Below are 71,884 nucleotides of genomic sequence, written 5' to 3' on the forward strand. Positions count from 1 at the left end.
GTTTATAAGCTTAAAATATTTATATTTAAGAACTTTAAATTTAATGTAGTTGTTAACGTTAGGTATAGACGTGAGGTTAACTCCCTACCTCTACTTTTCCTAACCTTTATCGACTTGCTTTCTTAGGTCTACTATACTATATTATATAGTGTAGTACGTAGTAGGTAGGAGGGGTCTTGTAGTGGTCCGTAAAGGCGGTTGGCGGGTCCGTAACGGTTCGTAAAAGGGTGGGAGGTCTCCGTAAGGGGTCTTAATAGGTCCGTAGTAGTTTGTAGAAGGGTAAAGGGTCTCTGTAAGGGGTCCAAAAAGAGGTTAGGGGAGGTATAGTAGGAATAGGGGTTTGAGGTTTAAGGGTAGGGGTTCTATACAGGTCTGTATTCGCGTCTATTATACTTCTGGTAAACTATATTAAGACTTAAATAAGTATACAGAGTTGGTAATAGTCTGTAATCCCTGACTTTTAACCTTCTAGTAGGTCGTACTAGGAGTCTAAACGGGTGGTCGCTGTCGTGTATCGCTTGGGGGGAGGTATTAAGTAATTGCTAATCTGTGCGCGCTTACTGATTAGTGTTTATACTAACTTAATAGCACGAGTAAGTTATATCCCGGGGCACGAAATACGTATAGTATTGTATGCTCTTTAGGATATTAGTGACTGTCTCTTATATTAAAGCAGACTACATAGTCTATATACTAATGCGTCCTTCCCCCTTAATTAGTTAGTGCTTGTGCACTAAACGCGTAAGTGGGTAGTTAGTGCGCCGAACGCGTAGGCACGCGGTTGGTATAACAGGTGCTATAATTATATAGTAAGAAAATAGGGTATACCTTAATTAAATCTAGGAGCTTTACCTTATATAAGTTACCTATCTTTTTAAGGACCTTATACGGCCCTACTATTTAATAGTTTAGCTTATAGCTAGGTCGTTTAGTCTTTTAATTCCTTATTATAACCTAAACTATATTGCTAGGGGCAAAGTTAGGCTCTTAACGGTGTTTATTTGCCTACTATTCTATTAGTCTTTAGGCTCTTTTTAAGTTTTTATAGGCTACTATCTAAGCTTCCTCTAAGTATTTAGTATACTATTAGGCCTTGCTATAGGATAGCTTTTCTTATATAGTTTAGGGTTCTTCTAGCCTTTTCTAGTTAAAACTTATATGGGGTAAGTATCCTATTTCTAGCTAAATTAGGGCAAACCCTATAGAGTTATAGGGTAAGGTTGCTTAGGCGTAGTTTATTAAGGGTAGTAGTTTAGACTAGTTATTTTAGAAGTAGTTAATAAAGGGCTTAAGACTCTAGTCTAGGTACTAATTTATAATCTCTATCTAACTGTTTATCTAGGAGTAATAAGCTATAGAAAGCTTTAGCTTAATATCTAGGATTTAAGTAAACTTATTTTAGAAATCTAATATAAACTATAGCCTGTAATTAGATATAATAGTATTTAGTAGATATAGTAAATATATAGCTAGGCTGCCTCTTTAGCAGGGTAGGCGAAAATCGTTATCGATTAGATTGATACGATAAGCGATATTATATCATATTATTATCATATTGATCGATTTTTTTAATAAACCCCGCTAAATAAGCGAGTAACTATACCTATAGGGAATTCTACTAATATCTTTAGCTTTCTTAATAATTTATACCCTCTTTATTTATACTTCTCCTTATATAAGATACTATAAAATAAAATAAAAATAGTAAAAAAGAGAGGAGACCCAGCAGTTAAATTTTAGTAACTTTTATCTATTCCTCGTCATCCTCTAGTTCTATAACCCAATCCTTACCCTCTAGTGCTCCTACTGCCACCGCTATAGGTTGAGAATTTTTATTATACGACAAACATTGAGCCCTATAATCCCGCCACTTATAATTTCTATAGCACCCACCATAGAACCCTAGGAGACTCCGACACTTAGTAAAGGGGTAAAGGCCTACTAAACAACGTAGAGTCGCCGTACAGGCCTCGTAGGGCTAGCGTTAATTAGCTCTCTACCTTGTACGAGTAATATAGGTTACTTATAATTATATTTAGAGATCCACGGCTCTAAATTAGAATTGCATTTATATATAAAGGCTTCCCAGTCCGCACCTGCTTCTCTAATACCCCCCCCCCACCTAAGCCTCTATATTAATTGTTAATAAAGCTTTTACCCTCTCCTACTTATCTTAAGAGTAGTTAGTTATATAGGTATATCGTATAGAAAGGAGAGTTTACTTATAGTATAGTAATGTTGCTAAAGAATCTCTTATATAGCAGGACGGGAAGTGTACCAGATAATTATATTTCCTAATTCTTAATAAAGGACAACGTCGGTAGGATCTAAACTTATAATCTATTAAGTTTAAAGTTAGCATATATTTACCTACGCCACCTACGTGCCTTTAGTGGTTACCTTTTGCCTAAAATTATTTTATTTATATATCTTATGCCCTTTCCTTAGTGTTGTATAATATATCTCTTATATACATTTCTTCGTATAACCACTATATTCCTTTTAAAATTCCACTTTAGTGCTAGCTCTTTATACACTCCGTCTTCTTAAGGTTCTATAATCTAAGCTATATTCTCTCCCATAATACTATATAACGCCCTCCTAAAAATACTCTCTCTAGTTCATCACTTATAGCTAGAATTAAAAGTACCTCTTTTATAAAGAGTGAAAGCCGCGGCTAGCGCTTTATTTGTTGTTCTTAAGACTACCACTAAAGTAGAGAAACTTTAATTTCGTATAGTACTTTAGAGCAGTAGTTATTGTACTCATCCTGGCTTACTAGTCGAGTAACCTTTTTATTTAATTTATTTATAATTTAATTATACTTATTAAGTTCCTTATACTTATCTTATAATAGCCTATTATACGATACTATTTAAAGAGAGGTAATAGGCTTCTCTAATTCTTGGTATGTTTCCTAAAGCCGTTAAACCTTTAGAAGTATTATTTTCTACTACTCCTTCTTCTAAAATGTCTTAATATACTTTGTATAATGATTTAGGTGAAGAATAAGTGCAGTGGCGTAAAGAGGGGAGTTGTCTGTTCTCTAGTAGTACTCGTTAAACTTCGCCTATACATTTTTTACTTAAAGTAAAAGAGCTTTATTTAATTTAAAGAGTGCTTATTATATAATATTAGCTTTAGCTTAAATAAAGTAGCTAGAAGAAGAGTTATATAAGAGAGTTCTTTATATATTTAATAAGTACATCTATTATAAAGAGTACTCGATTAAGTGTTATATAATCCCCTTGTGTCTCTAATATTACGTAGTGGAATGGCTTTAAAAAGGTGCATCGTATAAAGAAACTTCCAGTCTTACGGCGAGATATAATCCTCCTTAAGTATATTATAGTTACTCTTAATATTGTGACGGTGCTAGTGCGCGTTACCTGCCACATTTAACCAATCAGGATTTTCCATGCCCGGCATAGAAAATCGCTATTGGCTCACTTACCACTAGCGCCTTAGTAACCCTCGCGACATATCTACCTACTGCCCCTAAGCGATTCTTCTTCTTCTTCTCCTTAGCTTAGTATCTTTACTAAATAGCAATCCATAAGCTTTAGTTCAGAGGCATTTATGCGAGCCATCACATTATACTAAGCTCTCCTTACACTGCCTAGGAAGGCCTTAATAATATCCCACCCCTAAAAAAAAAAAAAAGAGAAGATCTTCGTCTATAACGACGCGTCAACGCGCTATACTCAGACATTAAAACAACTCTATACTGCCTGTAAAGGCCTTAACAATACCCCACTTTGTAAGCTAGATAGGACTAGACCTATACCCCCTAGAATTAAAACCGAATCGTACGATTCCGATAAACCCTAGGAAGCTAACAATAGCACCTAAAGCGAGCTCATCTAAAAGAGCTACCCCAACCCAAGAAGAACATAAAATTCAATTGGGATCCAAAATTAAAGATAATAATAATATTATAGACGTATATAAGCAGATTCGTGCCCTAACGGCTAATTAAGAAGCCGACCGTTTTTAAGCTTAAAGCACATAGGAGACCCTATAAGAGATCCTAGACAGCCTTACAGCTCTTTAAAGCAGCTTAGCTCCCCCTTCTAGAAGTCCTAGTTAACCTATCCACTTAACTAAGGATAATATACTAGGGAGTATGGAAACGATAACGAAGTAATTAAAGTCCGTTAAGCTCTCTAACCCCTAACCACTGTCTAACGGGATAGACCCTACCTTTAAGAATTGGAGGATTTAAATATAAGGAAAGCTCCGCGTTAACTACAACTATTTCCTTTCCAAAGAAGCTAAGATGCTTTACCTCTTTGGTTAAACTACTAGGGACGCCTAAAAGCACCTCTAAGCCAAGTTTAAGGATAAGTCACCTATTTAGTTTATATCCGTTAATAAGATGCTACAGCACCTAGCGGCTATCTACGTGAACCCGAATAAAGTATACGACGCTAGGTACGACTATAATCGCCTAATAATGAGACCGAACTAATCCTTTACCGAGTTCTAGACCCAATTCCTACACTTAGTAGGCGAAGGCCAGGTCCCCCTTAAAAACTACCAATTAGACCTATACGACAAACTAACGGTTTAATTACAAGAGAAGATTACGGTAGCCCTAGACGACCTACCAACCCACCAAAGACTTACAGCCCAATATCTGTCGTTGGATTCAGAACTACAGCGAATTAATACCCACACCAATCGGCAGAAGAAATCCCATAGCGATTAAAAACCGACAATCACACCTACTAGGGCTGGCACTGGAAAACTAGTGGAAAGTACCCCTATACCTAAGGTAGGTATAACTGCCCTTTAGCGGGCCTCTCCCGATTAACCATATGCTATACCCCCAACCAATACCCACCATAACACCCCAATCGACCCTACTATAGCCACGTGCTTTAACTGCGGAAAAGATAGACACTTTACCTCGTCTTGCCCGGAGCCAAAAGATATAGGCGATATTAAGGAGATAGAGGAAGGAGAGACGTCCGACGAGTTGGGAAAAGAAGAACCCTAGGGAAAGACTCCCCCCTAGGGTACCCTATCGATCTTAAAGAGATTAATCTAAGTCAGTTAATAGGTGGAAAACACTTTATAGTTCTATATACAGTATCTTAAAATGTATATAGAGTTAACATAACCGCCCTTATTAACACTAGAGCAAATGGCTTTGCCTTTATAAATACTGCCTATCCAACTAACGTTGCTAGGTTCCTAAATGTAAAAGCCACCTAGCTAGAGAAGCCTATCTAAGTAAAAGGCTATAACGGCTAAGCCGGTAAGCCGGTTACCTATATATTAAAGTTATATATTTCTCTTAATAGACGACGCCTATATAGTATACCCTTCTATATCCTAGACCTAGGTTNCTATAANATAATNCTTAGTNNNAAGTAGATGTCCTATTTTNATATCTGGCTAAANNTANNATAAAGGCAGCTTATTTNGCCGAAGGATAGACTAAAATTACCCTCCTTTATTAAAGAGATCCGAACTAACCGTAGGATATTAGCCGTAGAGGCGGACCCCACCTATAAGCAGAATATTAGGGACCGGGACCTAGCCTTCGCATAGGAAGACGCCTGTTACGAAGCTAGTAAGAACCCTATACTAATAAAGATACTTTCCCGCAGTGCTACGGTTAAAGAGGACTCTACATATAGAAGCGGAACGAATAGTGACGTAGAAGTCGCCTAAGTTGCGGAGATCCAACCTATATAGAAGAGGACCTACCAATAGGATACGAAAGATAGCCTTTAGAAGATGCAGTAGGAGCTAAAGGGAGGAATAAGAAGGTCGATACCCTAAAAGCCTTAGAAATTATATACACCCCTACTATTACATAACCCCCCTATATTAGATATCGTGGCTATTAGTGCTATAGGGTTCCACTTTAATATATACTAAAAGGACAACGAGGTTTTTATAACTAGCTTATACGAAATCAACCAGATTATTAATAAGAAGGAAGAAGGGCTAGCTAAGGAAAGTAATAAGGAGCTGGTTAAGCGCCTCCTTCCTACCTACCTCTTAAGCCATAGAGACGCGTTCTTAAAAGCAGCTTTAGATATACTACCCCCCCACCAAATGTACGATTATAAGATTTAATTAGAAGCCAATAACTCGCTAAGATATAGCCCCCTCTACTAACAATTAACGGACAAGCTAAAGGCAACAAAGTAGTACTTAATTAATAACCTTAATAAAGGGTTTATCGAGCCTAGCTAAGCCCCTTTTACTTCCCCTATCCTATTTATAAAAAAGCCTAATAGAGGCCTTCATTTTTATATTAACTATTAAAAGCTAAACGCTATTACTCAAAAGGATCGGTATCCTATTCCTTTAATTAACAAGACCCTTGCACATCTAAGCCAGGCAAAGATCTTTACTAAACTTAATATCCGCTAAGCTTTCTACCAAATTAGGATAGACCCTATATCTAAAGATTTAATAACATTCCGTACCTATTATGGGTCCTATAAATATAAAGTCCTTTCTTTTAGGTTAATAAATGGGCTGGCTATATACCAAAGGTACATAAATAATGTCCTTTTTAACTACCTTAATAAGTTCTGCACGGCATACCTAGATAACATCCTTATATACTTAGACAACAAACTTAAGTATAAAGTTTATATTAAGAAGGTCCTAGAGAGATTACGGAATACAGGCTTATAAGTTAATATTAAGAAATATAAATTCGGGGTAAAACGTATAAAGTACCTTAGGTTTATTGTAAGTATAAATAGGATCAAAGTTAACCCTAAAAAGGTTAAAGCAATCCGCAGCTAGAAGCCCCCTTATACTATAAAGGGGATCCAGTCCTTCCTTAGCTTTTGTAATTTCTATTACTAGTTTATCCATAACTATAGAGTTATAGCAAAGTCTCTTATATAACTTACCTAGAAAGATACGCCTTTTATATTTAATAATAACTATATAGAGGCCTTTAGAGAGTTAAAGGATCGGCTTATCTCTTCTCTAATCCTACGTTATTATAACCCAAATCTTAAATTAATGCTAAAAATAGACGCTTCCAACGGAGTCGTAGTAGGGGTCCTATTACAGCTACATCCGGACGGCGAATAGTACCCTATTACTTTCTTCTTAAAGATAATAGACCCGGCCGAGTATAACTACAAAGTACACGATAAAGAAATACTGGCTATTATTTAATTATTGTCCCAATAGCGCGCGGAGCTTAAAGGCACAAACTCTCAAATTAAGGTCTATACTAATCATAAAGCCTTAGAGTATTTTATAATAATAAAGCAGCTTACCAGCCAATAGGCTTAATAGGCTAAAATACTCTCTTAATTCTTCTTTACAATTATATACCGCCTAGGTATATAAAACTCTAAGGCTAATGCTTTAACCCAGAGAGAATAGGACATAGGCCCCCAGAATAAGCTAAAGGCGCAACATCGGATACGCGCCCTCCTCCGTCCTAAACAGCTCTACCTACGTATCCTTAAGGAACTAAGCTTTAAAGAGAATAAGCTAGCACCTATAGAAGGAGAGTTCTTGGACAAGCCAATAGGATTAATTAACCGTATCTTAACCGCAAACCGTACGGTTAAATCCCTAAAGGCCCTCCGCGACTAGGCCTTAAAAGGTAACCCTAATTTAGAAATAGAAAAAGGACTGCTCTTATACTAAGAACGGCTTATAGTTCTAGATATTAACAACCTACGGATAGAGCTAATCTATAAGGCCCACTGTTAAGTCTTAACGGCGCACCCTAGTTAGGATAAGACCCACTAACTACTAGCGCCCCATTACTATTAGCAAGGACTCCTATCCGATATAAAATAATTTATTAAAAACTACCACGCCTATAAACGCGCGGATGCCCCTAGGGATCGAACTCCTAGGTAGTTACGTCTATTGCCAGTTCTAAAACGCCTTTAGTAACATATTATAATAGACTTTAAGTCGTTTCCAAAGGACGCCCACGGCCACAACGCGGCCTTTATAGTAATTAACCAACTATATAAGCAATCCGTCTCCCTCCCTTACTTTAAGACCACAACTACAAAGGATATAGCTCGCCTTTACGTCAACAATATCTATTAATTCTACGGCGCTCCCAAATCAATTATCTCTAACCATGGCCCCTAGTTTATATTAGACTTCTAGAATAAATTCTGCCGTATCCTTAGAATTAAGATTAGGCTCTCTACTACATTCTACCCTTAGACTAACGGCTAAACCAAGATTATAAACTAGTACCTTAACTAGCAACTACGTCCCTTTATAAACTACTATCAGGACAACTAGTTGGAATTACTACCTATAATAGACTACGCGCAGCTTACGCTCCCCTATAATAGCATAGGGATGTCGCCATTTAAACTGCTTAACGGGTACGCACTACAAACGTCCTTTAATTGGGATAGGCCTACCGAACCCGCTACGGCTCGCGAACGCCTTAGCTATAAAGAGGCCCAGGCATTTGCCGAGAGAATGCACGGGGCCTAGAAGACTGCTTAAACAATTATAAAAAAGGCGCAAGAGAAGAAAGAGGCCGACGTAAATCAGTATCATCGCGAAGTAGACTTCTAAGTAGGAGATAAGGTATAGGTGTTAATAAAGAACTAGAAAACCCAAAGGCCAAGCCGCAAGTTAAACCACCAAATGGCTGGTCTATATAAGATTTTAGAGAAGGTAGGACACTCCTTTAGGGTCAAACTACCAAATTCAATGAAGATCCACCCTATTTTCTCCCTAGACCGATTATAAAAGGCTGCGAACGACCCACTACCTAGACAGTACAACGACCCCCCACCGCCAATTCAGATTGCAGAGGATAAGGAATAGGAAGTTAAAGAGATCCTAGCAGTTAAGAAGGTCTATAGTGTCTTAAAATACTATATAAGCTGGGTTGGCCACGACGAGGACCTAGAATGGTATCCTATATCTAATTTTAAATACTCCCCCTATAAACTACGAGACTTCCACCTAGCCTACCTAGACCTCCCCGGACTACTAAGCAAGTTAGATAGCTGGATTAAATGCTAGGAAGAAGGGTTAGATAATTATAATAATCTAGATAATAATAAGGAACTCGGATAACGCCTAAGGGCAGGCTTTTTTAAGAGGGGGGGGTGATGTGACGGTGCTGGTGCGCGTCACCTACCACATTCAACCAATCAGGATTTTCCATGCCCGGCATGGAAAATCGCTATTGGCTCGCTTACCACTAGCGCCTTGGCGACCCTCGCGACATGTCTACCTACTGCCCCTAAGCGATTCTTCTTCTTCTTCTCCTTAGCTTAGTATCTTTACTAGATAGCAATCCACAAGCTTCGGTTCAGAGGCATTTATGCGAGCCGTCACAAATATAGTTATTAATTCCTAACTTGTGCTCAAGTAAGATACTTAGTATTTAATACCAGCTATTCCATCTTATATAATTATTAAGTAGAACTCATCTTCTAACTAAAGTCTTAAACTCCTTTATACAACTCGCTAAGGTATAAAAGTGTACTATAACATTATAAAGCTTGCTAAGTAGGCCTATTGCTTAGAAGGCCTGTTTCTACTTAATTTCTTCCTTATAACTTTACTCCTTTCTATTTACATTATTCCTTTTATACGACTTAATAGCCTTAAGTTTAAGAGTATCTTTAAAGAGGAAGGCCTAGACGGCGAGATTAATAGTATGCCCCTAGCAGCGGATATATTATTAGATGGGATCCTAGGTAATATCCTTATTATCGGCGAGATACTTATAGATCGTACAATATAGTGTATTATTTGTTATAGAGTTATTAGCAATAATAGCTCCGAGCTTTTAAAGAATCCCATACTCCTATAGCACTGGAAGAAGAGTAATCTATTGCTCTTCTCCGCCGTAAGTAGCTACCATACGAAGAGTAAAAAGAGCTTTTATCCGCTTTTTTTTAACTATTAATAAAGTGGGCGCAAATTCCAAGGAGAAGGTAGTTATTTAGAGAGGTCTAGATATCAATAGAGAGATAAATGCTTATTAATGCTAACTGAACTCGTTTTCGTACGATATCCTTTTGTAACTAGAATAACTAATTAATTATCCGGCTAACTTTTAAATAAGTTGTCATAAGATATTTATCTAACGCTTAGTTAAGAGCCTAGCAGAAAACATAGAACTCTAGCCACTTAACAGTCCGGAATAGAAGGTTTTGTATAATAATTAAATTTATAAGAGCCTAGTTAATAACTTCCCTATTAAGGACCTTCTTTAGTATATAAAAATCAAAGTCGTCCGTCTTATTTTCGGCTGCCGCTTACTTATAGAGCTCCTTTAACTTCTAACTTACTAATGCTTTCGTACAACTTTATATTGTCTTAACAATAATTCCATACTTTAACTTTAGGTGGTTCTGAAGGTTAGTTATTAATATTGCGCCGTATATGCAGTATTTACAGTAGATATATTTCCGTTTCTTTGGGTTATATATTAGCTCTCCTTTATCTAGTTCGCAAGAGTGGTTATAGATTAGAGATCTTTTCTAATTGGCCTGTTTCGTGCTAGAAGTATTAATTATACTTATAAGAAGGGAGGAGTCTGCTTTAGAAGCCATAGTTCGTATAATACTTTATTAAAAGTAGAGAATTTTTTCTAGGTGGGGTATGCCAAGAAATTATCGAAATAAAAGCGATAAATACCGATAAGCGAAAATCATGATAATTTATCGATTTTATTAGATAAGATTTTATTTTCGCCTACCCTACTCTTTAGTATTAATGTTTTTATAATAGGGAATTAAGAACGGGTGTTTGCTAAAGTAGTTAACTATAACTATAACTATATTATATCCGTTATAGTCTATAAGTAGTTTATAAAAGTCTATAAAGATATACTATTAAAGGCGCTCTAGTATTAGGAGTGGCTTAAGTAGTTCTAGGGTTTTGTTTTATAGGGTTATAGCTTTTTAATAGTTCTCGTAGTTCCGTATATATTAATTAATATTTATAATTATTCTTGGCTAGTAGTAGCGGCAGTTAATAATTTTATGGGTCTTATTTTTGCTAGGGTATACTATAAAGACTTAGTAATAAGCTTTACGGATTAGTTCTATTTATAAATTAGTAATATTAGGGATTATAAGCCGCTTCTAGCATAGGAGCAATCCTTCCTCTATTTTAAAATTAGGGTCTTCTTTTATAGCTTAATCGCGAAGGGCCCTTAGGGCATTAGCCATACGGTTTATAATTAGAAGGTAGTTAACTAGCTATATTAGCTTATTTAAGGACTCCTTTATTAGTGCTAACTTGTTTTACTAGGAGTCTAGCTCCTTAAGGATTTGTAGGTTAAGCTATTTTAGATAAAGGAAAGCGCGCGTCTAATATTAGGTCTTTAGCTTATCTTAGGGTTTTACGTCTTATTCTCTTTGGGTTAGGGTATTAGCTTTAGAGTTTTACTTACTAAAACGATATATAATTATAAAGAAAAATTAGGAGAGTATTTTAGCCTACTAGGCTTATTATTTAGTAAGCTGCTTTATAGTTATAAAGTACTTTAGGGCTTTATAATCTATATATATTTTAATCCGGGAGTTTATATCTTTAAGCTCTACACGCTATTAGAAGAGTAATTAAATAATAGCTAGTATTTCTTTATTATATACTTTATAGTTATACTTAGCCTAGTTTATTATTTTTAAGAAGGTAATAGGGTACTATTCGCCGTCTAGATATAACTATAATAGGATTCCTACTACGACCCTATTATAAGCATCCGTTTTTAGTATTAATTTAAAGTCCGGGTTATAGTAATAAAGCATTAAAAAAGAAATAAGCCAATCCTTTATCTCTTTAAAGGCTTTTATATAGTTATTATTAAAGATAAAAGGCGTGTCCTTCCTAGTTAGTCGTATAAGAGGTTTTACTATAATTCTGTAGTTATAGATAAACTAATAGTAGAAGTTATAAAAGCTAAGGAAGGACTAGATTTCTTTTACTATATAAAGGGGCTTCTGGTTATAGATTACCTTTACCTTTTTAGGGTTAACCTTAATTCCTTTTATAGTTACAATAAACTTAAAGCATTTTATACGTTTTACCCTAAACTCGCATTTTTTAATATTAACTTATAAGCCTATATTCTGTAGTCTCTTTAGAACCTTCTTAATATAAACTTAATGCTTAAGTTTGTTGTCTAAGTATATAAGAATGTTATTTAGGTATATTATACAGAATTTATTAAGGTAATTAAAAAGAACGTTATTTATATACCTTTAGTATATAGCCAGTCTGTTTATTAGTCTAAAAGGAAAAACTTTATATTTATAGAAACTATAATAAGTATAGAATATTATTAAATCTTTAAATATAGGGTTTATCCTAATTTAGTAGAAAGCTTAGTAGATATTAAGTTTGGTAAAGATCTTTACCTAGCTTAGATATATAAGGGTCTAATTAATTAAAGAAATAGAATACTAGTCCTTTTAAGTAATAGCGTTTAGCTTTTATAAAAATAAAGGCCTTTACTAGGCTTTTTTATAAATAGGATAGGGGAAGTAAAAGGGGCTTAACTTAGCTTAATAAACCCTTTATNTAGGTTATTAATTAAGTACTACTTTATTACTTTTAGCTTATCTATTAATTATTAGTAGAGGGGGCTATAGCCTAGCGAGTTATTAGCTTCTAATTAAATCTTATAATTATATATTTAGTAAGGGGGTAACTTATCTAAGGCTACTTTTAAAAATATATCCTTATAATCTATATAAATAGTAAAAAGGAGGCGTTTAACTAGTTTCTTGTCGGTTTCCTTAGCTAGCTTTTCCTCCCTATTATTAATAATTTGGTTAATCTTATATAGGCTTATTATAAAGACCTTATTATCCTTCTAGCATATATTAAAGTGGAATACTATAGCCCTAATTACGGTAATATTTACTATAGGGGGTTATATAATAATAGGGGCGTATATAACCTTAGAGGCTTTTAGGGTACTAGCGTCATTATTACTCCTTTTAGCTTCTATTGTATCTTTTAAAGGTTATCCCTTATATCCTATTAATACATTCTTTTTTATACCGGTTAGATCTACGCGATTTAGATATTATCTATATTACTATCTATCCCCGCTTCTATATATAGAGTCCTCTTTAGATATAATACTTTAGAAGAGTATCTTTATTAATATAGAGTTCTTTCTCGCTTTTTAGCGGGCGTCTTTTTAGGTAAAGGCTAGGTTACGGGCCTAAATATCCTACTAGTAGGTAGGGTTAGCCTTTATAGCTAGTGTCTTATAATTAGTTCGGATTTCCCTAATAAAGGAAGGTAGTTTTAGTCTATCCTCTAACTAAATAAATTGTCTTTATTATACGTTTAACTAAATATTAAAATAGGATATCTATTTTCGGCTAAGGATTATATTATAGAACCCTAGGTCTAGGATATAGAAAGTGTTCGTACTAACTTAATAGCACGAGTGAGTCAGATCCAGGGGCACGAAATACGTATAGTATTGTATACTCGTTTGGATAATAGTGACTGTCGATTATATAAAGCAGACTACGTGGTCTATATACTAATGCACCTCCCCCCTAATTAGTCAGTGCTTCATAAGTGCACCAGACGCGTAAGCGAGTGGTTGGTGCACTAAACGCGTAAACGCGTACCTGGTGTACCGAACGCGTAAGCACGCGGTTAGTACAACAGGTGCTGTAATTATACACTAGCGGTACTTGAAAAATGAAACCACCTGTATACAGCCTCCGTAATTACTTTAATAAAACCATAAAATATAAAAGAAATACGCAAGAAATAAAACTGTAAAACATAAGAAATACATAGGAGATTCCTCCGTGTAGTAGGTGCTATAATTATACACTAGCGGTACTTAAAAATAGAACCGCTTGTGTATAGCCTCCGTAATTTACTTTAATAAAACCATAAAATGCAAAAGAAATATATAGGAAATTCCTTCCCGAGGTACCGGTGCTCTAAGTTGGCCGTAAGTCCTGCTTACGGTCCGTAAAATAAACCGTACGGCCTTCCGACGGGCCGTAAACGAACCATACGGCCTTCCAATAGGCCGTAAATAAACCGTAAGTCCTGCTTACGGTTGTAAAGTAAACCGTATAGCTTTCCGATGGGCCGTAGACGAACCGTACGGCGATTAACCGACTTACTTGTACCATTTTCCTTGTCTCCCTTTCTCTTTACCCGTTCGGTGACCTATAGCTTAACTATATTTGGCTATTGCCTTCCGTATTATAGCTACTTAATCCGTAATAGATAGGGTAGGAGGGTCTAGGTTGCTTATCCTTAGGTAGGCTCCGTAAACCAAAAGGGTAGGTACCAGTCCGTCTGGGCTAGCGGTATTGTTAACGGCTTTTACGGCCATCTGTAAAGCCAGTTCCTTTTAGATATCCCTATACTCGTCCATAATAATCCGGTAGGCTCTCCATAAAGCTAGGTAAGCTTACTTAATAAGCCTAACGGGCTAATACACCTTAACTGGAACGGCTTTTGTTAAAGTAGCCATGGCCGTAGCATAGCTTTTTGGCTGGTGTGTGGCCGAAGCAGTGGTGCAGGCGGTGGATCTTAGCACTGGTAGGGTAGCACGGGTTGTAGTTAAAAGATTCTTGAATGTAGGTTAAGCTCAAGGGGTGGTTGAAACAGCGGTGTAGGCGGTGGATTTTGGTACTACTGGCGGTAGCGGCGGTCCATAAAGTGGGCATCTAAGTCAGTTTGTGGGTTTTATAGGTCTGTAGCGAAGGCTTAAGTACTGCCTAGCGGGTGTAAAACTTCGTACGTTGCAATAGAGGGCCATTAACTGACTTGTTAAATTGTAGGCGATTGCGTAAGGACCAAGTCCTTTCCGCCTTATAGAACGTCTCTCTCTGTTACAACCGCAGGAATATCCTTTTTAAGTAGTTTATTAATCTCCTTGCGTCGTAAGTCCGTAAAAGGTTTTCCTTATACTAGAATTGATATATCCGCAGGCGGAGATTGCCTTACAGATATGTCTGCGGAGGTTAGGTAATTCTCCGTTACGGGGTTCTTAGTTACGGGGTTCTTTCGGGGGTGTCCTTGGCTACGCTTTATAGCAGGTTTAGCAGGTTTAGTGTTGGCAGTACCAGGGTGAAGATACTGGGCGGGAGGAAGACTAGGTGGGGTGAGGGCAGTTGCCGCAGGCAGTGATTGCTGGGTGGGTTGTGGAGGTTCGTACGAGCTTAGCTGCCGTGGCTCCTTGGTTTTGGTTAACGAAGAGGGTGAAGCTGGCGGAGTTTGCGCGGACGTAGCTTGTATAGGCGGAGCTTGCGCTGATAGACCTTGCGCGGGCGGAGCTTGTACGGATGGAGCTTGTATAGGCGGGGCTTGCGCGGACGAAGCTTGTGTGGGCGGAGCTTGTGTATGCGGAGCTTGCGCAGACGGAGCTTGTATAGGCGGAGCTTGCGCTGACGGAGGTTGGGGTGGAGCTTGTGCGGACGGAGCTTGTACGGGCGGAGCTTGTACGGGCGGAGCTTGTATAGGCGGGGCTTGCGTAGGCGGAGCTTGTACGGACGGAGGTTGTGCGGACGGAGCTTGCATTGATGAAGCTTGTGCGGACGGAGCTTGCGTGGGCGGAGCTTGCGTGGGCGGAGCTTGTGTAGACGGAGCTTGTATGGGCGGAGCTTGCGCTGACGGAGCTTGTGCGGACGGAGCTTGTGGGGACGGAGCTTGTACGGACGGAGCTTGCACGGGCGGAGCTTGTATAGGCGGAGCTTGCGCAGACGGAGCTTGTATGGACGGAGCTTGCGTGGGCGGAGGTTGCGTAGGCGGAGCAGTTGTAATGTTTGATTGAGGCTCTGGTGACTGAGCTGGGGTAGGAAGGCTGGGTAGAGGATCGTCCTTCGAGGCTTGCGGGCTTATTGTATTCTCTTGATCGTTTGCTTGGTCTTGATTTCCGCTGGAGTCTACCTGTCGATTTCCAGAGTCCACCTGAGTCTCGTCCTTATCTGACGTCTTAATAGTCTCTTCCTTTGATGTCTCGTCCAGTTCTTCCTTTGACGTTGTATATGGCAAAAGTCCTATTTCTCCAGGCAATGGTGGATTTGTAAGTATTGAAGGTCCTATAAAGATCCAGTTGAGTTTATAAGAGGCAAAGAATCCATTAGTATTAATGTGGTCTAGGACTTCCTCTTTAGTCCATTCCGTTTGGTCCTTCTTATATATTGTGTTGTACAAGGACCGTGTAATAGTAACCCGTTTATCCTTCTTAACCTATACGCCTTAGTAACGTAAAAGGGTTTATAGGTTGTAAATAACTGCAAAGTCGCAGGCCTTAAAAGTAGCTTCCGTAAAGTCCGTAAAGTCTTCCTGGTATTATTCCCACAGGTCATCGTTCATAAGCTTAAAGTATCTATATTTAAGGATTTTGAACTTAATATAGTCGTTAACATCAGGTATAGACTTAATGTCGACTCCCTGCCTCCACTTTCTTTAACCTTCATCGACTTGCTTACTGATGTCTGCCATACTGTGTAGCATAGTGTAGTACGTAGTGGGTGGAAGAGGTCTTGTAGTGGTCCGTAAAGGCGGTTGATGTCCGTAGCGGTTCATAGAAGGGTGAGGGTGTCCGTAAGGGGTCTTGACAGGTCCGTAGTAGTTCGCAGAGGGGTAGGAGGTCTCCGTAACGGTCCGTAAAGGTGATTAACGAGTCCGTAACGGTTCGCAGAAGGGTAGGGGGTCTCCGTAAGGGGTCTGAAAAGACGTCGGAGGTATTGAAAGAGGGTATAGTAGGGATAGGGGTTCGAGGTTTAAGGGTAGGGGGTTCCGTACAGGTCTGTATTCGCGTCTATTATACTTCCGGTAAACCGTACTAAGACTTGAATAAGTATATAGAGTTAGTGATAGTCCGTAATCCCCGACTTCCGACCTTCCAGCAGGTCGTACTAGGAGTCTGAACGGGTGGTCGCTGTCAAGTATCGCTCGGGGGAGGTGTCGAGTAATTGCTGATCTGTGCGCGCTCACTAATCAGTGTTCGTACTAACTTAATAGCACGAGTGAGTCAGATCCAGGGGCACGAAATACGTATAGTATTGTATGCTCGTTTGGATGATGGTGACTGTCGATTGTATGAAGCAGACTACGTGGTCTATATACTGATGCACCTCCCCCCTAATTAGTCAGTGCTTCATAAGTGCACCAGACGCGTAAGCGAGTGGTTGGTGCACTGAACGCGTAAACGCGTACCTGGTGTACCGAACGCGTAAGCACGCGGTTGGTACAACAGGTGCTGTAATTATACAGAAAGGAATACTATATTAGTGTTGTCTGTTAAGAGCGATATATAACTTTAAAATATAGGTAACTAGCTAACTAGCTTAGCCGTTATCCCTTAACCCGTTAGAGTCCTACACTAAGGTCGCTTAAATTCATGACTAGATTTCATTGGGTGTCTTTCGCTAATCTAGGTACTTTAATTGGCTGATAATCATTGGACGAATTTCAACGGGTTAAGGGATAGCTTTTTACCTAAATAGGCTTCTCTAATTAGATGGCTTTTATATTTAGAAATTTGGTAACGTTATTTATATAAGCAGTATTTATAAAGGCGAAGCTATTTACTCTAGTATTAATAAGGGCGGTTATATTGTGGTGGTGTAGATTGGACGATTAGCATTTTCCTGTATTTATACAGCCTTCGGCTTCCTTCCTTCTTTCCTCCTATATATATATTACGACCTTACCAGTTACCGGAAATACACTCTTTTCTTTCTTTCTTACTGACTGTTCTACTGACTGATTAGGACTGACCGACCGACCGACAAACAGACTAACAGCACTGTGACTTTCCCATCTTAGAGAGGTCGTACCCTCCCACAATATTTACTCTATATCTATTTTAAGATACTATATATAAAACAGTAAAATGCTTTTCACCTATTAACTAACTAAGATTAATCTCTTTAAAATTAATAGGGTATCTTAGGGGGGAGTCTTTTTCTAGGGTTTTTCTTTTCCTAACTTATTAAACATTTCTCCTTCCTCTATCTCCTTAATATCGCCTATATTCATTAGCTTTAGGCAAAATAAGGTAAATTAATCCTTCTTATTATAGTTATAGCACATAACTAAAGTAGGGTTAATTAGGGTATTATAATAAGTACTAGTTAATAGTGTAGTATATAGCTAGTTAGGTAAGGCTTGCTAGTACGTAGATATAACCGCTTTTAGTATAAGAGCCATTATAGCTTATCTTCCTACTCTAGCTCCTATAGGTATAATTAATAAGTTTTAACTACTATAAGCCCTTTTTTATTAATTAAAACGGGTATTAATTTGCTTTAGTTTTCAGTTAAGTAATAGATATTAGGCTATAAGTTTTAGTAGGTTAGTAGGTTATTTAAGGCTACTGTAATCTTCTTTTATAGTTAAACTGTTAGCTTATTATATAGGTTTAAATAGTAGTTCTTAAGGGGAACGTAGCCTTTACTCGCTAGGTATAGAAATTAAGTTTAAAACTTAGTAAAGGATTAGTTTAACTTTATTACTAAGCTATTATAGTTATAACGCGTATTTTATGCTTTATTTAGGTTTATATAAATATTTTAAACTTATATTTCAATATAAAATAACTGTATTTTTTTTCATATAAAGCTTAATTTACTATTTAATAAGCCATATTTAAAATTTTATATAAATAACTACAGTAGTTCTTAAGTTATAAGTATTTTGGTGGGGTAATATTGATACCGTACACGAGGTGGGACCGTACACGAGGTGGCCCATACTTCTATTATATGGGCCACCGCTAAAACGTACATTTGACAATGAGGAAGTAGATAAGTTGGTAGGAGAGCCTTGCGAAAGGGTGCCGCTCAAGGAAGCAGTAAAGGCCTAACTTGTTGCTACTGTTGCCGTAGAGGCAGCTGCTTAGGTAGAGGACGGTGTGACTGATGAGGAGGAAGAGAAGCTAGATAAGCAACTATAAGAATAAGGTTATTTGTGAGGTATAATATAGGTAGCTTTTAGTGAGTTATTCTACATCTACCCTTCCTTTTGCAACACCACGCTAACGCCAAGCTTTTCTATATTTAGTATATAAATGCACTGGAGCTCCATGGAGCTCCTGAAGTCAAACAATTTACTAGCTGGATGGAGTGGATCTGAGCTCAGATCCACTCCACTCCAGTCCAAAAAGATCACTGCAAGGGTGTCAGGTCTAGATAGCTATGTCTGGAGTTGAAAGGGGGGAGAGCCAACTGAGAAAATCCAAAGTCACTCAAGGACCGTAGTTGAATGGTTAAACAAATATTTTCATTTCAGGTCCAAGCTAAACACAACACATACTTACTGACTTTGTAAGAACAAGCGCTAGCGCCGAAAAGTCAATTAGTAGATTTAAAACACACATCAAACACAGCCTTAATCAGTGTGTTCGACAGGCAAGCCGCTCGACGAGCGCGCCTGCGATTGATTGATTAATAAGCAATCAATCGCAACCAGGAATTGTCATTAAGTAATTAATCGCAACCAGGAATTCTCATCAAGCGCCTGCGATTGATTGATATAAAATCTTACTAACGGAGGGATGGTTCATGATAGACTTTTGGTATTAAGGTGTACGATTTTAATGAGGTGTGCAGTATTAATCTAATTAGATTGCTTGGGAATGCAGCAATTAAATACGCCAAGATTAATAGGTTTAGCGTAGTCTACCACTAGAACGCGTTTTATTAGTTATATTTACTTACGCCTGTCCCTATAGAGTTTTCTTAATTATCTTCCAACCTCTATTACCTTAACTACCTCTAATATTATGCCTCTTAACCCCTTCTAATAAGCCAAACAAAGGCCTAAAACCTCGCCCTTACCCTTACCGTCTTTATTATTATCAAATTTAACACCGTTAACGCATAATTCCCCTATTCTAATTAACGACGCGCCTAAATTATAGGGTAGTAAGGTGCCCGAAACACCTACTCTACCTTAACTAACTCCATTAAATATATAACTGGGTAACGCTATAGCTTCTTATATCTTTACGATTAAGTAGAATAAGCTTTGCCATAATTTAAACCTATTAAAAGAACCTTACTATTAAGCCAGGCACAAGCGGCACGTTAATACTGGTTTTACACCCTTACCAATCTATAGGCATAGTGCAGATATTAAGGATAAAGAGGGTAGGCGCTAGTGGGTTTATAAGCTCTACTATATCTCTAAACGATACTAGGAGGGCGTATATCTATTAAAAAGTACTACTAAAGCAGCAAGGCATATAAGAAAATGGCATAATATTATTATTACACGAGACAGCAAAAACGTTAAATTATTAACGTCTCTACCAGGCAGCCCTTTTAAAGTTGCCATTACCGCAACTCTAAAGCCTACTACTAAATCTAAAGCAGCGAACTCTTAAATACTATTTAATAGCGAGAAATATAATCAGAACTATATAGATTAGATTATTACTAATAATGTAACCTTTTGGCAGGTATGCAGCTTACGGCTTAAGAAGCTACTTACTATACCTTATTTAGCTGCTACCTTAGCTAGCACTATTAGCGAATAGGTGCTTAAAGCTCTACCTAAGTAATGGCTTATAATCAAAGGCCTTCTAAAAAAGAGTATTAGTAAGGTTAATATTAGTAGCGACCTTTAGACGGGAGAAAATAAGCGTAATTACGTTGGCGTTGTTGCTTACTAGATTAGTAAGTTTAACTTCTATATTAATAAGTTATCGCTTACCTAAATTAGCTACTAAAGGTAACCTTTCTACCACCCTTATTAGCCTCCCTTAATTAATTGGCTCCTATACCAGCTCTAACATTACGTAATTAATTATAGATATAATTATAAAATATTATATAGAGGATAATATTGGCGCCTTTATAATGGATAACGCCAAAAATAATAATAAGCTTATAGAAACGATTATAATAATATTTTTAACTATAGATCTAAAATAGGCTTAACTTCNGTACGCTAGACATATTATTAACCTTATTATTAAGGCCGCGCTCTTTAGTAAAGGTATAAGCAAGCTTTAAAAGTAAATTGCTAGTNTAGGTACTAATAATATCTTCTAAATCTAGAGTAAGATAGGGCTAATTNGTAGAGTAAAGATAATTACGGTATATATTAGATAAACTAATTAGCGGTAAATNGCCTTTTAGAACTACTAGACTAACTATAAGGAAGGTAATAAGAAAGTCTTCTATCTAAAACTCTTAAAAGATGGTGGAGTACGCTAGAACGCTATATATATAATAATTAAGAGAGGTATGTTCTAATGTAATTGTTTCCTTTTAGGTGGGGTTCTATATAAAGTTTAGTCNTTGCTAAATATTCTACTTAACCTCTACCATTCTCTACCACCTTATTATATCATTAAACTACCTTTAGCGCGCGTAGATACAGCCTATAGCTTACCCCTCCACTAGTAGATTTAATGGAATTTAATAGCGATAACGCTTAGCCTCTTACCATTAAATTGCTTAAAAATAAACTTTTGCTAACTTCTTACGTCTAATAGTACTTAAACTTTAGAACCCTATTAAACTCTACTAAACCCGCTGGGTTAAGCCTACCNATAAAAATACGTATAATCTCTTACAGGACTTTCTTATAAATAAGGACTTTAAGATACTAAAGAAGTTTAAGTAACTTAAGCCTTTTAANACTCTTACTAATAAACTATAAGGTAACGTAAACGCCAGAGGCTTTAAGGGCTCTTATAGTGCAGTTTAGGAGGTCCTTTAAAGTATAAACTATATATTTAAGGTCCTATAACGAGCTAATAATAAGATTAAGGCGTCGCCGGTNGAGTACTTGGAGTACTATAAAGTAGGAGTTTATTACGTATATATAAAGCTTATTAAATATTTTAGCCTTACTAACTAAACACCTATCTACTAAGCAGTAATTGTCCTCTACTTAGCCTATAAGTTTAACTACTTTAAATAGGAGTNGGCCAGTAAGGCTGTATGGTAATTATAATNTAAGAAAGATGTTACTGCGTTATATAAGCAGTATAAGGAGAAGTATACGCAGTTAAAGGATAAGGAGGATAATAAGCCGGTTACTCCTAAGCGGCTTATATATAAGAAGCGTCGTAATTTAGATTTNTTATTATTAGGCGAAGAAGGCTTTAACTTTTATAGTATGCTTACTAGTNAATATAGAGCTCGCAAGCGTTAAAGACTTAAATCTAAACTTAAGCGCTTTACTAAAGATACCCCCACTAAAGCTNAATAATATATTGTTAACCCGCTGGCTTATTAGTAAGGTATTAAGCACGTCTATCCAATCCTCTATTGTATAGCAATGGACCTCTTTTCTATACTAGCGATAAGCTCTAAGTNCGAGCGTAAGTTTAGCTCTGCTAATAACGTAATTACTAATAACCGGAACCGCCTNGCTAATAAGACNATTAAGGCGCTGGAGCTTTAGAAGAGCTAGTTAAATAAAGGGCATTTAGAAAAGGATGAGGATAAATAANGAGTATANGGAGGACTTATTTTTGGAGTGTATATTTACTATATAAGGCAAAGCTCTGCTAAAAAAAATCTAGTACCCAGATTCTCTATCACGGACTACCCAATTGGGTAATTCTTGGCAATCAATCGCAATCATTTCAATCAATCAGCTAATTCTCATCAGTCGATCAATCGCAACCAGGATTTTGGCCAATCAATCGCAACCGGGGGTCCCTGCCTGCGATTGATTGCCTGTCGAACACACTGGCCTCAATCGCACTACAGCTGCGCTAGATGCATACCGTGTGAGTTACTACCCACAGAAGCGCTGGCAGCCTGAAGTTTTGAACATTCTTGCCATAGACGGATGACGGTATCCCAATACTTTTGTTCGTTCCCAATAACATGCGCGACATGCTTTGTACCCTCGAATTTAACCGTGTGCACCGGCCAATCCAATTTCTTCGCATCCCCTGCATGATGCTCCACGGCCTGCCAGTCCACAATGCTATCCTCTCTCGAGTACAAGTAGCATCTTGGTATCTTTGGCATGAGGGCTGGGTCGTTGAGATCTCGCGCAATGACCTCGCCGACATTATCGATGCGAAAGACATGTTGCAGAATCCAAACCCAAGACGTAGCCAAGTGGACCAAAACGGTGCCAACGCTACGCAACAGCACATTTCGCGGTAGGCCTTGAAGCAGTGCTGGCATAACCCGCCAATATTCCCCGCGCTCCGGCGCGCTGTCCAGTATCATGCCTGTGAGCGGCAGAGAGCCTCCTTGCTCCTTCTTCCACAGTCTGGCCAATTGACAAGTCTGTTGAGCCCCGCCGTTGGAAAAGAGATGAAGCAGGATTTTGGGTTTCTCGGTTTTGGAAAGACACGCACGTATTGTGTCGGCCGCCGGTTTCAGCTGCCACTGTTGGAGGGGTGACGGACGGTAGAGAAGGTCTGCTAGCACACTCCTGATGAGGAGTATCCTCGCAGAAGGGAAGAGCTTCTGGTATGGGGAAATATACTTGTGGATGTGTCGTGGCTCGGAGTCCATCCACGGAGCTAAGATAATGAGGTTTGGTGCTTCGAGGGATTCCGGCGTCGTAGGCCTATGTGGAGGAGTATATAGGGATATCATCGGATTAAGTGGCATGAAGCCATCAAGCGGCTTGCCAGTTGCTCCGTCAGTAGGCTGACTTATTTTGCCCATATTTGAAAAGACGAAAAGTGCGTTTGCACTCTGGAGAAAGTTCTTCAACGCAATAGCAACTAGGAAAGCCGAATGATGGAACTTTGTGAGCGAAAAATGCTTCAATCAATACCTCCAAAAGGCCGTCTAGCTGCAATACCTCGAAGCGCGTCCTTCGGGTTTTTTGGTTAGCCCGACACCGTCAAAAGCGCCACGGTCTATCTAATGTAGGTGTGTGGAAGCAATCCGCTAAAAATTGAATAAGGCTCAAGCAGATTCCCAGCTCGTAGCTCGGAAGCTCGGATCGCCATTGGCTCGAACTAAATATGCTTAAAACCAAGTTCAAGGAACGTCCTTGTAGAGACCCACCCCTCCGCGCTGGGGGCCAACGCCGGCGTGGCGTCGGCTTGCGGCCGTGGATACATGTCTTGGCTGTCAGCCCAAGCATCCTGCCACGTCCTCAGCGCATGCCCGGGCTGGCCGAACGATGAGCCCGAGAGAATGGAAGCGATGCTCTGGACCGAGGCACCGAGGCACCGAGGCACCGAGGATACACGCGTACCATACATCCTCCTGTCAACTCCGGTGGTTAGCGCAGCCACGTCTGCACGGTCTTTTTGAAGGGGAAGTTTTGGTATTTCTGCTGTTTAAGGGAAAGAAAGGCCGTGCAGACGTGGCTGCGCTAACCACCGGAGTTGACAGGAGGGTGTAGATCTTGAAGGATCTGCCTGTTGCCTTGATTGACCCGCTGGCTGCCATGCGTCTGGCTAAATAGCTCCTAAGCAGCGTAGAGGTCTGAGCGCAAAGGTTCCGCAATTAAGCGAACTAAGAACGGGCCAACGTTTATACCAGGCTACGAACCGCTCCCACGGTAGCCTCTCTCTGTTGAGACCAAGACGATAACACTGTTAATTTGCTGTAAGAGGTTAGACTACCGCTCAAGCAATTTACAAGGGCCAAGACGACCTGCATTAGCAACTACTCAAAAATTGATATGCTAACCTCGAAATATGCCAGATGTTTTATATGCTGATCAGCAGCCTCCGGAACAGAAGATGATGCATCACTGCTCCTTCAGCTCAGTATGTCAGATCTTAGACCTGAACTTATGCCGGTTCAATATGTTTCACGCCTAGTCGGAGATACAGTGCCTAACTCCTAAGGTTTAATGTGCTGTAAGCTAAGCAATGCAGCAACGCTCCTTTGCATTTACCCAGATTTTGCCCAGATTTTGCCCAGATAAATCGCTACCTGGATCTCACTCCGTCGCTAATAGATCCAGATTTGTTTCAATTTCCGTACAGACCGTTCTTCGCATAAGCCAAGCATCATGACATTATAATATCTGTGCATGTGACCACTATTTCTTGATCGGCTAGTTTTATTGGCTACTAGAAAATGCACGACTCTTCGTAAACCTCTAGAGCTATAATAAAATAAGTGCTTTGACTTGAACTCAAGGGATAATGCAAGGTTCTGTGTTAATGTATGACACGAGCAGAATTTGTGGGTCGTTTGCCGTGGAGCTAGGATCAATACTTTGTGTCATTCATTCGTGCACAGAACGCCCACCCTATTCAGCCCCCTTGAGCTCTTCTTTCCTCACTACTCTAGCATACAGACTGTGAGTTCAACGAAATCAGCAAGCTGCGTACGTAGTAGAGCTACTGGATCCGACTGACACCCCATCAGCTCCTGTTTCCCATTGGCCTTTCAGAATGCCGGACAAAATGGACATTGAGAAACAGGTAAATTTCGAGGTGAAGACCCAGAATACATCCGAGGAAGATGTCCAGAAGCACGATGGCCCTGAAGAACATGCCCAAAACACATCTGAAGAAGATATCTCTGAGAAAGCTCCGCCAGGGAGCCAAAGAAGAAAAGGGTTCGAAGAAGACAATTTGAAGCAGGATGATGAGGAACAGCAAACTCAGAGTTTGCCTGAGGATGGCATACAGCCAGAAATTGCGGACTCGAGCGTCGTTAATGCTCCCATAACTGGCTGGCGTCTAAACGTCGTGCTCTTTGCGTAAGTGGACGCGTACTTCCCCCAAGCCTTACCATGAATGCATCATTAACGAGGCAGACTGGCGTTTGCGTTACTCCTATCATCTTTGGAGACAACAATTGTCGCAACCACGCTCGTAACAATATCGTCGGCCTTAGGCCAATTCGACCAGGCATCCTGGGTCGTGCTTTCGTACCTTCTAACATACTCAGGCTTTCTGATAATTTTTGCCCGCCTTAGTGACTTCTTCGGGAGGAAAAACGCAATTCTTGCGGCTGTGGGATGCTTCGTCATCTTCTCCGCTGTCTGCGGAGCTGCTCAGTCGATGCAGATGCTGTATGTCCTATTTTCTCACAGTTGCGTATAGTTACTCACATTATCATTCTAGTATCATTGCCCGCGCGTTCCAAGGCGTTGGGGGCTCAGGTATTTACTCCATGTCTAGTATCATTGCCCGCGCGTTCCAAGGCGTTGGGGGCTCAGGTATTTACTCCATGGTTATGGTGGTTATCCCTGAGATTGTACCGCTTAGTAGGCTCGGGTTAGCGAGCGCAATCGTTGGCGGTGTGTACGGAGCTGCTAGCATTCTCGGTCCTCTTGTTGGTGGAGCTATTGTAGACGGCACGACTTGGAGATGGGTATTTCTTTTGAAGTAAGTCATCAACCCTACGAAATGACCGAACAGAAATGAATTTAATTTGCGAATAAAGTGTGCCGTGTGGAGTTGCTGTTATCTTCCTTATTGTTTGGGTATATCCAGAACGCCCAGGTGGTCAAACATACTACAAGCGCGCACTCACAAGAGTGGATTGGCTGGGCCTAGTCTTCTCTCTTGTTGGTACAATCCTACTCGTATTCGGGCTGCAAGAGGGCGGGGTTCGATATGCATGGAAAAGTGCGACTATCATTACAACATTGGTCGTCTCTGGAGTCTGTTGGTTGGCTTTTTGTGCCTGGGAAGTGTGGCTATCCTCTGGATCTTCGCCTTTTTCAATAGTTCCACTGTTCCCGCTCACATTAATGAAAAACAGAGTTGTGGCGGCCGCGCTTGGGTAAATATATCATTTTTGTTATGGGGAAGATTGTACTGATTTGGAGCGACAGGAACGCCTTCACAATTGGATTCCCTTACATGGTTGTCATTATTGGCTTACCACAGCGATTCCAAGTGGTCAACGGAGACACTCCAATACTGGCAGGCGTACACTCTCTTCCGATGCTGCTAGCCTCAGCTGTGGGCGCAGCCGCAGGAGGAGTAGCTATGTCAAAAAAGAACGTTTGTTTTTATCTAGTTCTTCTCTCTGACGCTCTCCAGGCCGTTGGGACTGGTCTACTCTCATCGATCCCGACAAGTGCTCACGTCTTGCCCCGTACCTACGGTTTCATGGTAGTGCAGGGTTCTGGTATGGGCATGAGTATTGCTGCTCTCATGTTTATCGCTAGAGTAGAACTTAAGCCTCAGCACCAAGGTCAGTACCCGCCTACCTCGGCTATAGCCCCAAAATCTCGAGTGACGAGAGCTGAGATTAACGTAATGCGACTAGCCGCAATTATTGGTGCACTTAACCAACTTCGCATTCTCGGAGCCGTTATAGGTCTCGCTGCCGCTACAACAGATTTCTCAAATTACGTGAGGCCGCGCCTTGAAGATATTCTTACACCTCAGCAGATCAGCCTATTGTCACAGACCACTACTTTCCTTACCAGATTTCCCCCAGCGGAAGTGGTCATAATTAAGGACGTTTATAACAAGGGCTACAATCAGCAAATGGTTATTGTTATGGCATTCGCTATCTCAAGTGTTGTCATTGCTTTATTTGCTTTTCGGAGGAAGCCTCTCTCGTTGGAGCATGCAGGGCTTGGACAGGGAGAAAGAGTTGAGATAAGAGGGGATGAAGTGGTTTTGTAAGTAGAAACTAAACCTGCGAGCAGAACACAGTAAAAAACATAGGGCCCAAAGTTTGAGCATTGATTTCGTGTTATTATCTAGTACGGCGTAGATATTTTAGAGTAGTGTAGTGTATAAGAAATCTTTCAAATTTAAGATGCGTACTAGAGGAACCGTCTACGTATACTACCTTTTGCGAAAGTGCTGCGAAAATAAGCGAGCCACCTGTACGTATATACTTGTAAAACCGCTTTATAAAAATGCTTCTATAATTACTAAAATAAGTCTTATTTTATAAAACTAGTAGATATAACTATAGAATAGATACTGCTTTATAATTTTAAATACGTAGAAGCTTAGTATATAACGTAGATATAGAATTTTAGGTGGTAGAGCGTTAGGCTAAGTATAACGTTTAAGTCGCGTTTTTCGTTGCTAAGGCTGCTAAGATATAACGCATTCCAAGTTTATCCGGCCTCTAAATACTAACTACCCCTATAAGCTCTACTACTACGTTACCTACTAAGCTGCTACGTATCTAAAATTATAAAGCAGTATCTATTCTAGAGTTATATCTACTAGTTTTATAAGATAAGACTTATTTTTAGTAATTATAGAAGCATTTTTACGAAGTGGTTTTATAAACAAGTATATACGTACAGGTGGCTCGCTTATTTTCGTAGCACTTTTGCAAAAGGTAGCATTAGAATTTAATGGAGCTGCCATTTAGGAAGTCTCTTAGACATAGAAGGTAGATATAAGCGTTTCAGGCGTGGTATGCGTGGTAGGCATTCAATTTATACGGTAAGATCACCCGGATTCGATGTTGTGTGGGCGAGGCTCGCTATCGAATTTTCGCAGCACTTTCGAAAAAGGTAGTATCTCATACTTGCTCTTGGCAAATTAAACATATCTTAAGTCACTAGCATCTTAAGGTGAGATTTGCCACAAAGGTATCTAGATCACTTCAAAATCTAATTCATATACAGTCTGATTAGATTATCGCTCTATATAAACAGCTGAGATAATATATATTCCAACACTAGAAACATTGAACTAAAGGCACATGTGTAAGCCATTCTGCTTCATCTATTTAAGACTCTACCAAGTTGCCAACGGATCAGTGATCTTTTTGGACTGGAGTGGAGTGGATTTGAGCTCAAATCTACTCTAGTCCAAATTACTTGCAGTTTAGCTCGTTCCTAAACAGGACTAACGCTTGCCTATCAAGGCTAGCAGTCCACTCCACTCCAACTTTAACCTAGTCCAAAAAGATCACTGCAACGGATGTTAAGCTATGTAAAACAAGTCAACTATACGTAATATGACCCTCTTTCTTTAGCCCATGCAATCATCTCCGTCATTTCATCAGTAACATAGTCATCCCTGGGAACTGTATGTCCCATCTCATGGTTCAAGACTCTCACGCCAGTTTTCTCATCGCCTAGCCCGATCAGTGCCAAGGCCTGGTCGATACCATAGTCCTTTCGCCCTCCATGAATGAATACCGTCGGAACTGGAAATCTTAATGGCGTTGTTGCTGGATGGAGCCAGAGCGCTTGCTCTTCGTCTAGAGTATATCTAGGAAAAGTAGCGTGCCCATAGTGGGCCAATAAGACTTTCATATGCTCAGGGACAAATGCTGCAATCTCTTTACACTCAAACTCTGAGTAGCGGCGATGGAGAGATTTGAGTTCAGAGCTCAGCAACCACGGCAGGGCGCCTGAAAGGAAGATTGCACATTTGACAGGCGGGTTGCTTTCTGCCGAGTGTTGCAGAATAAGGCTGGCAGCAAGTGCTGCTCCTTGAGAGAATCCTATCAGGCCATCAAAGGGTCCTTCATCCTCGATTACTCTGCGGACTTCCTCGCGAGTGGATTCGAGTTCGTCGGCTGTTGGGATCAACGGATACCAGGCCAGATATGGGCCAGGGAATACTCCTTCCACACCTACCAGGTGATTTTAGACGCCTTTATTCTCGAAGTGCAATGATGCAAACCGTAGTGGTAATAGCGAAATAGCTTACCTGGAGCAGGTTCGTATTCGTAGTCGCCATCTAGGAAGACAAAGGTACAGGATGGGCCAAGTCTCTCGCGAATTTGTGCTGTTTAAGCGTCAGGTAGAGCCCTTCGGGATTGAGGCAGTTGGTACGAAATGCAAATATACTTCTTTAATCAAATCATGCTTACCTGTCTGTAGTTCAAATATCTGTAATTATCGTTAGCCATCTATTGCCCTCAAAGTTACAAAACAGCAGGTTGTAGAATCGCTGACCTTCGAGTTGGTACCCAGCCCGTGCAAGCATAGAAACTTCATTTTTGCAGGTTCTCTCGAAAAGCTGTGAATGTATTGAATGAGATCAATTCTGAGGGGTAAAAGTCCAAGGCCGTGCAACCATTCAAATCCACAACACGATGGCCTAGCTGTATTTACTTTGGTATCCGGCTGCTTGGAGCCCGGGACAAGATCTCACCGCTACACTGGCTCAGAGCCCTAGGCAACGTGTCTGCGTAATCGGGCCGGAGAGAACCAGATTTCGAGCAATTACTAACGATACAAAAATAATCCGTGAGTAGGCAGGGTAATTAGGCAGGTGTTTACCAACTGCAAGATTCCTTCGGCCGTTCGACGTGATGCAAAAGTGATTGACCGATCGAACATGCAGTGGCCATGACTCTATTAGTGTCTAATAAAAGCTCATTTCTGGATTTCATCTGGATTTTAGCTTCGGCGCATGACTACTCAAAACAGTCCGGGGAAAGAGAGCAGATAGCGCTGATCTTCAGGGTGGTAGGATTTGACGCATACTATCTCGCACTGTCGCAGCAGGAATTTGAGAGCGCTACGAGAAACCGTGCCACTCTCTTGATAGTGATCCGAGCGTCCTGCCGCCTGCTGCATGCAGGCCCTAGTTCCGTGGGGGCCGCGTAGAAAACAGGCATGTAATCCTTCTGGAACATCAGCCTTGTACCACAATGTTGGTCGGATCGATATTAGCTTAGAATTATGCCCACTCTGGCCAGAATTTCGCTAAAATTAACGAACTTCGATAAACGCCCAGAAATGCTGAGCTTTGCCTAGATAGCTCACCAACGGAGCTGCATTTCAGCTTGTAGCTGACGCAATTTTGCTTCCTCTGGATGAATATCCACCCATGCTCGTCAGACCTGAAACTTTCATTGGTGGAACTTTAGGAAAGGTCATACGGGATCCTATCTATGCTAGGGATAACCCTAAACATAAAGTTCCTGCATACATAATTCTTACGGAAACAGGAGAGAGTACGGCACCATGAAAACTCGGTAGTTGGGATTGCCATTTCATCTGCCGTGTGTATTTGAAACCTAGTGTCCGGAAACATGGGCGGAACCGCTCGTTCGTGCAGACGTAGCCCTCCGTCCATACTGGGATAAACCCTGCGCAACACGCTAGTCTTGTTGCGTGTCAATGCAGTAGGACCCATCGTCGTGAGCACAGACATATCTGTGCATCTGTCCGAGATGGCGTTCTGACTCCCATACTTATTTCCAATAAAGCCAGTGCTGAAGGATTCATCGGGCTATGTTGTAAATACCTTCATCTTTGACACCAAGATCTTCAGCTAGCTTATGCTTATTCTGCCTAATCGTCAGTGTCGAAAGATTAATCAACTCGGTTGCAAATACAGCTGTGTGGCTAGCTAAGGCTCGTTTTGATCAATGTGGAAATACCAAGCCCTGTATAGGCCTTCAGCTTCTCCATCGTGGGTCTCCGAAGGATCACGTTAAGATCCGGTATCGGACAGAACCATTAGCTGCATCGTTAATCCACAGCTTAGACGGAAGTCCCCTTTTATCCAAAAGCTAACATTTAGGATCGAGATGCTTAAGAGGGTGATGGTTGCGGCTCCCGCATATGGAAAGTGCTGACAACGGCAGCCGCAGCTACTCGGCGCGTAGGACAAGGTATTCGAGAACCACCTTGTATAACCCTGGTTCTCCCTTGCATACGGAGCCGTAAAAGCACATGAAACATCATCCAACCATTTCCTACTAATATTCTTAAGCGATGGCTGTCCAAGCCACCTGATAGAGTCTCCCTTCCTATTCAGCAATAGTATAATCGGGGAACATAATCTGAGTGTAGCTTTTCAGCCCACATAAGCCTTTCGCCTTTTCTAGGTATCGAATGTTGAGTTGAACTTGAGAATAAACTTGCATGGTGTTCGGCCTTGGTGCACAAATGAAGGCTAGCAACATCAGCAATCGCTAAATTCTGGTTGACGATGAATGCATGAGTTGGTTCTCGGATTTCCGACTGGACAATTGATCGAATCCTCCCGAGCTGGTGCCCCTGAATGTAGAATTTGGTCTCCCCGATAGCATAAGAAGGCTCGACTCCCCAAAGCATATGTCAGAAGCAACCATCATTCAGGCACTTCCTTCAACACTCTCAGAGTATCTTCAACGAGAACAATCGATTCATCCATCTTTTTTCGGGCAGAATGGCAAACGGTATTACCCATTCGAGCAGTAATGGCGTTCATGAGACCCTGGCTCAGTCGTTGGAGCCGTCATTCGGTGACAAATCTATGCCAATAGCTGTCATCGGACTTGCTTGCAGATTTCCAGGTGACGCAACGTCTCCAGAGAAGTTCTGGGAATTTATCGTGCAGGGAAGGAATGCTCTTAGCGAGTTTCCAAAGGATCGATTCAACGTTGATTCGTATTACCATCCGGCAGCCGAGAGGGCCGGTTCGGTGAGTCTACCTGTTAATCAGAGTACTTCGAAAGCGTGGAAAGTCTAATATTCCCTACAACAGATCAATATTCGTGGAGGCTATTTCCTAAAGGATGATGTTGCGTGCTTTGATGCCCCATTCTTTTCGATTACTCCGAATGAAGCTAAGGCAATTGACCCGCAACAACGTGCACTGCTTGAGTTGGCGTACGAGAGTCTAGAAAATGGTAGTTCTAGCCATTCTGATTGATATTAAGAGAGCTAATAGGGTTGCAGCCGGAATACGAATGGAAGATTTCGTCGGAAGCAAGACCTCCTGCTATGTCGGCAACTTTACTAGAGACTACGGGGAGCTTTTTGACCGAGACATCGATTATCGGCCGAAGTACGCTGCAACCGGATGTGGAGGGGCGATGGCGTCCAACCGTGTATCGTGGTTCTTTAATCTCAAGGGCCCTTCCTTAACTCTGGATTCGGCATGCTCGTCAAGTTTGGTCGGTGTTCATCTTGCATGTCAAAGCCTGCAGTCCGGAGAGTCCAAGATGGTGAGTCCAGGTTGTGGGCAGCGATTGGAGAAAATTGGACCTAATTATTCATAGGCGCTTGTTGGAGGCGTAAATCTTATCCTGAATCCGGATCTCATGGCTTCGATGACATCGCTCAATTTTCTCAGTCCCGATGCAAAGTGTCAAGCGTTTGACCATAAGGCGAATGGGTATGCTCGAGGAGAGGGATTCGCTGTCATTGCCCTGAAGCCTTTAGATGCCGCAATTCGCGATAAAGATGTTATTCGTGCGGTGATTCGAGGGAGTGCATTCAATCAAGATGGCCACACGCCAGGGATTACCCTACCAAGCACCCAAGCCCAAGTGGAATTGATTCGAACGGCGTACCACGCAGCCGGCTTGGATCTGGCTGATACGGCCTACTTTGAGGCCCACGGAACTGGTACGGCAGCAGGAGACCCGCTTGAGGCTGGTGCCCTTGGGCAAACATTTGCAAAGACTCGGGTGGATCGGGATCCTCTTGTAGTGGGGTCGGTGAAGACAAATATAGGGCATCTTGAGGGAGCAGCCGGACTTGCGGGGCTCATCAAAGGAATATATATTCTCGAGAAGGGGGTCATCCCACCTCATTTATGGTTCGAAAAGGCAAATCCTAAAATACCCATGGAAGAGTGGAGGATCAAGGTGAGGGGTTCCCAAGAATAAGAGTGCCGAGGTACGAATTACTAACCCCTGTTCAAGATTCCCACCATGCTGACTCCATGGCCTACGACTGGTCTGCGCCGAGTATCAATCGTAAGTGAACAGCATTCACCCTAGACCCTAATATACGGTGTGCAACCGCTTAACCCGTCCTCACTCACAGAATTCCTTTGGCTATGGCGGTTCCAACGCCCATGTTATTCTGGACGATGCTTATCATTATCTGCGTTCCCGCAACTTGGAGGCAAATCACAACACCATACCTGAAGGAATCCATGCCTCTAACAGCATTGTTAACGGAGATGCACATACAAACGGCTACGGCAATGAGCCACCGCCTACGCAGAATGGGAATACCTCTTTGTCTTTCACAATGCCAAAGCTACTCGTCTGGTCAGCACATGAGCAAGCTGTCATTGGCAGACTAGGTCAATCATATGCACAGTATCTCAAAGAGCATTATGAAGGATTCAATAGCAATTTTCTTGATCGCTTGGCCTTCACACTCGCCTGCCGTCGAAGCGTCATGGCGTGGAAGTCCTTCTGTGTTGCATCTTCTGCTGACGGTTTACGCGGGGCTCTTGAACGCGGGTTCGGCAAGGCGCAGCGTTCCTCTGCTGTCCCTAGCCTAGGGTTTGTTTTCACCGGCCAGGGCGCGCAGTGGAACGCCATGGGAAGGGAGTTGCTGCCGTACGAGCACTTCCGGGCTAGTCTACAGGACGCTGATAAGTATATGAGATCACTTGGCTGTCCTTGGTCTCTGCTCGGTACTTCTACCCCTTTTCCAATATAACTCAATCGCCGCCAACTTGTCCTAATTCGTGATATAGATGAACTCAACCTCGACGAAAAGAGCTCGAACGTCAACCGGACTGCTTATAGTCAACCGATGTGTACTGCACTTCAAGTTGCACTTGTAGACCTTCTCCGCAATTGGAATGTCAAACCAACGGCTGTGGTCGGACACTCTTCGGGAGAAATTGCAGCTGCATATTGCATGGGGGCTATTTCTCGAGAGGATGCTTGGAAAATCGCATATCACCGTGGCCGCCTAGCCGAGGACATTAGGCGCTTCGCGCCCAACCTCCACGGCGGTATGCTTGCAGCTGGTCTAAAAGAAGAACAAGTACCAAAATATCTTGATCAAGTCACGGACGGCCGCATTGTTCTGGCGTGTATCAACAGCCCTTCTAGTGTGACGATCTCAGGCGACCGCAGTGGTATTGATCAATTGCACAACCTGTTAGTAGCTGACGGCGTTTTCAGTAGGAAGCTTCAAGTTTCAAACGCTTACCACTCACATCACATGAAGGTTATTGCTCAAGCGTATCTAGAATGTTTAGCTGGCACCAACCCAGATACCGCCTCCGTTTCCAAGGTGAAAATGTTCTCATCAGTCACTGGTAGAGAGATCACATCGGAAGACCTTGATCCTCAATACTGGGTCGAGAATTTAACTTCTCCAGTCCGCTTCAGCGAAGCTGTGGCGAGACTGCTAGACTACTCGCCCAATACGAAAAAGCGTCGCCGAGAACAAAAGCCTTTTGTTGACGTCCTTGTCGAAATAGGACCCCACGCTGCCTTGAAGGGGCCACTGAAGCAGATCCTTGAGGCAAGTCAAGGCGCAGCTACTACTACCTCATATTTGTCGCTATTACAGAGGGGCACAGATGCCGCTTTCTCTACCCTTACCGCGATTGGCGGAATATTTGTCAAAGGTTATGATGTCGATATTGCCAAGGTCAATACGGTTGAGGTTGAACGACCCAAGGAACCGACCCCGCTAGTTGATCTACCGTCCTATCCTTGGACTCGTTCTACAAGGTATTGGCATGAATCAACCTTGAGCCAGAATCTGCGTTTCAGGAAGCAGCCTCGCCTTGACCTCCTTGGAGCGCCCGTCCTCGACTATAACCCGATGGAGCCGAAGTGGAGACAATTCATAAGGAAATCAGAGAACCCTTGGGTGCAAGATCACAGAGTAAGCTATATTGTTACACGAATCGATATCATGCGTACTAAACCATGCTTAGGTGCAATCAACCATGTTGTATCCCGGCGCAGGAATGATCATAATGGCCGTTGAGGCCCTCAAACAGATTGCCGATCAGGACAAAGTTCTCAAAGGTTTCGAACTTCGGGACATAAAGATTGGGAAGCCTATCGTTGTCCCTCAGCATGATGATGGGATTGAGACTTCGATTCAAATGCGACCTTGGAAACTGGGCAGCCGCGCTGATACCGCAGTCTGGCAGGAATTCTCCATCTTTTCGAAGGTGCAAGGGCAGGACTGGCTGCAGAATTGCTCTGGCCTCATACTAGCCGATTATGAGCGTAGTCTCACGCCTAACGAGATCTTAGAAGAAGATGCCAAAGCCAAAGAACTCAGGTCACACTATGCCGCTACCAAGGCCCTTTGTCCCGTCTCGGAGACTCCGCGGCACATTTACGAAACGCTCGAGACCATCGGCCTTCAATATGGCCCTACGTTCCAAAACATAACCAGCCTTTCATCTGGAGATCACAAGAGCACTGGCTCTATGTCAATTCCAGACACAAAGGCTGTGATGCCCCAGAAATTCGAGTACCCCTATACCATCCATCCTGCTACTCTTGACACAGCGTTTCAAATGGCCCTCCGCGCCATTACGGGAATGAAAGAACACCTCCAAGTACCCAAGCTGCCGACCCTTGTTGAGAAGATGTACATTTCAGCGAATGTCACCACTGAACCAGGCCGCGAGCTGCACGGATATGCCCTCGGAGAGGATCTAAGTGTTCGCGAATCTAGTGCTACTATATTCCTCTGGGATGGTGCTGCTGCTCAGCCGGATATCTGCATTGAGGGTCTTCACGTTGTAGCTCTATCCTCCATGACTGACGATGATTCATCTTCAGATTTGACCTCCAGAATAAGGAAGCTCTGCTTTGAGATGCGTTGGAAGCCGGATATTGACCTTATGACGCCAGAAGAGACCAACGAGCTCCTTACCAGGGATCCACGTGAGCCCGATCCAAGGATTATCGGTGATCTTGAGTTAGCAGCTTTCATTTACATCCGGCGAATAGTTCAAACTTTCACCCAAGAAGACGCTTCAAAGTTTGCTACTCATCATCGACTTATGTACGAGTGGGCGAAGCACAAATACGATCTCGCCGTGGAAGGCAGAATCCCGCATCAGGATGGAACCATTGATTGGATGAATCTCGGCCCAACATTCGAGATTCAGCATCTACAGCGAATGGCCTCAAAATGTGTCGACATCAAGCTACTTTCTCGGCTCGGAGAAAATTTTGAGGAAATATACAAAGGCAAGCTTGAGCCCCTGCAGGTTATGCTCGAGAATGATCTACTCTACGAGTTCTACAGAGACGCTGCAGACCTGTCAGAAATGAGTAACACAATTGCAACTTACATGGACTATGCCGCGCACAAACGACCCGACCTTAAAATACTCGAGATCGGTGCAGGAACTGGCAGCAGTACGATACCGATCTTAGAGGTCCTTGGAGGACATCGGGGATACCCAGCCCGGTTCAGCTCTTACACTTTTACGGACATTTCCGCCGGGTTCTTTGACAAAGCAGGGGAGATTTTGAAGGATTGGGAGCCTTACCTAACCTATCATAAGCTCGATATTGAGCAAGATCCAACCGACCAAGGGTTTGAGGCAGAGTCATACGACATTGTGATTGCTAACAATGTGCTGCACGCGACACACAGTATCCAGCAGACTCTCGCTAATGCGAAACGACTTTTGAAGCCGTAAGTTGAGCTCGAACCCATTCCTCGGCTACAACAGCGCTGATGAAGCTTCACAGGAGCGGCAAGCTAGTTCTAGGTGAAGTGACGCAGAATTTACTCCGAGCAACCATGCTTTTCGGATGGCTTCCTGGGTGGTGGAACGGTATGTGCTATCTGTTGTGCTATCTGTATGTCGAGGGATCGACGAAGCTAATTAAATTATCTCAGGCGAGAATGACGGGCGAAAAGGAGGTCCAACTCTCACTTCATCAGAGTGGAATGATGCATTAAAGAAACAAGGTTTCAGTGGTGTGGATCAATGCCTAAACAGTCGGCCGGCGGTAAAGGATAACTGCTGCAGTGTGCTTATTTCAACTGCCTCCCAGCCAGCAGAGGACGAGTTCACAGGCGATACTCTCATTGTTACTTCGTCAGCGAGCATCGAAGATCAATCTCTTTCAAATGCTCTGGCTGACAAACTTCATTTGCTTGGTTCTGGAACAAGTATCGTTAGCTTGGAAGACATGCCATCACTTGATCTCAAGAACAAGCACTGCATAGTAATTGTGGAGGTATTCGAGTCAATTTTGGTTGAGGTAAGCCAAGCTCGATTTGAGGCAGTGAGATACCTTACCTTGAACTCTGCTGGCGTGCTATGGGTTACAAAAGGAGGCACCTTGGAGAGTCCAGATCCTAAAAAGAATATCATGGTTGGACTCTCCCGAACTATCCGAGCAGAACATGCTGGAGTCAAGCTGGCTACTCTGGACCTCGAGCTTGCAGAAGGGCCTGCGCCGCATGAGGTTGCAGACATTATCACTCGGGCTTTCGTCTCCATGTGCGACACATCAATGGACAAGACGAGCGATTACGAATACGCCGTACAAGACGGTCTTATTCACACTGCTCGCTTCTTCCCTCAGAAAGAGATGAACGAAATGCTCGCAGACCAGGAAAATCTTTCTCAGCCAGTCATGCAACCTTTCGGTCAACCAGGTCGTCCGTTGAAGCTTGAAATAGGAGCCCCTGGAATGCTTGACACCCTCCATTTTGTGGATGATTATGAAGCCCTAGAGCCTGTCGGAGACGACGAACTTGATGTTAAGGTCATGGCATCCGGCCTAAATTTCCTTGATATCATGGTATCAATGGGGCAAGTCAACGAAACTGCCGGTTTGCTCGGCGCTGAATGTAGCGGCGTTGTACACCGCGTGGGTCGTAACGTAACAAATTTCAAGCCCGGAGACAGAGCTGTGACGTTCAGGTTAGGTTGTCACAGGACATTCGTCAGGTGTCCTGCTGTTCTTTGCCAACCTCTGCCGGAGCACATCAGCTTTGAAGAGGGTGCATCGCTCCTGCTTATTTATGGCACGGTCTACGCTTCTCTTGTCGATGCCGCTCGTATGCGTAAGGGTGAGTCAATCCTAATACACGCCGCAGCAGGTGGCGTGGGCCAAGCTGCGATCATCATGTCTCAATGGATCGGGGCGGAGATATTTGCCACAGTAGGCTCTGAAGAGAAGAAGCGGCTAATTATGAGCGAATACGGCATTCCAGAAGACCATATATTTGACAGCCGCAACTTGAGCTTTGCTAAAGGTATTAAGAGAATGACAAATGGCAGAGGTGTTGATGTAGTGCTCAACTCGCTGGCTGGAGAGGCACTCCGTGATACCTGGCACTGCGTCGCTCCATTCGGCCGCTTCATTGAGATTGGTAAAAAGGATATTATTGGCAACACCGGATTGGACATGGCACCTTTCATCAACGGCTTGACCTTTGCAACGGTCAATCTGATTGCAACTCACAAATTGGATTCCCAGGCGCAAGCTAAACTCATTTCCAACGTCATGGACCTTGTACGGAAGGGTATCGTAAGACCTGTGACGCCACTCAATATTTATCGATACTCGGAGATTGAAGATGCCTTCAGACTTATGCAGACCGGCAAGCATACTGGCAAGATTATTCTGAAAGCAAGTGATGACGATATTGTTCCTGTAAGCATGAGAATCCAAAAGTATGAAGTGCAAGAGCTAACAGATGCATTAGGTTCTTCCTTCGAAGCGTCAGCAAAGTATCTTCAGACAGGATTCCTCGTACATCCTGGCAGGAGGTCTCGGAGGTCTCGGACGAAGCGTAGCTAGATGGATGGTAGATCGCGGTGCACGCAATCTTATATTCCTGTCGAGATCCGGAGCCAGCAAGCCAGAGGCGGCGAAACTAGTCAAGGAGCTGAGTGACGATGGTGCAAACATCCATGCGTTTGCTTGTGATGTCAGCGATGAGAGCCACCTCAAAGAAGTGCTCCGGAAATGCGCAGAGTCACTTCCTCCAATCCGGGGCGCCATCCAGGGAGCCATGGTCCTTCAGGTACGTAAAGATTCCGGGTAACTGGCCCAAATGATAGAGCTAACATAACAACAGGACTCTACGATCGAGAAGATGACGGCTGAAGACTGGACAGCGGCCATTAGACCGAAGGTCAAGGGTTCATGGAACCTTCATAATCAGTTGCCAACAGACATGGACTTCTTCCTGCTCCTTTCGTCCAGTGCTGGTATCGTCGGTAGTCGTGGCCAAGGAAACTACAACGGAGGCAACGCTTACCAAGATGCGCTCGCTTTCTATCGCAACTCCCGTGGCTTACCGGCCTCTTCAGTCGATCTGGGCATGATTCTTGGTGTCGGCTTTGTCGCCGAAACCGACGCATCGACCCAAAACACCGCGCGCGCCGTAGCCGTGACCGACAACCTCAAGAACTGGGGCTTCATCGGCATCCGCGAGCAGGAGTTCCTGAACATCCTCGACGGCGCCATCACAAGCCGCGACCGCTTCGATGGACGCGTCCCATGCCAGATTATAACGGGTCTCGGAACTGGCGGGCTGATGCAGCAGAGTGGTGCCGTGGACGACCCTTGGTGGTTTAAAGACGCCAAGTTCTCCGTCCTCGCAAAGCTGGATACAAAGACTAGGAGCTCTGACGCCGAAGCCTCTGGGGCGCAACTGGCGCGGCAACTGGGTGAAGTCACCAGCGTGGATGCCGGCGCGGCGGTCATCGCGCAGGCTGTCACGACGCGCCTGGCTAAAAGCATGGCTATGGCGATCGAAGATCTGGACCCCTCAAAGCCGGTAAACTCGTATGGTGTTGACTCACTCGTTGCAGTGGAGCTGAGGAACTGGATCTTGCGTGAGATCAAAGCCGACCTGAGCATCTTTGATATTCTGAGCAATATCCCGCTAACGTCGCTGGCGAGTAAGATCGCGTCGAAGTCGTCGCTCATTCCTGTTTTGCAGGTGGAATAGGCCATTTGAGGTGGACCAATATCAATTTTTGGACTGAAAAGCAACTAGGTTCTGTGCTTGTGTCACGAGTCATTATGAAGTAGTCAAACTAAATTTATGATCTAGATTAAACTGATCTAATATCATATAAGAACATTTTTCGTTCTTCTTTTACATCTCTTTATTGTATGGAGAGATGTTATCTGATGAGCAGAAATTGAACTTATACATTTGGCTCAGTGCTCTTATCAATATCGAATATTGATTACTGATATTGAATATTGAATATTGAACGTTCAGTATCAATATCAATACGATATGTTCAATACTGAAAGATATTAAATATTGAAGATTTTTAGAGTTAAGGTGGTAAAATTAAGGCAGATGTATTAGTAAAATGACTCTCGGGCCTCCTTACAATACGTGCGCATTTCAAATCTGTTAGGTAAACCTACAGAAAGTAAAAATTACGGAGTATTAAACATTAAATTAGATCTTGCAAGTCATCGTATCCACGCCCTCCCCCCCGGTATACTCTACGTTCGATCAACGCCATGCCTCCCTTATCTACCAACGTAATTGAGGACGATGATATATCCTCCTCTGCTATTTCTGAGCTCGATTCTGATCGGTTTACCCACTCTGGCGGCGACGACGCGTCGAGCGACTACGACGCGTTGAACGACTATGACGCGTTGAGCGACTCTACACCAAATGTAACTGTCGGAATGTATGGACAGAGGTTATATTGTCTCTGATTAGTCACCCTTGTGGTGACTCATCAGTCCCCTACTTAGGCACTGCGATCCTTACGATCCTTTGCTTTCTACATCAAAAACAGAAATAATCATCATACTATCTACGAACCGTAGCTACGTGATATTACCTTGTGTAACCAACACTAATTAGTGGTTAACTTCACTGTTATACCACAGAACAGCTAGGTATTCCACCAAGAAGAGACAAGCCACTGTACCAGTGCTACTCGTGCTAAGGGGAGCTGTCTTTTAAGGTTAGAACTGGTCCTAAACCTTAAATAGAACTCTTCCACGAATCTAAGGATCTAAAGGCCAGAACTGGTCCTGAGCCTTTCTAAGATTACGGATTCTTGCGTCTATCACGCAGAACAACACGCTTTACGAGTCTTCGCGATTCAAGGCTAGAACTAGTCCTGAGCCCCATAATCGCAAATACACGTCACGAATGCGTACCAAACCACGAACGCGTACCAACTTATAAACATATACCAAACCACAAACGCGTGCCAAATCACGAACGCGTACTAAACGACAATCCCTACACCAACAACACTTCCCTTCCTCCGAAAACATGGCTACTTTAAACAACTGAAAAGACTCCTTACTACTAGGGGTAGCTACGTACGCAAAACTCATCGACAAAAATTGGGACGAATTTACCATTAATATAACAACTTGTACCGAAACAAGTTAACGGCTTTCTCCTACACCGTATTCTATTTTACTAAAGTAGATACTACGCCAATTTACAGCTATGGGAATATTTCAGGGAGGATTTTGTGGGATGGACTGCCGATACCTGGGCACTTAGTAATATTTATATTATTCAAGATTTTTAAGACTTCCTTCGGGAGAAAGGAGTATTTGTCCCTATAGATGGGGGTAATATTGGAGACAATATTTAGAAGTAAGTTCTTAACGCAAAAGAAGAACACAAATAGACTCCATAAGAGATTGAGCACCAAAAGAAGTTTAACTCTCGAGGGAATTCTAATAACGGACAGCCACAAGCAACACCACAGACAACCTCAGGCTATCAAACACCTCAAATTCCTCAAGCTGCCGTATCTCAACCCGTGCCACAAGCTCCGTCCGTACAAGCTCCGTCTACACAAGCTCCGTCTATACAAGCTCCGTCCGCACAAGCTCCGTCCGTACAAGCTCCGTCTACACAAGCTCCGTCTATACAAGCTCCGTCCGCACAAGCTCCGCCTATACAAGCTCCATCCGCACAAGCTCCGTCTATACAAGCTCCGTCCGCACAAGCTCCGTCTATACAAGCTCCGTCTGGACAAGCTCCGTCCGCACAAGCTCCGTTCAACTCAAGCGCCGAGACGTCTCCTCTAACCCCTATCGTACCTAGACAACCGGCACAACAAGCTAGATCTATAAACGACGTCCCAACCCACTAGCAACAGCCTCCGCAGCAATCTCCGCAGCAATCTCCGCAAGAACCTCCGCAAGAACCTCCGCAAGAACCTCCGCAAGAACCACCGCAAGAACCTCCGCAGCAACCACAGCAGCCGCAGCAATCTCCGCAGCAACCTCCGCAACAACCTCCGCAGGAACCTCCGCAGCGACCGCAGCAGCTACACATACATACACTACCTAAACTGGCCGTGCTTAGTGTGGAGCAAGGACCTAGGCAAGGACCTGGATACAGCAAGGAGGTGGCCATAATTGTAGAGATCTACACAGATAATAAGTTGTTTATAGCTTGCCAGGGAGTTCCTATCTGTAAAATTGCCGTCTTAAATCCTGGAGAAGACTTGTCTTAGTTAATCAACAAGTTACAGTCTTTAATTGTTGCATGGGAGAAGGAACACCCTAGTCAAGGAGTGTATACTATCTTTACGGATCGCCGCTACCACAATCAAGATTAAGGCCGAAACCACTACCGAAACTTTAGCCGCAATTGAGCACCCTGCGGACGATATAACAAAGGGGTAGGTTAAACAAACGGACTTGCCATGGAACCACCCGACGCTCGCACCGTACTGCTACCTAAATGACAACTATCGTGCCGATACGCCTGCGATCTACCGACCGAATGATCGTGCCTATACGCCTACGATTAACCGACCGACTGATAGACAAGCTCTATGCCTGACCACTATCACTACCGCCGCTAGTATCGTACTACTACCCAAACAGACTTTTGCTGCTTCTACCTGCAGCTAAACTAACACTTTACTGCCTTTCTGCAGCGCCATAAGCACAAAGAAAGAACTGCCAGTGTCGGAATGTATAGACAGAGGTTATATTGTCTCTGATTAGTCACCCTTGTGGTGACTCATCAGCCCCCTACTTAGGCACTGCGATCCTTACGATCCTTTGCTTTCTACATCAAAAACAGAAACAATCATCATACTATCTACGAACCGTAGCTACGTGATATCACCTTGTGTAACCAACAGTAACCACCACAAAGTCGCCTCGTAGAAGGCGCTAGTTAGCCGCCTCTACGTGGCAGCTTGCCCGCAATCCTCTCTCAAATGGCAATTAATATATTATCTCTACCGTCAATATTGGCAGAGGCCGAGTAAATCTTTTTAGGTACACGGCGAACAATCTCATGGGACCGTATATTACTAGGGAGTGCTAATATCAAACGTGCGGAATGCTTGAAGAGCTGGCTACTAAGCAATATTACCGCGGGAGGAGGCTTATAGCGACGAATGTAGTACAAGAGGCTTCGGAGGCCTTGGCAGAATCTAGAGCAGCTAACATCTACTACACCATGCCAGGGGTCACGAAGGTAACGATAGTGGTGAGAGAGCAATCGCAAGAGAGCAGCTATTTTGAAGCTCTACTTGAGCCTAGGGGCGTACGGGGCCTATATTTAATTAAAACACTCTACTAAGACTATACTATATTCAATATTTAATATCTTTCAATATCTTTTTAATATTGAACTAATATTTAATATCAATAGTAATACGGCCTTATTCTAATATCGAATATTAATAAGAGCACTGATTTGGCTTTTCTTAGAGACTATTATAAATAGTATCGTGCCCTGCAGCATCGACCTGAAAGCGCGTGATTCTCGGATGCTCTTTTCATTCTTTTTATGGTTGTTCGGAAACCCATTATACTTAGACTACGCTCATTATGCGAAGGTCTTCTGCTTGAGGGTTTGGTTTTAGAGAATAAGTCTTGGTCTACCTTACAACTAAACTCTGAGCCTTAGTATGGCCACCACCCTAGCTACGCGGAGCTACAGGTTTTATCGCGAAGATATCGGCTATACTACCTCTTTAAAAAAGCTCTTGGGGAGTCCGTTCCGGCTGACTTTGAAGCAGTGTGCCCAACAGCGAGCCATCAGCGAGCGAGCTGCCAAGAAGCACTAACTGGCTATCAAAAAAGGCCTCAAGCTCACTCGCCGCTGTTTTTAGAGCTTGTCGCTAGCGCGCCAACTGTTAGAACTCGTGTGAGGATCAAATTGAGGAGAATCTAACTACTTATGTGGGGTGGAGGGACTCCCCCTATAGTACCCCTAAACTAGGCCTTATTTGGCGTCTAACACTAATAGCGCGCTGTCCCGATTAGGAAATACGTGATAGAGGATTAGTATAATATTAGATTTTAGGTAGAATTTCCCCCTATATATGTATATATATATATAAGTTAATATTACCTAGTTAATTGGATGTCTTTATATTACTATTATATTTAAATATCCTAGGTTCTATAAAAATCGGCCTTTATACCTCTACGCGGTAGAACCTAGAAACCTAGTAGATAACTATTAGTATTCTATTAGGATTGTGCTAATAGACTATTAGAGTAAACGTAGAGATATATATATAGCTGCGTAGCGCTAGCACTACGACCTAGTAGTAGTATAGAGAATTTTTCGTTAGAAGAGTAAGCCCTAATAAAAAGCTTAAAACGACTACTATATCTATATAACTACTACGTCTATATATTAAAAGCTTAGTAGTAAAGAAGTAGGTAATAGGGGGATTATAAGGGTTTAATATATATATTAATTTTATTTAACGTCTAATGCGGTCCCTATCTAGGTCTATATAAACTAATACCCTAATATAGGTATAAAAAACCTTTAAGAGAGATATAAGGGGTAATATAGTATATACTTCCCTAGGTAATACCTATACTATTAGCGACTTAGTTAATTAAGGTATAAGTACGGTAAGGGGGATGCGCAAGCCTATACAATTGGTAGTTTATAAATAAGAATCTAAAGCTAGAGAAAGGAAAGGAGACGGAGGGCGGCGCCGCTTAATATTATATATAATCCTCTAGTTATATAACGGCAACTATCTAGAACTATATAAAACTGTTTATAACTATCTGCTATAATCTACTAATATCTATTAGCTATAATCTACTAGTTTCTACTAGTTTGTAACCGACTACGGTACCCTGCCAAAACACTACCTTGTCTTGTCTCGTATCACCATATACACCTTAACTCGCTTACCAACTCGACCACTAATTTAGTCACCGACTTGTTAATAACCCCTTATTTCCTACGCCTTCTTCATGTATATATACCACTTAATTTCCATAGATTTACAATTAAGTTGCTTGTTTAATTCCTACACACTGCAAAGCTTATATAGTTTCTACTAGTTTCTACTAGCGCTGTAATATTACCCCCCCTTTAAAAAGCCTGCCCTTAGGCTTTATACGTCCGTATTATATCTATAGGGTATTCTTATCTTTATAATTAATAGGTAGCTTATTGTTTTTGTTATTCTAGCACTCTATTTACTTGTTGAGGTACTTTAGGGGTCTAGGTTTATTAGGGTAACAACTATAAAACTTCTAAAGCTTATAGGGACTACTTATAAAGTTCTATATAGGGTACTAAGTAGGGTCTAGGTCGTACCCTTTCTAACTAATATAATATTTTAACATTCCCCTTATAAGCTTATAGGCCAGTATTTCTTTAATTTCCTATTTATTGTCACTATTAACCTAGATCGGTAGGGGAGGTTTATTCATTTATTTAGGTAATAGGTTGTTTATAGCTTTCCGTAGTTTGTCCAGAGAGAAAATAGGGTAAACTTTAATTAAATTTAGGAGCTTTACTTTATACGTATTGCCTATCTTCTTAAAAACCTTATATAGTCCTACTATCTAATAGTCTAGCTTATGGCTAGGTCGTTCTGTCTTTTAGTTCTTTATTATAACCTAGACTATATCTTTTATAGTAAAGTCAGGCTCTTGCCTATGCTTATTTGCCTATTATTATATTAATTTCTGGGCCTTTTCTAGATTTATATAGGCTACTATCTAGGCTTCTTCTAAGCGCTTAATGTACTGCCGTGCTTCCTTATAAAATAGTTTTTTTATATATAGTTTAGGGTCCTTCTAGTTTTTCTTAGTTAAAGCTTATATATGGTAAGTAACCTATTTCTAGTTAAATAGGGGCAAATTCTATGGAGTTATAGGGTAGGGTTACTTGGGTATAGTTTATTAGGGGTAGTAGTTTAGCCTAGTTATCTTAAAAGTAGTTAATAAAGGGCTGAATTCTCTAATCTAAGTATTAATTTATAATTTCTGTCTAGCTATCTATCTAGGGGTGGTATATAGTAGAAAGCTTTAGCTTAATACCTAAGATTTAGGTAAACTTATTCCAAAAAGCTAATATAAATTGCGGCCCGTAATTAGATATAATAGTATCTAGTAGTTTATAGATTTAGTAGACGTAGTGGATATATAGTTAGGCCGCTTTATTAGCATTAATATTCTTATAATATAGGATTAAGAACAGGCGCTTGCTAAAGCGGTTAACTAGAATTATAACTATATTATATCCGTTACGGTCTATAGGTAGCTTATAGAAGTCTATAAAGATATATTACTAGGGGCGTTCTAGTATTAGGAGTAGTTTTAATAGTCCTAGAGTTTTATCTTATAGGATTATAGATCTACGGTAGCTGTCGTAGTTCTATATATAACGGTTAATATTTATAACTATTCCGGGCTAATAGTAGCGGTTACTAATAATCTTATAGGTCTTCTTTTTTCTAGGGTAGGCTGTAAAGACCTAGGTATAAGCTTTAGTAATAAGCCGGGTCTATAAGTTCTATTCCTTAGCTACTACTAGCCGTTTCTAGTACTTAAGTAGTCTGTTTTTAAGGGACTATAGGCTAGTAACATTCTTTGCCTTTTTACGGTACTCCTATAGAGAGGTGGTTATTTAGTTAGCCTATAGTAGTTTATTAATAAGGTTAAGTTTAGAGGAGTTAATAGGATATATCTTGGCGCCTAAGGAGTCTATACTTAGTTCTACCCATATTTAGGGGTTAAGGTATTTTAGTTATAGTAGCGTCTAGGTCTATAATAAGATCTTTATAGCTATCTAGTTATTTAGGTCTTACTTACGCCTTATAAGAGTGTCCGTACGGTTTATAGCGCCTAGTCTATATATAATTAAGAAGTTAAACTAAGATAGGGTATCTGCCTAGCGTGCCTACTAGGCCGTAAGGGCCTTAGTTATTATAAAGTATTCTAGGGCCTTATAATCTAAAACTACCTTAATTAGCTTAGGGGTCCCCTCTAGCTATATATACTAGTGCTAAAAGCTAAAGATAATAGCTAGCATTTCTTTATTATAGATATAGTAGTTTAGCTTAGTATCTATTATAGTCTTTAAATAGTATATAATAGGGTATTATTCTCTATCCGGTTATTTTTAGAAAAAAATACTAGCTATTACGCCATCTAAGGTATTAGGTTTTTGTATTAAAGGCTATTTTAGGTTAAAATGGGTAAGTAGGGGAGCCAATACTAGCCGTTTCTTAAGCTTATTAAAGGCCTACCTATATATAGCGTTAAAGTANAAGGGCTAGTCTTTTNTAGTAANACGGTTAANAGGCNAGGNNATTNTGNTATAGTTCTTAATAAAGCGTTAGTAGAAGTTATAAAAACCTAAAAATAATTATACCCCCTTTACGGTCTATAGGGGTGCCTACTAATTAATTACGGCCGTCTTCTTTAGGTCGGTTTTAATTTTATTTATACTAATAATAAAACTTAGGTACTTTATACGCTTAACACTAAACTCTAACTTCTTAATATTAACCTAAAGGCTAGCCTTACGGAGCCGTTATAGGACTTTATAGACATACTCTTTATATTCTAGCTTATTCTTAAAGTAAATTATAATATTATCTAAATAGGCTGTATAGAAGTTATCTAGGTAGTTAAAGAGTATATAATTTATATACTACTAATACGTAGCTAGTCTATTAGTTAGTTTAAAAGGGAGTACCTTATATTTATACGTTCTATAATAGGTCTAAAATATAGTAAGATCTTTAGACCTAGAGTTTATCCTAATTTAGTAAAAGGCTTAGCGGATATTAAGCTTTATAAAGACCTTAGCTCTACTTATTTAGGCTAAAGTCTTATTAAGTAGGGGAAGTGGATAGCAGTCCTTACGGGTTATATTATTTAGCTTATAATAGTTAATGCAGAAGCGGAGTCCTCTATTTAGCTTTTTAATAAAGAAAATAAATAAGGTAAAAGGGGCTTAGCTAGGCTTAATAAAGCCCTTATTTAGGTTATTAATAAGATACTATTTTATAGCCTATAATTTAGTAATAAACTACTTATAATAGGGGCTAAAGCTAAGGGTATTTTCCTTACCCTGCTTAATCTTAATCTTATAGTTATATAGTTAGTAAGGTAGAAGTATATTAGACGCTACTTTAGAGAATACGTCCTTAAATTTCTAGTNTTAATAGGGCAGCTTTTNTTTTACTAGTTCNTTATCTATAAGCTNNCTTTCTTATCNNCTAAGCTTANTTCCNTTTTCCTTAATTATTTAATTAATTTCGTATAAGCTCGTTGTAAAGGCGACGGTATTAAGCTAAACTAAATTTTAGTAAAATCCTATAGCACTAATATAGCAGATATTGTTACGAACGCTTTAAGTACAATGTTATAACTACTTAGAGAAGAGTTAGAAAAAGCTAGTTAGTTAATTTAAGCACGGTCTAGAATAAAGCCAATAGAGCTATATAATGAGGAATAGTAACTAAGGTTATATAACGTTATACGTAGTATATATAGTGTATAAAGGGGACGTACGTATAATATGTATATTACGTATATTACGTATAAGAAGGATTTTATAGGAGTACGGTTGTGTATTTAAGGACCCTTAATCCCTACCTAGATAGTTCCTTCTTTATAGTAATTCTTAGAATACAATTAGAGTTAATCTATTAGGTAACTACTCTACTAGTTATTATTACGTTGTTAACTTTAATTTATATTACCTATATACCTAGCCTATTAATAAGCCTACCGTAGTACTTGCTATAAGGTTCCGTTATATAATTACTACCTAGTTACGGTATTAAATATAGAAAGTTAAATAATATGCTACTAAAAGCAGCCACTATAATGCTATTAACGGCGGTAACTACTTTAAGGTTAGGAAATAACACCAGTATAGCTGATATTAACTTATAGCAACCTATAACGGTCAGACAGCTATAAGAGATAGTTAACTAGTTAATAGAAAATAATATAACGCTAAAAAATAGGATTAATGGGATAGGAGCAGTAAAGATTAAGTTACTATTAATTAAGAGATTCTTAGGAGAAAGGTTAAAGCTTAAAGGATTTCTTATATAAATATACTTTAAAGTTATATAAGAAGGGGCAAAGCTATTAATACCTATGGATTAAATTGTATATGTAGGACTATTCCTAATAGGAAGGGCACTTAAGTGGTTTAAGCCTTACCTTACGGAAATATAGGTAAATGGAATGATAACCACCAATTAGGAGGTATAATTTATATTCTTAAGCTAGGAAGGGTTTACGGAGCAACTTATATAAATATTTAAAGACCTAGAGATAGTAACTATGGCGAAAAGAAAACTCTAAGACATTATATAATAAACCTTAGTAATTAAGTATATAACGTAGTTCTAGACACTAGCTATATAAGTTAAGTAGAATAATAAGGCGCTTATGGTATAGTATAAATAAGGACTTAAGGCTAAAGTCTAAAATATAATTATTCTAATAGAAGATACGGAAACCCTATAGGATTTAATAGATTAAGTAATTAAGATTAATAATTAGATCTACTAAAGGGAATAGGCTAAAAGAGGCTAGGATAGAGTTCTATAGTTATATAAGGCGTAGAATACGCAGCGACTAAAGCTAAGTTAAAAACTATAGTATTACACAGAGCTAATAGACCTAAGTGGTACTAAAGAAGCCTATAAGAGATAGAGTAAGAAACTATAAAAACTTAAAGGTTAAGGATCTAGTAATTATAGGACTAAAGAGTAGAGGTTAAACTAGGGATCTTAGTAGTAGAAGACGTTTAGGCGGACTCTATAGTAAAGTTTAAAGACAGAGCTTATATAAATTGCGGAAAATAAGGTTACTTTATAAAGGATTATAAAGATAGTTAAAGTTACTATGCAATAAAGGGAACCAGACTAGTAGAAGATATATACGTATAAATAAATAATAGTGTACTATAAGGAATAAAAGAGTATTTAATTAGAAGTTTTATGTTTTCATCGGCAAAATATAGTACCCTTTCAATGGCCTCAATGGTTGGTGGTTGACGCAATTGGCGCGCAGTTGAGGGCATTTGGCAACTCGACCGACTAGCCTATGTCGTGTTTTTTTAACACGCAGCCTGCGCGCAGCCTGCGCGCAACCTGCCAGCAATCTGCGCATTTGGCAACCATAATTATATTTACCTCTTTTATACTAATAATATATTTTAAATAAATAAAAGCTATTTTAAAGCTATTTATAAGGCTAGCAAAATAAATATTATTATTTTAGATAATTTAATATAATAACGTAGGTAACGGGGTTATGACCGCTCCCTGGGTTATGACCGCGCTAGCGTACCGCCTGCTATTTTAAGTAAAGTTTTGTTGTTCTGCTAAAATTCAAGTAACACATACATTTAAAAGGCGGTGTGTCGTGCTAAGGCTTACCTAGGCGTGATAGATATAACTTAGGTAAAGTTTTGATGTTCAAAACGGTCATAACCCAGGGAGCGGTCATAACCCCGTTACCTACGTTACAGCGATGGTTCGCTTCTACCTATCTACCTATTAACTTACCTACCTGCCTGCATCGCCTACCTATCTGCATCGCCTACCTGTCTGCATCGCCTACCTGTCTGCATCGCCTACCTATCTACATCTACCTGTCTGCATTTGCCTACCTATCTACATCTGCCTACCTATCTATATTTACCTACCCGTTAGCATTTACCTACCTATCTGCATCTGCTTACCTGTCTGCATCTACCTACCTGTTTACATCTACTTGTCTGCATCTACCTACCTGTCTGCATCTGCCTACCTATCTATATCTGCCTACCCGTCAGCATCTACCTACCTATCTGCATCTGCTTGCCTATCTATATCTACTTACCTATCTGCATCTGCCTGCCTATCTATCTGCTTACCTGTCTGCATCTGCCTACCTGTCTACATCTACCTACCCGTCAGCATCTACCTGTTTGTGCCTACCTGTCTGTGCTACCTTAATTCGATCGATCGATCGAATCGTTTATAGTGTTGGCTGGCTAGTCGTTGTCGTCTGGCTCTGGCGACGGTCGTCTGGTTCTGGCGACGGTCGTCTAGCTCTGGCAACGGTCGTCTAGTTCTGGTAACGGTCGTCTAGCTGGCGACGGTCGTCTGGTTCTAGCGACGGTCGTCTGGTTCTGGTAACGGTCGTCTGGTTCTGGCGACGATCGTCTGGCTCTGGCACGGTCGTCTGGTTCTGGCGACGGTCGTCTGGCTCTGGCAACGGTCGTCTGGTTCTGTAACGGTCGTCTGGCTGGCGACGGTCGTCTGGTTCTGCGACGATCGTCTGGCTCTGGCACGGTCGTTCTGGTTCTGGCGACGGTCGTCTGGCTCTGGCAACGTCGTTCTGGTTCTGGTAACGGTTCGTCTGGTTCTGGCGACGGTCGTCTGGCTCTGGCACGGTCGTCTGGCTCTGGTAACGGTCGTCTGCTGGCGACGGTCGTCTGGTTCTGGTGACAGTCGTCTGGTTCTTGGCGACGGTCGTCTGGCTGGCGTGGTCGTCTGGTTCTGGTAACGGTCATCTGGTTCTGGCGACGGTCGTCTAGTTCTAGCAACGTCCTCTGCTGGCTGCCGTTCTGGTGCCTCCCTAGGTAGGGAGGATATAAAGAAGGAAGGAAGGGTAAAAAATAAGTGGCTTACATAGGGTAGAGGCACGTGTAGAGCTATCGGGAATATAGCGGGGACCCGATGCAGAGCTTCGTGTAGAGCCTCTGTACGCAGAGCTTCGCGCAGAGCCTCGTGCAGAGCCTCTGTACGCAGAGCTTCGGCGCAGAGCCTCGTGCAGAGCTTCGTGCAGAGCTTCGTGCAGAGCTTCGTGCAGAGCTCGCAGAGCTTCGCAGAGCTTCGTGCAGAGCCTCTGTACGCAGAGCTTCGTGTAGAGCCTCGTGTAGAGCCTTATGCGAAGCTTCGTGCAGAGCTTTGTGCAGAGCCTCTATGCGCAGAGCTTCGTGCAGAGCCTCTGTACGCAGAGCTTCGTGTAGAGCTTCGTGTAGAGCCTCTATGCGCAGAGCTTCGTGCAGAGCCTCTGTACGTAGAGCTTCGTGTAGAGCCTCGTGCAGAGCCTCCAAGTAATAAGACTATAAGATTGTATGAGATTGTATAAGATTGTATAAGATTATATATAATAGTTAAATATATAGCATATAACTTTACCTTAATCGCACGTTAAGAAATATACAGTTAGCTTTTAAAGTTGTTAAGTAGGTTAACTGCGTATTATTTAATTTTTAAGTAGGTTAACTGCGTGTCAAAGGATATGCAGTTAGCTTTTAAAGTTGTTAAGTAGGTTAACTGTATATTGAGTTAGTTAAATTGTATGTTAAGTAGGTCAACTGCGTGTTAAGTTAGTTAAATTATATGTTAAGTAGGTTAACTGCGTATTAAGTTAGTTAAATTGCATGTCAAGTAGGTCAACTGCGTGTCGAGTTGGTTAAATTGTATGTCAAGTAGGTCAAGTTGGTCAATTGCGTGTCGAGTTGGTTAAATTGCATGTCAATTACGCGAAACGCGAAAACCAAAGTCTAACGTAGCTGACCAGGAAGCGAGCCACCCCACGTAGCGAGCCACATACAGGTGATATTTGATTAATTTATAATAAAATCAACAACGAGCTTATATATATTCCAAATAGGCCAAATTAAAGCTTTTATACCACTATTTCGATTGTAATATTGCTTAAAATAATTTATTTACGTTTTGGTGGTAATAGAGACCCGCGCGCCAACTAATCGCACGGGCGACTACCACATTCCTACGACGTCCCCTTCTAGATCAATGACCCATTGATCTACTTATTTGCAGGTTGCGGATCACACCTAAATATATAAGAAAGGTGAGCCTAATCTTAATTATACTTATTAGGGTTTAGAACGGCTCTGCTTAACATAGCAACGTTAAGCTCTGGTAGAGTCGTTCCTTTCTTATACTCCCTTTAAGTTAACTTTTGTGCGGAGGCCTCCTGCTTCTATAGATCTTCAGATTTCAATTAATCGACGTCCTCTTGACTAAGGACTCTGCCCTTACTAAGCAGTTGCCTACTTAACTTCTTGTTAATATAAAAGCTTTAATATTTCCTATTTTCTTCCCTTTAGATATGGGAGTCGGTTGCGAAGCCTATTAAAGCTTTAAAAAGCTTTTTAAGATATTGCCGAGTCGGAGTCTTAAGTAGGCCGTTAAGTCGTATGGTCGTTAATTTGTTAATTTAATTATATAGAAATTTAATTTCCCTTATAGTTCTTAGCGTCTTTAAAGTGCGTAAAGTAGTAGGTGTATTTAATTCCTCTTTATTCTGGCTTTTAGAAGGCTTTGTATAGGTAAGAGTCTTTAAAATAGCAGTAGGATTATAAGGTAGAAGGCCTATAGCTTTCTAGGCGTTGCTGATTGTATCGGGGGTAAATGCCTATATGCGCGCCTTTGGGTAGAGCTTTAAAAAATATTCCTTATTAACGCCTAAGTGGCTATATTAACAGAAGTTATCTACTTGCTTCCTGTAGTAGTAAGAGAGTAGCCTAAAACAACCCATATCTAGTGGTTGGAGCTTGTGAGTTAAATGAGGTAGTAGAGCGACTAGGACGATCTTATGCGCAAGCGCATACTTAATGAATTGCCAGGTAAGGTGGCTCGAATAATTATCCATTAAAAGTAGGCGATATTACTATATTTTACCATTGGAATCTTCTATAAGGTATCTTATATATTTATTATAATGTTCGATATAATATAGGCCTAAAGAGCTATCTGTCTACCTACTAGGGGAGGTGGCGTATATGTATCCACGAAGGCCCTTATTTTGCTTAGTAATTTAATACCATCCTTCTAGGTAGGTTTGCGCCTTCCAAATTAAGAAGGCGGGCAGTAGAGAGCCGTTGGCGTAAATTGTCTTAATAATAGATACTAACTTACGAGAGCCTGGCTATATAACTGTTTAATTTTTTAACCTTTCCCTATACGTCTTGCCTAACACGATTACCCAGGCCACCGCTATAAGGCCTAGCATTACCCCCTTCTTGTTAAAGTTGCTAATAAATTTTAAATGCTTAACTTAATATCGCTTACGAACGGCACGGAAGAACGTGAACTAATCACGTATAATTACTGGATTATTATTCCAAGCTCTCTAACAGTCGAGCTGACGACTTAATATAGTACTGAGACCGTGGCGTTGAACAAATCTCTGCCCCTAATACTTGCCTATAGTTTGGCCATTTCCTAAAAGGGAATAAGCTATTTCTAAGAGCATATTAACCTTTAACGGAAGGCCCCAGGATTGACATTCGTGGATCCATTTAATAATTTGCTGTTCTTGTAAAGGATGCAATAAACCTGGATAAGCTTCGTGTTGTAAGAGACGGCCAGCAAGACGATGTCCAACGGTAGATCTGGGTGCTCCATGGGCGCTAGAGGCCTTGCGAATCGACGGCTCAACACCAGAAGAAAGATCTTGTATAATATTTTGTATGGTAGTCTCGGCTTCGCGAGAGGGTAAGGATTGATTTGGCATCGTGTAATATGCTGAGGCTTTTTGATTTTGGTGTAATTTGCTATGAAATTAAAAATGGTAGGAATATTCTTGTGTGGCTCGCTACGTGGGGTGGCTCGCTTCCTGGTCAGCTACGTTACTTGAATCTCATCCTGCGAATATTTTCCCGATGTTGTTATAATAACGCATGCCAAATTTATAAAGACGCTAAGTATGGTATAAGCTATTAGCTATAGGAGCTAAAATCCTTAAAGTATAAGGGAATTAATAAACTATTACGTAGATCGGATATTAAAGATGATAAGTTTAATATAGGCGAAGTATTTACAGACAATAAGGTAATAAAGGTAATTTATTAGGAACGTGTAAACCTTAAAGAAGTTATATTAGAAGTAGAGATTAAGACCCCTATAGAGCAAGATTTTGTAATGGGAATTATAACACTATTAGATATAGTATCTATCGCTTTATAAAATAAAAGGAAGAGTATTCTATAGGGATTAAGTAAGCAAATAACTACTAGTGCTAATTTACTACTTAATAAAGGTAAAAAGCTAAAGGCTTAAGACTTTTAAGATAAGATAAGAGACGACTAAGATTCTTAAGATAAGATAAGGTATACCTAAGGACCTATAATAGATAGAAACCGGTAGAGTAGGGTAATATCTTAGTTTAAAGATATATAAATAAGCTTAGGATAGAGTTTCCTATAGGTATAAGACTCTTAAGATAAAATAAGTAAGATTTAAGACTCTTAAGACGAGATAAGAATACCTAAGCCTAGTTAGACTAAGGTAGGAGTAAAGCTTAAGATAGAAGTAAGCTTAGGATTAAAATTTTTATAGAACTAAGACTTTAAGATATAAATAAGGACTATTAATAAGATTAAGAAGTAAGGAGACTTTAAAAATCTACTTATAAAACGCGAAAAGAAAGAAACTATAGAGGAATTTAGAGTAAGAATTACCTTATAGTAAAACTAGAAACTAGATAAGAGATCTAGTACACTAGGATATATAAGGGATAGAGCACCTATATAAAGAATTACTAATAGGCCTAAGGCAGGTATACTAAGAGCTAAGTAGCTTACTAAACTAGAATGAGAAGAGGATCTAGGGATTCTAACTAGGTTTAAAGAATAATATATAAAGGGCTGTTATAACGTAGTAATAAAAAGATACTTCCTTACGGACGAGCCGTATATACTTAAGGGGCTATACTAAAAGTAGTATAGGCAACGATATAATAATAAGTGGGAAGATTTCTATATATAGTTAGATAAAAAAGTTGTCTAAAACCACCCGATTATAAAGAAGGCTATAAGTTATATTAAAGGAGCCTTAATTATAACATTAAAAGATTTAGAGGAGTAAATAGAGGACTAGAGAAGTAAGAGGTAAATCTTAGCACTAGCGAACGAAGTTGTAACGCTTAAATTAATACGAAAAAGGTTTAAACTTAAGGATAAAAACGAGCTAAGAGTTAACCTAAAACACTAAGTATATTATATATTAGTATAGATTATATATATAAATAATGCGTATAATATATATAAAGCACCTAAAGATAAGAACTAGAAGTATTTAGTAAGGATATATTAGGTACCAGACAAGGTAAAATATAAAAACACTAAGTATATATATAGTTAGCACCTAATAGAAGTGCAAAGCTAAGGGGACTTAATACTTTAGCTAGGAAGATTCCTTACGGAAGAATACCTAGATAGATAATAGTAGTGGGAATGCCTAGAGAATATGTGTCTATAGTATATTAAAGATAAAAAGTAAACTAAATATTAGCTAAAAGTGGACTAAGTATAAATAGGATTAAGTAGCTAATAGTTAGGAAAAGTAGAGGCTTATAAGACTAGAGGGAACTAGTAGTAAAGCCTTAAACCCTTAAAGGAATTTAAGAACAATACCTAAATTTATAAATTAAGTGGTAAAATTAATAGTTTAAAGCGTTAATAGATAGTGGAGTAATAAGAAACTATATTATATTAGTAGTAGTTAAAAAAAATAGGGTTACTATATAGGAAAAAGGAGCACCCTTATTTATTAGTAATAATTTTAGGGGATCTAATAGCCTACGGAGGAGGTATTATTAACCTTAAAATAGGACCTATTTAGTTAACTATTAAAGGAAGATAAATTAAGATATCTTTTAATATATTACTATTAGGGAATAATAAGGCAGTACTAGGAATGCCTTAGTTATAGAAATACAATCTAAAGATTAATTAGGTTATAGGTTAGGTTAATATTAAAAATACTTAATAATATAAGATGTAATAATAAGCTAAGTTAGTATAGTACTAAGTAGGAGCAACCTATAAAGAAATAGAAAAAGGACTAAGTTATGTACTAAAAAGATACTATAAGTATAGTAAAAAACTATAGTTACTAGAAAGTAAGAAGCTATTAGAGTATATAGTATAGGACTATAAAATAGAATTAAAACTAGAAATAAGTCTAAGGTTCTTTTTAATCTATAAGCTTACTAAAGAAGAAAGTAGAGTATTAAAAGAGTTTATCTAAGAAAACTTATAAAAGGGATATATTAGACTATTATAGTTATTAGTAGGTTATCTAGTACTATTTATACCGAAGAAGAATAGTAAACTAAGGCTGTATATTAACTATAGATAGTTAAACAGCATTACTAGAAAGGATAGGTATCCTTTACCCTTAATTAGCAAAATCTAAAATAGGATAGGTAATATATAAATCTTTATAAAGATAGATCTAAGATAGGCGTACTATTAGGTTAGGATTAAGGAAGGCAATAAATAGAAGGCAGCCTTTAGGTTAAAGGAAGGACTATATAAGCTATTAGTTATATAATTCGGGCTTATAAACGCGCTAGTAATGTTCTAGAAGCGTATTAATAATATATTAGGAGAATACTTAGATGAATTTGTTATAGTATACCTTAATAATATTATTTTCTACTTAATAACTAAGGAAAAATACGGGGAATAACGTGGTTAACGGGGTTTTGACCGCTCCCTGGGTTATGACCGCGCTAGCGTACCGCCTGCTGTTTTAAGTAAAGTTTTGTTGTTCTGCCAAAATTAAAGTAACACATATATTTAAAAGGCGGTGTGTCGTAATAAGGCTTACCTAGGCGTGATAGATATAACCTAGGTAAAGTTTTGATGTTCAAAACGGTTATAACTTAGGGAGCGGTCAAAACCCCGTTAACCACGTTACGTTAAATAGGTCTTAAAGAGACTATAAGAAGAATAGATGCTAGTAGCAATTAAGAAATATAAGTTCTTTACTAGGAAGACCAATTTTATAGAATTTATTATTAAACTAGGCTAACTTAGTATAGATCTAAAGAAGATTAAGACTATAATAAATTGGTAGGAACTAGAGAACATTATATAATTAAGATCGTTTTTAGGGGTTTAAAATTACTATAGAAGGTTTATAGCGCAATAGTTAAAGGATATTAAACTATTTATATAACTAATAAAGAAAGAAGAACTATAGGCATAAGGAAAGGAATAAAGGAAATTATTTAAAAAAAGTTAAAGAATTGTTTATTCTCGCTTGCAAAAGTGTTCAGAAAAATCGGGGGCTTGGCGCCCCCCCCAAAAAAAAGTCGAATTCGACCAATTTAAAGCTTACCACCTACAATAAGCCACCATGCCTATATTACGCTCTAGTAAAGTATCGCATGGCTTAAATAAGCTTAAAACTTAAATATTTAAGCATTAGAATAAGGGCAAAGCATTAATACAGAAGGTGGTAAAGCCTTTGGCCGATTAACGTGACTCACCCCCAAGCGAGATAACCCCCCCAACGAGACATATGCACCCAAATACATTTATATTAATAATTAAGCCAACAACGCCTATATTTAAAAACTAAATAGCCCAAATTGAAGCGAATACGCTTCTTATTACAGAAGAAAACGGCTTGGAAGTTTCCGGGTATGTTGTGGGCGTGATATTGCACCTGGCGTTGGCCAATTAGATGGCTTACCACTATACTCTTCTGAAGCTCCTTTCTAGATTAGCTTATCACCAAAGTCCTCCACAGGCTGAGTATTATATTGAAAGACGTGCGCAAAGGCTGCCCAGTCTTAATTATGTTCGCTAGGGTTTAATACTGATCTAGTATATAAAGTAACGCTAAGCTTTGGTAGAGAGGTCCCTTCCTTATACTCCTTTTGAGCTAACTTTTGGGCGGCGAGCTCTTGTTTTTTTAGGTCCTCTGCCTTTAATTTATCGACGTTTTTTTGGGTAAGGACTCTGCCCTTGCTAAGGAGTCTTCTACTACTTTTCTTATCTATTTTAAATGCTTGAAACTTCTTATTCTCTTTTTTCTGTATATGCGTATTAGTCGTAAAGCCTACAGCAGCTTTAAATAGCTTTTTAAGACGTTGTTGAATGGGGGATTTAAGTATACCGTCTAGTCGCTCGGTAGTTGATTCGGTAATCTGATTTTGTAGAGACTGAAGGTCCTCTACCGTTTTAGGTGTCCTTGGCGTTTAAGGATTTATATTTGTAATTAATTGTAGGCTTGTGGGGGGCTCTACATGTGGTAGGGTCTTTAAAACAGCTGTAGGATTGTATGGTAGAAGACCTGTAGCTTTTCAGGCGTTGCAAATCGTCTCATAGGTGAACGCCTTTGTACGCGCCGTTGGGTAGAGCTTTATAAAATACTTTTTATTCACCCTTGTATGGCTATATTAATAGAAGTTGTCTACTTCTTCGCCGTAGTAGTGTTAAAGAGGTCTAAAACAGCCTATATCTAGTGGCTGAAGCTTATGCGTTGAATGAGGCGGGAGAGCTACTAGGACAATCTTACGCGATAGTGTATACTGGATGAACTGCCAGGTAAGATGGCTTGAATGATTATCCATTAGAAGCATACGGTAGCTTTAAATATTACCCTTAGCGTCCTCTATAAGCTGTCTCGTATATTTATTATAGTGTTTGATGTAATGTAGGCCTAATGAGTTGTCTGTCTAGCTATTAGTTGAGGTCGCATAGGCATATCCGCGAAGGCGCTTATCGTGCTTAGTAATTTAATACCAGGTCTCCTGGTGTTGCTGCCCCTTCCAAATTAAGAATGGAGGTAGGTAAGAGCCATTGGCGGTAATTGTCTCTATAATAGAGATTGACTTTTGAGATCCTGGTTGTCGAACAGTCCGATTCTTTAACCTCTCCCTACTATTCTTGCTAGAGACGATTATTTGAGCCGTTGCTGCTTGGCCTAGCATAACCCCTTTCTTGTTAAAGTTGGCTATAAATTTTGAGTGCTTGATTGAATATTTGTTTTGTACGCTTTAAAAGAACTTAAACCAATTGTAGATAATAATTGGATTATTATTCCAGGCCCTCTGGCAATCTAATTGATGACTTATAATAGTATAGAGCCCGTGGCGTTATATAAATTTTACCCCCCAGTGTTTACCTATTACCCTGCCTTCTGCCAAGAACGAGCTCGCCATTGTAGGAAGTATATTAACCTTTATTGCAAGGCCCCAGGACTGATATTCGTGTATCTATTTAACAATTTGATCCTCCTGATAAGGATACAGTAGCGTTTTATGAGCTAGGTATCGAGGGAGACGCCCAGTAAGACGATGCGTAATGGTAGAATGGGGTAATGCGCGAACACTGGAGGCTTTGCGAATTGATGGCTTAACGCCTAATTCGATGTCTTGTATAGCTTTTTGTATAGAGACTTTAGCTTCACGAGAACTTAATTGGGGAAGGGACATGTTGATTTGTATAAGGAATTTCGGGTTTGGGTGTAATTTGGGAGGGAAGAAGAAGAGCGCGTACGAACGCGCATGTCTCGTTGGGGGGGTTGTCTCGCTTGGGGGTGAGTCACGTTAGCCCCCCCAGTAGCCTAGCAGATATTACCTCTTATATTACCACCAAATAGCTCCCTATATATAATACCTATAGACTTTGCCTATATTTCATTATTTGTACGAACACCTGCCCGCCGAAAAAGTGCCTACCAATCAACTCCATGGCCAAACTCCCTTACTGATGCAAACAAGAAGGCTTCAAACTTCTCTGTATATCGATCCTCTCCATATATAGGTGCTATAGAGGCGTGGCGGCGTTGCCACTGCTTTAGTAAGTGGAAAGATGGCTCGATTGGATTATAATCAGGTAAGTAGGGGGGGAGGTATAGAAGAAGGACGTGAAACTCATTGCAAGCTTCAAGGACGCCCTAAAATGCAATTAGGTAAAGCTCTATAGAGACTAACTAATCTATACTTACCGCGACGTGGTGCGTACGGCAGTTATCCATTACTATAACTAATCGGGGCCCTGGAAAAGGTGTACACTAAGGAAGAATTACCTCCCTAAGCCACCGTAGGAAGATATCGCCGGTAACTGAGCCTTGAACAATAAGCGTCCCATTAAGGTAGCCCGTGATAGTAAGCGCTGGTAGTATACTCCAGCGGGTGCTACGCCTAAGTAGCTGTACGTCAATAGCTGGTAGGCCTCTTGGTGCAAAGCCGTACTTCCTTAATAAGGTCCTTTCGTTTGCGGCGCTCTCGTCCACATATACCAGCTGGTCCTCAGTAAAAGCTGCTAAATCAAGATAGTACTATAAGCGCCTTCCTTCGTCGCGCTGGCTAGCAACTCGCTGAGTAACCTTTCGGGTAAACTCCCTACGCTTAATTATACGACAGACAGTTAATTCTAATATCCATATGTTGTGATTCATAAGGATCCAGTGTCGTATTTCATCAAGATAGTGGGTAGGCGCCCGCATAAGTAACTCCACGACATCGTCCTCTATAGCAGGTGTAATTAATCGACGTCTGCCGAATGGCTGAGGCTCTACATATAGAATTGGATAAACAGCTCCATGCTCTTTTAGATTCTTAATAAACGAGTAAACAGTACATTAAGCAACTTCCGGGTGCCTTATAACGATATTCTTGGTAGATATAAGACCAAAATAGTCGCTTTCAATACTGGCGACGATATGGGCAGGAGCCCGCGGTGGCATAGTGAAAGCGGGAAGGAACGGCAAAAATAGACCTGTAACACTATGTAATTGATAAATATATACTTTTTGGGCATTATTTAGGCTTACCAAAGGCTTCGTGGTGGGTCTATATCAGGTAGTCGTCAAATGGTCGAATTCGAATTTTTTTTTGTGGGCGCCAAGCCCCTGATTTTTCTGAACACTTTTGCAAGCGAGAATACCTAGGAGCTAGTTCTTAAAATCTATTAACTAGGACTAGAGATAGTTATAAAAATAGATATATTAGACTTTATATTAGGAGTATACTTTATATAAAAATATTAAAATAGATAGCACCTAGTGGTATACTATAGTTAGAAAATAACACTACTAGAGTTAAACTATAACATCTATAATAAGGAGTTATTAGGTATAGTTATAGTATTAAAAAAATAGAGAGTATTCTTATAAGGTATAGAGAAACTATTTATGGTTAGGACGGATTATAAAAACCTAATAGGATTCCTAATAATAAAGGAACTTAACTAAAGACAGGTTAGATAGGCAGAAATGCTTATAAAATACTATTTTAAGATTTAGTATACTAAGGGTATAGATAATATATAAGTAGATGCTCTAAGTTAAAAAGCTAAACTATAAAATAATAAGAAGCTATTAGGGGCTTTACTATAAAAGGACATAAATAGACTAATTAGGTATAATTATCTAAAAATTATAATAACTTAAGAAGAACTAGATAGAGTTTATAAGTTACTAAAAAGCATTTAGGTATAAAGAATCTCTAAAGTATAACTAAAGGAATAGTTAGAATATTTAGGAGAAGAAATATTGTATAAATATAAAGAAGTAAAGTATATCCTAAAAAGTATAGCGGAGTATTTTATAGAAGATTTTTATAAGGGAATAACTTAGGGATATAATAGAGCTATAGGCTTAGTATTAAAACTCTAAAAGGAGTATATTATTAATGAAATCTAAGGCTTAGCGCGAAAAGTTATAAGAGAATATTTAGACTACTAAAGAAATAAACTAATAAGGTATAAGCTATATAAAGGGCTATAACCTATTAAAATACTAGAGAGACTATAGGAGGTTATATTATAGGACTTTATTATTAAGTTATTAAAGTTAAGAAACCTTATTACCGGATAAGATTATAACGCAATCTTAGTAATAGTAGATAAGCTTATAAAGTAGAGATACTTTATAGCATATATAGAAGAAATATTAGTAGAAGACATCGCTAGAATCTATATTAAAGAAGTATTTATAAAATATAGAGTACTAAGCAAGATTATATTAGATAGAGATTGAAGATTTATAGTAGTATTTTAGGAAGTATTTTTAGCGGAATAAGGAGTTAGAGTAGTAACTTTTACTATATATTTTCCGCAGACAGACGGTTAAATAGAAAGATTAAATTAGATACTAGAGTAGTATTTAAGGCACTATATTAATTACGCGCAGAATAATTAGGTATTATTATTACTAGTTATATAGTTTATATATAATATAATATTATAAAAAGGGATAGGCATATTACTATTTAAGCCGAATTACGGATATAAGCTAAGAATATTATTATTACTATAATAAGTAAAGAAAATAAGTAGTATAGCTAAAGAAAGAATAAAGATACTAATAAATCTTTATATAAACCTTATAGAATTAATAAAAATAGTATAAGAGAGAATAAAAAGGTACTATAATGCTAAGAGATCTAAGGGACTAGATCTTAAGGAGGGAGATAAAGTNTNGCTACTATATAAAANTTTNAAGAGTNNANAACTAAGTAAGAAGTTAGANTANGTTAGANTAGGACCTTTTAAAATTATATAAAGGATTTTACTAGTTATATTTAAGTTAAACTTAATAGCTAAAATAAAGATCTACCCTATATAGTATATTGCGATACTAGAGCCAGTATATAGGAATATTAAGCTACTAGTCTACAAGGCAGATATATATAGAGGATAGAAAGAAGATAAATAGTAAGTTTTAAAGATTATTAACTATAAAGATACTAATAACGAAATATAGTATAAGGTTAAGTAGATAGGCTATAATAAGACTACCTAGAAGCTACTAGAAAATTTAAAGAATGCTATAAGGAAGGTATATGAGTATTAAAAGAAATTAAGTTAGGTAGTATTAATAAATAAAAATCGCTAAAGAATAAGTCACCTAAGGGGGACCTAAGAAGAGTAGTTACTAAACTACTTAAATTTATTTCCTTCTTAGTTAGAAGAGAATCCGTTCTTTTATTACTAAGTTCCTATAGACCTTATTTTATAAGTTTTTACTCCTTAAAACAGACCTTCTTATAAACCTTTTTAAGACGGAGTAACTAAGTGGACGCTATAATATAGGCTTTAAAAGCCTTTTACTCTATATTATAAGAATATTTTAGCTTAGTAAGAGCCTAAAATAGTTTACTCTTTAGCTATATAGCAGTAGATTAAATATAAAACCTTAAGGTAAATTAACTAGAGAACTAGATAACTATTTAGAGTAATAGGTTGTGTATATTTAGTATTAGAGATAGAGTAAACGTTATAGGACGAATAAATATTCGCTTTAGTGCACTCTAAGTAAGAGGACAGTTATCGCGAAGATAGGTTTACTAATATAATATAAACTAACTTCTTTTTTAAATAGCGAGAATACGGAAACGGTATAATCTTACTAAGAGATAATATCGCAGCAATAGTATAAGCATAACGTTGCGCTTACGAAGAAGAAAGAGCTTTAGGTATAATAAATAATAATAATAACCAAATTAATTAGATAGATATTACACCTTTAGTAAATAACTTAGAGATATTTAGGATCTTTAAGGATAAAGATAAAGAGGAGGGAGATAGTATTACAAACACTTTAAGTATAATATTATAACTACTTAGGGAGGAGTTAGAAGAAGCTAGTTAGTTAGTTTAAATATGGTTTAAAATAGAGCTAATAGAGCCATATAATAAGGAATAGTAACTAAGGTTATATAATGTTGTATATAGTATACGCAGTATATAAAGGGGATATATGTATAATATATACATTACGTATATTATATATAAGAAGGATTTTATAGGAGTACGGTTATATATTTAAGGACCCTTAGTTCCTACCTAGATAGTTCCTTCCTTATAGTAATTCTTAGAATATAATTAGAGTTAATCTATTAGGCAACCACTCTACTAGTTATTATTACGTTATTAACTTTAATTTATATTACTTATATACCTAGCCTATTAACAAGCCCACTATAGTACTTGCTATAAGGTTCCGTTATAGATATTAACTAATAAAAGGTTTACTAGTTTCCTTATAGCCGTTTTCTAGATTATATTTTATAGTTTAGGGTTTATAATCTTTCTTAGCTTCTATTCTATCTTCCGTAGGTTATCCCTTTAATTTATTAGTTTAGTATAACATCTAATATTTCTTACTATTCTTTATAGCTATATAGGGCCTAAGCTCTCTATAGGGGGCCTTTTTAGGTTACTATTAACTTCCTAAATCTTTAATGCGGGTAGCGTAATATAAGTAGTCTAAGGGCAATATAGTATATAGATCTATTGCGAATTAAGCTATATATCTTTTTTAAAGGCCTAGCCCTTACGTATAGTATTGGCCTAGTAAATAATATTAATTTAGGGCAGTATAAGGTTTTTTATTATAATACTAATTTCTTTTATAAAGGAATGGGTTAAGGGTAAGGCTTTAGACTAAATAAGCCATCTACTCTATATATTAAGCTATAAGCCTAAATAGGCTAGCTATTTTCGCCTTAATATTATATTATAGCTACCTAGATCCGTAATAAGGAAGGGGATATTATACTACCTTTATCCGTTAATATAGAGGTAAATCCGCAAGATAGTTATAATAGGTAGCCCTATCCGCCCATTATACCCATAAATAGAAATTGGTTTAGGTAGTTCTTTAATAGGTATATTTAGAAAGTTAGCTAGCTTTATAGTATATTAGATATTTATTAAGGCAAAGGTATTTACTCTAAAGTTAGCTAGAGTAGAGGTTAAAACTTAGTATTTATTATAAAATAAAGTATAAGGGATAGTATAGCTTCTTCTACTAACTAGCTAACCTAGATTAATATCTAATATAATAATTCCTTTTAACCCTAGAGAGGAGTCTTTCTCTAAAGTCCCCTTTTTTTTTTTTAACTCTGCGCTATTTTCTTAGATTAATAGAACCTTATCCACTTTTATATTTATCGGGCAATCCTTTATATAGTAACCTTTTTAACTATAAGAAAAGTAAGCTCCTTAATTACTAAGGGCCTATATATAGGGGTTACTATATATAGGCTAAGCATTTACTAGACCTATAGTAGGACTAGCTATATAGCTAGCTGCTAAATTAGTAGTGGGCTATATAGGCAGTACTATAGGGGTTATTAATTATACTAGGGCACTGCAAGCCGTTTTTATATTGCTTATAGTCTAATTTAAAGGGTTTCTAGCTTTATATCGTTTAGCACGTGCCTTAATTTAGTAAAGGCCTTAGTTAATAGCTAAGCACTAGTTTATAAGTTCCTTTAGCGTCTATATAATAGTAAAAACTAGTAATATAGCTTACTATAGGTTTAGGGTAAGCTTATTAAATAGGTCTAGTATTAGATCTTTTTAGGGAATTTAAGCCTAGCTAGCTAGGTGCAAAAAGCGGGTCTAAAAGGCTAAGATGGCCTCTGTCGTTTTTATATTTAGGCATTTATAATTAAGTTAGGCGTTTTATACTTTAAAGGGGTTCTTATAAATAGAAGATAGGTAGATAATTATTTTTTCTTTAGAGAGGAAGGGATTTACTAAGTCCTATGCATACCGTGGACGTAGATGCGTCTATATATCCCTACTAATACGGCTAAAGACGTAGGCTATTTTAGCCTAAGTAGTAGGGAAGTAGTCCGTATTAACTTTAAGCTTATCCTATAATTAAAGCTTCTAATTATTAAATATAGGGTTAGTTCCATCTATAAGTAATAGGGGGTCCGCGACCTTTATAGACCGTAATAATGCTAATACTATATATTAGGCTAGAGCTTTAAGGACTATAGTAAGTCTCTAGGTATTTAATAATTCCTTACTAAGCGTAGGGGGTTCTCTAGCTTTAAGCAGCTCTTAAAGTTATTTAATTTTAGTATAAGCTACTATAAGCTCTACCTAGGAGTTTAAGTTAGTTATTATTTTACTATTAGAGGTATTTAAGGGTCCTATAACTGCTTTGCCGGCTACTATATTTCTTAGCATTATAGTATAGTTATTAGGGTAACTTTTAGTAGGATTCTATAGGGGTTTTAGTCTATACGTATTCTATAGGTCTTATTATTCTTTTCTATTCTTCTCATTCTAGTAATATTCTTTAGGTTTAATTCTATATTCTATTCTATTCTAGTTTATAGTCTATAAATATATTTAAGTTCCTTCTTAAGAAGAAAAGGTAGTTAAGCTTTAGATAATATTAGCGACTTAGTTAATTAAGGTATAAGTACGGCAAGAGGGACGCGTAAGCCTATATAATTGGTAGTCTATAAATAAGGATCTAAAGCTAAAGAAAGAAAAGGAAATAGAGGGTGGCGCCGCTTAACGTTATATATAATCCTCTAGTTACATAATAGTAACTATTTAAAACTATATAAAACTATTTATAACTATTTACTATAATTTATTAATTGACCTAAGGTATAAGTGGTCTATATTTTTAGGTTTAAGATTTTAAACTTTGCTAAGCTAGCTTCTAATTAGTTAGAAAAAAACTTACACGTAGTAAGTCGTGGCAGAATCCACGTAATAAACGTTAAAATATTATAAATATTAAAATATCCTAGTATTACGCCTTCCCTTTTGTTAATACCTCTATTAATACCGCTATATATAATAAATATAGCAGATCCTACTGTAATTAAGTGTAGTAAGTGCTATATCTATAAGCCCCACCTTAACTTTATTAAAGACGGCCCTTTAAAGAAGATTTTAAAGCTATACTAATTATGTCGGTTAAAGGCGCGTCTTCCCTATATATTACTTTTACTTTTACTTACATTTCTAGGCCTTTAAATATAATTTAAATAAGCGGAGAGCTCTTATAGAGTTAGATTCTACTACTAAGAATTGTCCTATAAGGCGCTAGCGAAGTGCTTTACCTAAAAAGGATACCAAGAACACCTTCCTACCTCGTGGGCAGAATAGCTAAGATATCCTTAAAATAGCTTAACGGCGGAAGATAATTAGGATAATATAACGGGAGTACCGTATTCTTAATTGGCGGGGTAAAGCTTACTTACCTATTTCTCCGCTATATACTATAGATATAGCTCCGTGCAGTAGAAGAGGTACTTTAAATAGCCTAAATACGTTCTTACCGGAACTAGCTCCTATACCTGCTCTAACTACGGCCATACTACTGCCTATTTTAGCTGTTAATTAGGAGCGAATTAAGAAGTTTAGGAGTATACTATAGGCTAAATATATAGAGACGTGTAGTTGTTATAAGGAGCGGTGGTTTTAAATAGGCCTAGCTATGGAGGGTAATAATATAGGTGTATGTAAAGCCTGCATTAAGGACGCTAATAGCCTTAAATATTTAACCCTTTTTCTCCTATTTGGTAAAAGTAACGGGCTCGATCTAGGGCCTGTTCCTAGCTTCCTACCTATACTTACTACGGTAAAGGAGCTTCTAATTACGCGCGTATACGTTTATCTATAAGTCGTGCGTATACGTGGCTAGTAATATCGCTATACTGGCCACGTTTGCTACTTTAGCTAGAATATACTAAAGACTTAGAGGTAGCTACCGCGGCTACCTACTAAACTTAATATACTAGTTGTAAGGCCTATAGCAGTAGAGGGCGGTAAATACCTAGGTCGGCGGTTTACTAAGCGGTATACTATAAGGCGCTCTGCTATAATATAGTAGCTTTACTTTCTAAAGGTTAATTATCCTAATTATTATAATGTTAAAATATATAGCACCTGGCTTACTAACTTACCCGAAAATAGCTTTATATTAAATTAGCTACCTTATATTAATAAGCTAAAGTCTAATTTTAGTAGCCTAATAGCTTACCCTACTACTCCTATACAACGTCCTTTTACTATTAATCCTCTACCTACTAAGCTTAGCAGTAATATACTATACGGCGAATTTAATAATAATATACTAGTTACTTTAGTTCCTAATTTAGTACCTAATCTTAGTAAATTAGAGCTTTTAGGTCGTAAGGTTTAATATTAATAAGACCTATAAGCGGGCTTAGAGGTTCCTACTATATAATAGACACCTCTCTCTAAGCGATTAGCTAGTTTTATTATACGCGGCGCCTTTCCTACTCTATTTCCTTATAGTAAAGCCGATTTTAATATACTACAAAGCCGTATGGTTACCCTAGCTATATACGCTAAGCATATACTTAAGTATTAGGACGGTCGGTTTAGCCGTTATCCCTTATTTCGCTACTATATATTTAATTGGATTATAAAAGAGTAAGCCCTTAACGCCACCCGTTTCCTTTACAGCCGATTAAATAAAAATAGTCTATTTTTAGATAAGCTTAGTAATGCTATAAATAGTAATAGGGGTGGCTAGTTGCTAAATAAAATTGTATAGTATATATGGAACCTTAAGGGCACTAGACCTTACTAGAGGCAGAAGAGAAATAAGCTTATAGCTTATACTAAGAATATTAAAAGCAGGTCTCTATTCTTTATACCTAGCGCTACTAATCTATATTGGTATAATCTACACTCTTATATACCTCTATTTAACAAATATAAGGCTACTAATAAGGTTTAGCGCTACTGGATTACTTCTTAAAATTTTAATAATAATCCGTATATTGCTGCTTACTGGCTATATTGCCACTTTAATCTATTTAGGAAGCACGTAATTATAGGCCTATTTAATAGCACTGACTTTTAGTCCTAATATAAGTGGTAGGTATAAGGTAGCGGCTATATATATAGCTTCTTATGGAGTTTAACAGCCCTAAGGCTAGATCCGTTAGCTATTAAATTAAGGGCGGCTTTTACTAAGTACTAGGCTACTTTTATATCCATAATTAATCCTAATTAATATAGGCCTTCCGATCTCTAATATCCTTCTACTCTAAGCTATAAAGAATAGCTTAATACTAGTAAGCTTCTTACTACCTATTTTAATCGATTTTAACGGCACTATAATTATACCAAATCTTACTGCTTAAGATTAAAGAAAGGCTCTACTAGAGCAAAGGAGTGCCGCTTTTATTTTCCACGGTCTCTCTATAATAAGGCTGCTGTATTAAAGGATTAAAATCTATATTACTAGACGTTCTATCCACAGCATAATAATAAGCTTCTTAATGGTTACAATGTAGCTATAATATTAGCGTGGATGGCGAATATTAATATATCACCCGCTATAAGCATATTAGTAATAGTTAACTATATAGGCAAATATTGCAGTAAGGAAGAGAAGAAGTTAACTTCCTATTAGGAGTTACTCTAATTAGTATAGCCGTACGCTAATAGCCTTTATATCTTTAGTTCGGTTATAGTTAGGTTTATAAATAAGCTTATTATTAAACGCGATTAGTTAGCGTAGAAGGTATACTATCTACTTTTTAATATTCCCCTTTACAAAGGCTCTAGGAATATAATAACTTTAAACTATTACTAGAAGGATAATTAAAGCGCTACGTATAAGCTTAATAATGGGCAACTAAGAGGATGCGGACTATTTAACTATAAGAAATATAAGCGCCGCCTAGATAGGGTAGAGGACGTTACTTTTCTTAATTTTCTACTCTATTTTAATTACTTTACTTATAAGCGTCGGCTAAGAGTAAGGCCTTAAGTTATATTGTACTTTTTATAATATAACAGTGTTATAGGATGGGGGTAGTGGCTATAAAGCGTATGTATTTAAGGAGTCTACAAAACGTTACGCAATCGATTGTAAGGGTTAAGGGCATAAGGAGGTAATATACCTACGCGTAGCTAATATAAGCTATACGCGAGGTGTATATAAGAGCACGGGGCTCTCCTATAGAGGCCCCTATAGTAGGGTTCTGTAACACTACCCCCCCTCTTATAAAGGCGGAGCACTGGCGACGCTATAGTTACTATATATATATAGAAGGGACACTTAAGGTATAGAAAAGAAGAAAAAAGGGGGGTATTGCTAAAGTCTTAAAACAACGTTATATAATAGGGCTTAGCATCTAAAAATCTAACTAATTAGATAACTTTAACCGCTAGTTAAAGTTTCTGGACATCTTAATAATATTCCGGTCACGTGATCGCACTTTGCCGCAATCTAATAGCAATCTAACGGCAATTTGCCCTTACGTAGTAATATATAACGGTTTAACTCTATAAGGGCTCCTATAGAGGATTAGGTATAAAGTCTCTACTTAGGCCTAGTTTCTATAGGTTCGCGTAGTAAAATTTGCTAATTAGATCCTTTACATTTTCGAAGTCTTCCTATAGTTGCCATTCTAGCTAATTTATGTTAAATCCTATATATATAGCTCTATAGTAGAGCCGTTATCCTCTACCTTTGACAAAGTATTTAGAGTTAATAATTTGTTTAACGGTCTACTCCTTATAATTCTTATCTTCGTTCTTATCTTAGATTAGTACTAGTAGGGGTTTAGGCTATATCTATCCTAGTAAAGGGTTAGGCTAATAG

The 71,884-nt window shown here is 39.3% G+C and overlaps 6 protein-coding genes across 6 annotated transcripts; 3 read left to right on the plus strand and 3 right to left on the minus strand.

The window, feature by feature from the left end:
* Window positions 1-22,422: 22,422 nt before the first annotated feature.
* Window positions 22,423-23,167, minus strand: K441DRAFT_664034 (uncharacterized protein). Its single transcript, XM_067649286.1, has one exon. It carries the CDS (start codon window positions 23,148-23,150, stop codon window positions 22,671-22,673), a length of 480 nt encoding a protein of 159 aa, XP_067501320.1. The 5' UTR covers window positions 23,151-23,167; the 3' UTR covers window positions 22,423-22,670.
* A 2,387-nt stretch (window positions 23,168-25,554) lies between these two features.
* On the plus strand, window positions 25,555-27,600 carry K441DRAFT_728232 (drug resistance transporter EmrB/QacA subfamily; the record flags this gene model as incomplete). The annotated part of the gene is made up of 6 exons (XM_067654173.1): window positions 25,555-25,605; window positions 25,663-25,920; window positions 26,030-26,236; window positions 26,295-26,636; window positions 26,689-27,053; window positions 27,129-27,600. Coding segments are annotated over 6 exons (1,588 nt in total), but the record flags the coding sequence as incomplete, so codon positions are not given.
* Window positions 27,601-28,785: 1,185 nt separating this feature from the next.
* On the minus strand, window positions 28,786-29,787 carry K441DRAFT_679345 (uncharacterized protein; the record flags this gene model as incomplete). The annotated part of the gene is made up of 4 exons (XM_067651253.1): window positions 28,786-29,420; window positions 29,498-29,575; window positions 29,661-29,679; window positions 29,746-29,787. The coding sequence occupies 4 exons, from the start codon at window positions 29,785-29,787 to the stop codon at window positions 28,786-28,788; spliced, it is 774 nt and encodes a 257-aa protein (XP_067501322.1).
* A 2,245-nt stretch (window positions 29,788-32,032) lies between these two features.
* pks5 (polyketide synthase) lies at window positions 32,033-40,532 on the plus strand. The gene is made up of 12 exons (XM_067646631.1): window positions 32,033-32,209; window positions 32,273-32,417; window positions 32,467-32,735; window positions 32,790-33,380; window positions 33,438-33,491; window positions 33,562-34,165; window positions 34,229-35,379; window positions 35,432-37,164; window positions 37,221-37,306; window positions 37,372-39,143; window positions 39,196-39,516; window positions 39,571-40,532. The coding sequence occupies exons 1-12, from the start codon at window positions 32,042-32,044 to the stop codon at window positions 40,447-40,449; spliced, it is 7,773 nt and encodes a 2,590-aa protein (XP_067501323.1). The 5' UTR covers window positions 32,033-32,041; the 3' UTR covers window positions 40,450-40,532.
* Window positions 40,533-40,964: 432 nt separating this feature from the next.
* On the plus strand, window positions 40,965-44,057 carry K441DRAFT_664037 (uncharacterized protein). The gene is made up of 4 exons (XM_067649287.1): window positions 40,965-41,084; window positions 41,121-41,144; window positions 43,603-43,850; window positions 43,879-44,057. The coding sequence occupies exons 1-3, from the start codon at window positions 40,983-40,985 to the stop codon at window positions 43,636-43,638; spliced, it is 162 nt and encodes a 53-aa protein (XP_067501324.1). The 5' UTR covers window positions 40,965-40,982; the 3' UTR covers window positions 43,639-43,850; window positions 43,879-44,057.
* A 10,152-nt stretch (window positions 44,058-54,209) lies between these two features.
* On the minus strand, window positions 54,210-54,398 carry K441DRAFT_573095 (uncharacterized protein; the record flags this gene model as incomplete). The annotated part of the gene is made up of 1 exon (XM_067644044.1): window positions 54,210-54,398. A coding segment is annotated over one exon (189 nt), but the record flags the coding sequence as incomplete, so codon positions are not given.
* Between the last annotated feature and the right edge of the window lie 17,486 nt (window positions 54,399-71,884).

Source organism: Cenococcum geophilum (genome assembly GCF_001692895.1).
Source record: "Cenococcum geophilum 1.58 unplaced genomic scaffold K441scaffold_36, whole genome shotgun sequence".
NCBI lineage: Eukaryota > Fungi > Ascomycota > Dothideomycetes > Gloniales > Gloniaceae > Cenococcum > Cenococcum geophilum.

What these genes read in the sequence shown, in the direction of transcription:
- K441DRAFT_664034 (XM_067649286.1), bottom strand. Translation starts at nt 23,150, where the DNA reads ATGATACTGGACAGCGCGCCGGAGCGCGGGGAATATTGGCGGGTTATG.
- pks5 (XM_067646631.1), top strand. Translation starts at nt 32,042, where the DNA reads ATGCCAATAGCTGTCATCGGACTTGCTTGCAGATTTCCAGGTGACGCA. An exon ending in GCTTCCTGGGTGGTGGAACG is followed by an intron (nt 37,307 to 37,371) that starts GTATGTGCTATC and finishes AAATTATCTCAG; the next exon opens with GCGAGAATGACGGGCGAAAA. An exon ending in GTGATGACGATATTGTTCCT is followed by an intron (nt 39,144 to 39,195) that starts GTAAGCATGAGA and finishes CAGATGCATTAG; the next exon opens with GTTCTTCCTTCGAAGCGTCA.
- K441DRAFT_664037 (XM_067649287.1), top strand. Translation starts at nt 40,983, where the DNA reads ATGCCTCCCTTATCTACCAACGTAATTGAGGACGATGATATATCCTCC. An exon ending in CCCACTCTGGCGGCGACGAC is followed by an intron (nt 41,085 to 41,120) that starts GCGTCGAGCGAC and finishes AACGACTATGAC; the next exon opens with GCGTTGAGCGACTCTACACC. An exon ending in TGAGCGACTCTACACCAAAT is followed by an intron (nt 41,145 to 43,602) that starts GTAACTGTCGGA and finishes GTGTAACCAACA; the next exon opens with GTAACCACCACAAAGTCGCC.